This window comes from Dermacentor variabilis, chromosome 2 (genome assembly GCF_050947875.1).
Source record: "Dermacentor variabilis isolate Ectoservices chromosome 2, ASM5094787v1, whole genome shotgun sequence".
In the NCBI taxonomy this organism is placed as follows: domain Eukaryota; kingdom Metazoa; phylum Arthropoda; class Arachnida; order Ixodida; family Ixodidae; genus Dermacentor; species Dermacentor variabilis.
In genome coordinates, this window is record NC_134569.1 from 170,421,479 (window position 1) to 170,473,229 (window position 51,751).

General features: G+C 45.3%; 1 protein-coding gene across 1 annotated transcript; it reads right to left on the bottom strand.

The window, feature by feature from the left end:
* Positions 1-1,326: 1,326 nt before the first annotated feature.
* LOC142572937 (rifampicin phosphotransferase-like) lies at positions 1,327-48,285 on the bottom strand. Its single transcript, XM_075682396.1, has 15 exons — positions 48,119-48,285; positions 47,339-47,423; positions 45,075-45,160; positions 36,807-36,869; positions 33,731-33,823; positions 32,912-32,971; positions 32,249-32,340; positions 27,631-27,694; positions 20,824-20,987; positions 16,000-16,078; positions 13,556-13,601; positions 12,592-12,668; positions 12,156-12,258; positions 6,004-6,078; positions 1,327-1,482 (listed from the first exon to the last, which is right to left on the bottom strand). The coding sequence occupies exons 1-15, from the start codon at positions 48,248-48,250 to the stop codon at positions 1,397-1,399; spliced, it is 1,305 nt and encodes a 434-aa protein (XP_075538511.1). The 5' UTR covers positions 48,251-48,285; the 3' UTR covers positions 1,327-1,396.
* Positions 48,286-51,751: the final 3,466 nt, after the last annotated feature.

The following is a 51,751-nucleotide window of genomic DNA, read 5'->3' on the forward strand; positions in this document are numbered from 1 at the left end:
AGCAGGAGTATTCATTTCGGTATAATTAGCTACAATGCGTCTTGTGAATAGGGTAAAGAAGACCGCTAATTAACTACCAAAGATGAAGGATCAATTTTAAATACTACATCACTGATTCTCATTTAAAACACTGCACAACTTTGAGACTTACTTTAAAACATGCTTTTCGTGAAAAAAATGGCTGCTGTATGACTAGCTTCCCAAAAACGCTTTATAAATGGTTGCAAAAAAATCCCATCCTTAAATAGAAATGAAAATCTGCTGAGAGACTTGTAGTACCATGTACGCATGTAAAAGGGACCCGCTGTGAGAAGAACATCACTGGTTGTAGTACAAAAGCTGAAGCTGATACAAGAGTAGCATGGCAAAAACACTAAATGACGAAACCAAAGACAAAGCTGGCATTATCCACTTCCTTTTAGCATTCGTTCGAAAACTTTTCTCCTTTTCTCGTTTCGCCTAATTTGAAGAACCTTGTTTAGCACAAGAAAAACACTAATCGCTGCTTAATATTTCATTGTTGGGAAATGTTTGACTAGCTTCAAATATTCTAAAGTACCGGATAGCTTATTTTCGACAACGAATACGTATAGCTAGTGAGTGGTATCTGATTCGTAAAAAGTTTGAATATTCACAAACATATACTACTTAGCACGAAAAATACCCTGCGAGAGTGACAAGTACTGAGACAAGTGCGGCACTCACGCCTAAGTGAGCGTTGTCTCCCTCTACTTTCCTTCATCCGGTCAGGTTCAGTTTTCAAATGATCATGCTCCCACAAGCCGAAGAGGCTATGGCCGTGTGGTGCATCGTTGCGCAGATATTCTCCATTTTGTGTTTTGTCGCTATTGTTTGCTAATCAAATCACAGACAACAATCATGCTATACTTGCTGCTTAGTCTTCTCAGTGAGTTCTATTCGATGAATTTGGTTCAAATACTCCGCAATAAGCGCATGTACTCCCTTTGGATTCCCGTCGTGAACCTGCCAGACCTAGCCGCGATTTCATGTAATAGCGGTGGCCGTTGGTCCTGCGACTGCTACCATCTTAGAAACCTATCCTCTCAACAGAGTGTTGCGAACTATTGATAAACCCACTGACGTCCTTGGTGCTAATACTAGACAAGACACAGAATCACACCCATTTCTCAAATTCATGGCTCAATTACCTCCCCTCCTTATGCATACCGACCAAGTATTACCAAAAAGTATCAAATTATGCCACTTATAAGGAAACATTTGCTCAGCTATGGCTCCGAGGCGTCTTCGGCCCCTATTTTAGGCACAAACGCGCACTTGTGTGACTGAGCGATACTGACTTGCAACTACAAAGCAAATATTTCTATTTTATTAGCTGTTATCTTTCTTAGCGGAGGAATAAAATATTCGTCTTGAGTCAAGAGCACTGTCCATCATCTTGAGCCTCCGGAACGGGAATCTTTCTGACCAGGCCAGTGTTTCCATCCAGCTCTATGTAGTCGCCTGCGAAGAGAAAAAAAAAAGGAATTATAGCGATAACCCCCCCCCCCCCAAGGGGTCTATACGATTTCGTAGATGAACTTTGCGGTAATTTTGTCCATGGGGTGCGCGCGGCACACGAGGATATATGAATTCATGAACACCAATAGTAATTTAGTGAAGAACAAAAATGCTCCTTCAAATTTTTTAGATTGTATCTCGTACCGCAGTGAATACAACCATGTTCGGCCTCAACTATTGACTGAATTCGACTCCAATAACGACTGCATGCTTGGATCACATAGTGCGTGTTAATTTTTGGCAGTGCTTTGACAATAACATCCTTTATCGAGCATTTATATTATTGTATGGTTGCTTGTTAGTCTCCCTCTCAGTGAGGCTGCTGGCACACAGCATCGTAGCATATTTATGTTTAGAACTAGTGATGGGTAGGGGGATGTGGCCGTAGATGATCACAGCCTGCTACCCATGAGTCACGCAAACCATGTGGCAGCAAGCAACTCTATTTCTTTGGAGTGACACGGAATGAGCTCATGCACAGAAAACTGGACTGTTGACTCTGCCACTTCAACCTGCTTGGAAATGGTCGTAATAGGCCTTTAAGGTTTCTCTCTCATTCGCCTGAGCTGCTGCAAAGACTCAACTAACTCAATGACATCTGTCCAGTCACAGTGCATGTTTAATTTGGTCTCAGAAGATAAGCGACCATACGCATTCCATCGTCATCATCATCATCGTCATCGTCACCACCACCTAATTCTGTGCCCATTGCAGGACAAAGGCCTCGGCCTGCGATCATCAATTACCCCTGTTCTGGGCCAACCGATTCCAACTAGCACCTGCGAAGCTCTTAATTTCATCACCCCATCTAGTCTTCTGCCGTCCTCGACTGCAGTTAATTTATCTTGGCACCCATTCTGTAACCCCGATGGTCCATCGGTCATCTAGCCTACGCATTGCATGACCTGCCAAAGCTCCATTTCTTCCTGGTAATGTCAATTAGAATATCGGCTATCCCCGTTTGCTTTCTGACCCACACCTCTCTCTTGCTATCTCTCAACGTTAGCCTATCATTCTTCGTTCCATCGCTCATTTCGTGGTCCTTAACCTGATTTCGAGCTTCTCTGTCACCTTCCGAGTTTCTGCCCCATATGTTATCACCAATAGAATGCACTGATCGTACGCCTTTCTTTTTAACGATAATGGTCAGCTTCCACTCAGGATTTGATAATGTCTGCCGTATGTGCTCAAATCCATTTTTATTCTTCAGTAAATTTTTCTCTCGTGATAAGGGTCCCCGGCAAGTAATCCATCTAAGTAAACGTACTCCTTCACAGATTCTAGAGGCTGACTGGCGATTCTCAATTCTCGTTTCCTTTCCCGGCTATTTATCATTATCTTTGTCCTCTGCATATTAATCTTCAACCCCACTCCTACATTTTCTCTGTTAAGGCCCTCAATCATTGGTTGTAAGTCGTCCCCAGTGTTGCTGTACAGGACAATGTCATAGGCAAACTGAAGGTGGCTTAGATATTCGCCGTTAATCCTCACTCCTAAGCCTTCCACCTTATTAGCTTGAATACTTCTTAGAAGCACGCAGTGAATAGCACTGCAGAAATTGGGTCTTTTTCTCTGACCCCCTTCTTTATAGGTATACTTTTAGTTTTTTATTTGTGGAAAATTAAGGTAGGTGTGGAATCTCTGTACATATTTTCCAAGATATATACATAAGCCTCCTGTACTCCTGGATTACGTAAAGCCTCTATGACTGCTGGTATCTCTACTGAATCAAATGCATTTTGGTAATCTAGGAAAGCCGTATAGAGAGGCTGGTTGTAATCTGCGGATTTCTCGATTGCCTGATTGATTACATGGATGCCATTCATTATAGAGCAGCCTTTCCTGAAGCCAGCCTGTTCCCTTGGTTGACTGAAGTCCATTGTTGTCCTTATTTTATTGATGATCATCTAGCTCAATATACTTGAAGTAAGCTAATGGCCTAAAGTTTTCCATTCCTTAATGTCTCTCTTTTTGTGGATTAGTATAATATTGGCATTCCTCCAGTTCGCCGTGACCCTTGAAGTCGATAGACAGTTTGTATAATCGGCGGCCAGTTTTTCAAGCAATACGTCTATTTTACCTTGGATTAAATTGACTGTTATTCCATCTTCTCCTGTCACTTTTCTCCGTTTCATGACTCGCAAGGCCCTTCTAACTTCATCGCTAGTTTAGAGGGAGCTTCTGTAACCTGTTCATTACAACTTCGAATGGAGGTATCGTGGCGTGACAGGTCAGTATAGAATTCGTCCAAGGCTTTTACTATATCTTCTAGATTGCTGACGGTATTACCCTGCTTACCTTTCAGTTCATACGACTTGATTAGTCCAATGCCAAGTTTCCTTCTCAATGTTTTCATGCTGCGTCCGTTATTTACTGCTTCCTCAGTCTTTCTGACGTTACAATTTCGAATATCCCTTATTTTCTCCTTGTTGATTAGTGTTGACAGTTCCGCGAATTATATTTCTGTCTCCTTTCCTGTCTTCTTGTATGTTTCCTGTGTGCGTATTCTTTGTTTTTGGCTGGCTTTTTCTTAATGCAGTGCACCAACTAGCCCAACAACGTTATTTAATATATGATGTCTTGATTTGGACACTTCAATTCAACGTCCTTTCTTTATTAGGTCCTTTGTTACTCGGGAGAGCTTACCTACTGGTTGCCTTGGTGAATTATCTGCCACTTCCCTTGCTGCTTCTGAAGCCACGATAGTTACGGTTTCATTCATTACCTCTATGTCATCATCACCTTTTTGTTCCAAGACTGTATATTGATTTGCAAGTACCAGCTTGAATTGATCTTTTTTACCCTCACTGCGTCTACGTTGGCCTGTTTCTTCTTAAGCAATTTTACTGTTCCTCTCTTCAAAGTGGCGTGAATTCTGGACCTCACTAACCTATAATCACTGCACTTTACCCTACTTCTACATCCTGCACTAAGCTGGGATCGGCAGAAAGTATGAAATCAATTTCATTTCTTGTTTCACCATTAGGGATTTTTCAGGTTCACTTCTTCTTCCTACGCTTCGTGAAGGTGTTCAATATTCGCAGCTTTTGACCTGCTTCAGTGATTGCGTCAGTAATTGACCTGGTTCCCCTTGCTTACCTTTCGGTGTCTGGTAGAAAATTGTGGCGGAGTGCAACAGGAGTCCAAAAATGCCACCGAAAAGGTTCCATGGCGAAACTAAAGTTGGCAGATTGATGTCGTGCACGTACCAAAAAGACTTGAAAACGTTATGTGCCACGCGAAAGGCTTTACTACTCACAAATAAACCAACTCTCCCCGGCAGCTTCGAACAGCCATCGCCAGAGCTATTGGCGGGCAGCCATCATTCAATAATTTCGGAACGCGGCAATTTTTGGCTATTTTGAAAAAAAAGGCTGTTTCTTTTTTTCGGCATGCTAATAGCATTTTTAATGTATACACGTCTCTTTCACTCGGTGAGTTTTCGGGGTTTTGTGACGTCGTTTGACAGACAGGCGCAGTGGGTGTAGCCCGAAAACTCCTCAAGCACCACTTCCTCTTTGGCACCTAACAAGTCGGCGCTGCATTTATAAATAATACATTTAACAAGCAGTTACTTGTCATGTTTTTCTTTACAGGCTGTTGTGTGAACCTTAAAGTGCCGCATAAACACGCATGATGTGTGGCTACAGTTAGCTGCACGCATGCCGTCGAAAAATCCTTCCAAACTGGCCTAACAATTTTACAACGTGAGATGTAAAGGCCACATACAAGCGAATTCCCGTACTTCCTCCAGGTTCACACCCGTGGTCTTATATGGGGCGATCGTCAAACTAGTGTTACAGAGACATACATTAAAGTAAAAATTAGAAAACATGTAGACGTTGTGTATAAGACGGTGACAGTGTTAAACAATGTGACGTGCAGTTCTAGAGCGTGTAATAAATAACTATAGTTACAATAAGGAATGCTAGCAGGTGCTGACACCGGAGGAGCGTTCTGAAAGTTTCATTAGTCTTCACATATAACTCAGCGAACATAAGTGAACTATATGAAAACTTCTCGAGGCTGCTAAAGACTGCACTTCGAAGTGCTTCCTTAGTCAAGAGCTGCAGGTATCTTTTATTGGATATTGTACTAACAGTCAGCTTTCGCTTGTTAGTCAATTGTCAAGGGTGACGAAGTAAATTGGTAGAGATTTCTAGTGCACTTTTTTAAGGAAGCCCTTATAAATTACTCAATGTATACCACATTTATCCGAACGTTTGTAGACAGGTATCGAACAACTGGTGCCAGTTTAGGGACGTTATAAATTTACATCCGCCGAACGTGAACTGGCTTTCATTCCGAAGCTGTAATATTTGGTCTAAGCTTAATAGCAAAAATGTAGTGGGTGAATTTACCCTGACTCTCGCTGCCGAATGTTATTTAAGACATAGAGTTCACTCAAATTCTCGGTACGCTACGAACGTAAATGGTCTTTTTTAGCCAAGTTAGGGTACATACCAGAAGTAAGCATCGTCGTGATGCCTTCAATGCCGACCACGCATGGAAGACCGTATTCACGAGCAACGACGGCACCTGCGAAAAATACGAGAAGCACCCTTCGGTATCTTGTGCTAATAGATAACAAAACTACTTAGTCACACCCGAAGGTCGAATCATTTGCAGAAATGAAAAGGTAACAACCTAGCGCACGAAGTAATGTTGTAAGCGGACCGTTCGCGAGGACCTCACGTTCTCCGAACGCAAGAACATCGAGGTCCACATCGGCGCGACTGGCGAGCGACGCTCTCGCAGATTGACTCGAGTTCTGGGCACGACTTACAATCACCGGACGCTCTCGAGGAACTAATAGCTGGTTTCCAGCGTCTCTTCGATCGTCATTACCGAGCAAACCTCCGCCCCGTCAAGATCCCAGGGAAGCCTTGGTGGACCCCGGCGCTGGCGCGAGAAAGACACGGCGTGAACGCATTGCGACGCCGATACCAGCGCTGCACGGCGGAGGAACTGCGGGCGCAATTCCGCGCGGACTATAGCAGGGCCCTCGCGGGTTTTCGCAGTCGCGTTCGAGAAGCTAAGGCCTAGCACCTGCGCGTGTGGTACTCCAGCTGCACGAGCCGATCAATTTTTTCCGCCGCATACCGAGAGGCGTTCGGCAGAGTGCGACCGCGGCTGTGTTTACCGCCGCTCGAACTGCCCGACGGCACCCGCACGACAACACACTTGGAGTCGGCGGCCCTCCTGCTGGAGACGCAGACCGCGGTCGACGACCCCTCCTCCGATGGGCCCCGCGAAGATCAGGGTGCTGGCTGCGTCGCCGTATCGCACGCGTGCGAGCGACGCGCCTTTCACGGCCACGGAAATGGAGAGCGTCCTGCGTAAAACGACGGACGCGTCAGCCCCCGGGCCAGACAAGATCACGACCTACGTCATCAAGGGGCTCGCGCGGACTCAAGGCGCCTTCCTTTTAAAAGTCTTCAATGCGGCGCTCACGCTGGGCCACTTCCCCCGTTGCTGGCGTACGGGGCGTATAATTTTTATACCGAAGCCGCAAAGAGCGCCCCAGTTGCCCAATTCGTACAGGCCAATATGTGTCACGTCGACGCAGGGCAAGGTGCTCGAACGCCTCTTGAACGGCCGGCTCTATTATCTTTTGAAGAGCGGCGGGCACTTACACGAGCGTCAGTACGGCTTCACTCACGGAAGGAGCGCCGTGATGGCCTTATACGCACTGAACACTCGTCTGCTGGAGCTCAAGGAGGCCAAAACACCGGCCATCCTAATGTCACTCGACTTCCGCGGCGCTTTCGACAGCGTGTGGCGCCCCCTGGTCCTGAAATTCTTTAGGGACCGGGGGCTACCGAGCAACCTGTTCCACCTGCTTCGCTCGTTTCTTGAGGACCGGCCAGTGGTGTTCGCCTCCCACGCGGGCGCGGTCGAGGCCAGCCCGTCGTTGGGCAGTCCTCAGGGTTCGCCGCTATCGCCGCTGTTGTGGAATGTCGTCGTTCATGAGCTCCTTGAGCTTCCTATGCCCGCCGGGGTAACCGGGCAGGCATACGCCGACGACACTATCATCGTCATCTCGGCCAAGTCGCGCGACGAGCTCGGCGCGGCGGGTTCGGAGGCTCTTCGGCGGGTGGTGGCGTGGGCGGAGAGCGCGAAGCTCACTTTAAACATGGACAAGACCTACTGCGTCCTATTTTCTCACGGGCACAGTGGCATGCAACGCGTGCACCCTACGATCCGCCTGGGCAATTCCGGCGGGGGTTTGAAATTCGTGGAGGCCCTCAAGGTCCTGGGCGTGGTCTTTGACAGGCGCCTCCACTTCTTTCAGCACGCCGACAGCCTTAAAGAGAAGGCCGAACATCTGGCCTGCCGGGCGCTGACATTCGTACAGATGCAGGGCCCCTGCGGCCGGCGGTATTAACACACCTTTACCATCAGGTGATGGTGCCGGCCTTAACGTACGCGTCCGCGGTGTGATGGTCTGCCAGGCCCGACTGCAGGCTCAGCGCCCGCGTGACAACGATGTAGCGCACGGTCCTGCTGTCGCTGTCGGGCGCGTATAGGCCGACGCGCAAGGCGTCCCTTCAGGTGTTAATGCGGGTGCCGCCACTGTCGCGCGAGCTCGACAGGGCCGCGGCGGAGTTTAGACTCCCCGCCCTGCGCGAGGCGGTCGAGTTCGGCGACCTCGCGTTGTCCCCGCGCGACCTCTTATGCCCTGCCGACCCTTGGGAAACGCACCCGGCCGAGATGCGCGCGTTCTCGTTTGGGCAATTATCGGTGTCGGTGGCGCGCAGGAGATCGCGTGCCGCGGGTCTTCATGTATACACTGACGGATCGTATACGCCGCATTCATCGGGCGCCGCTTTCGTCGTCTTCGGCCCGGGGGAAAAGATTGGAGCGGTGGGGCGTTTTCGCGTGCACGCCGCCACGAGCGCGTACAGCGCGGAGGTCATCGCCTATGCGGAGGCCCTGACGTACGTCCGCGGCCGCGAGGGGACGGGCGAGGTGTCTATGTACACCAATTGCCTGTCTTTGTTGCAAGCGGTCGCGACGCCTGGCTCTACCGACCCCCGGATTGTCTCAATAAAGATCGCGCTCGGGGAGATTGCCCACTCGACCGAGGTGCGTCTATATCATGTACCCGGGCATTGCGGCGTCTTCGGCAACGAGCTAGCCGACTTCCTCGCGTCGCGGGCCGCCAGGTACGGGTTCGACCGGAAAGCGCCCCTACCTTTCAAGTCGGTTCGCGCTGCGTTCCGGGCGGTTCAACGAGCGCGATGGGCGCGCTCGTGGCGCGAGGAGCACTCCGACACGGCGCTGTTTCTATGGGTGCCGCGCCTCGAGGAGGCGCCGTCCTTTTTTCCCCCTCCGCTGGCGTTGGGCACCATGCTCACGGGGCACGGTCGCTTCCCGTTCTATTTTCAACGATTTGGTCTCGCTAGAGACTCTCTGTGCCCCTGCGGTGCAGAGTGCGAGTCGTTCGAACATGACTTGGGCGACTGCAGTCTCACGAGCCCATTAGCCGCCTCTCTGGAACCGCCGGACGCGCTGGCGAGACGAGACCTGCCCGCGCTTTTGCGCCCCAATAGGAATAGGGCAATATTAACACAAATTATACGGCTTATCAGCGACAACTTGCCAGATTACGTTCGGTAACGTTTTCGCGCCGAGACGTTCACTGATAGTGTTCGGGATAACTGCCTACCGTTTGCGCGCCGGCCGTGCTCATACCCGGCTCATACCCGCCATGTCAACCCCAGGGTTGGGGGTTCGTTCCCCACTTACGGCAAAGTCCCTTCCGAAGTTTTTTTTTTATACACAAGTACACACACACATGTCGGATTGTGGGGGCCGTTGTCGTCCTGTCGAGCGGAGACGGCGGGGCTCAGTGCCCCTGGCGACATGGCCTCGCGCAACCGACTGGCTGCATGAACAACAATTTTCGAGAAGACCGTGACGCTGTGCCGCTTCCGTCCTTTACCCTTGACGAATCATACACCCTTCAAGGACGGGCGTGACCCGCAGTCGAAGATAATAACCTTACCCATGGAGCACCCGCTGGATGGCCACCGTCAAAGCAGGAAGACAAAAAAGTGCCCAGAGCTTATTGGTGCTCTGGGCCTCTCGCTGTTATTTTTCGTGAGAGTCATTTCATCAACAATGAGTAAGAATATGTTCCTACGACCACCCGAACAAGGTCAGTCGTCTACTTTGTCGCTCATTTTTGGATGACGTGCCTTTGGAAGCTCAGACCAGCTTGATTCCTGGGAGAGCTCAACGCCAGAAGCCATGGACTCTGACAGCGAGTACACCGTAGTCATGGGCCGCCGTATGAAGAAGATGCGCCTTATGTCGACTGAGGCGACTTCATCGCATCAGAGTGAGCAAGAATCCTTCATGGTTTCTTACGTGCCGCTCTTGACGTCACACAGCATGAACTTCCTCAGCAGGCAGTTTCAAACCGAATATTTTGAAAGTGTGGCCCCTGGGCAAATTACCGAGATCAGGATCAACGCTCGCAAGAACATCCTGACAATAGATGTGAAAAATTCAGCAATACTTGAGAAGTTAAAGACCATTCCACAGTTAAGCGCAATCCCCGTCCGCTCCTTTATTACTTACGGGAAGGAGACAACAACTGGAGTGATTTCCGACGTGGAGCTTGAAATCAAGCATGCGGACCTCAAGAGTCTTTTGCGGTCATCGGTGCGCATTCTTGAGATTCACCGCTTGGGGCACTCCCGATGTATTAAGTTAACGTTTGCTTCTTTGACATTACCAGCGTCTGTCAAAGTGGGCTACGTTATACACCGAGTACGACCATTCGTTCCGAGGCATATTCAGTGCCGGAAATGTCACAAGATAGGACACGTGAGTGCTGTTTGTAGAAGCAAAGCCACCTGCTCGCGTTGCGAAGGAGAGCATGATACCTCCGACTGTGAGACGTCCTCATTTAAGTGCCCGAACTGTACTGGCTCTCACGAAGCGACTTCGAAGAAATGCCCGAAGATGAAACAGGAAGTCCGTATTCTTCGAAAAATGGCAAGAGACCAATCTTCACGTAAAGAGGCTGCTCAATCTGTTCGCCAAAGTGACCGACGCTCTACACAGAAGCATCACAAAACCATTTCAGAACTACCTAGCGTGGCACAGGTACCACGACCACCTCTACCAGTGCGTGCATCGAGGACGGTAACGGCGTCTACTGATAATTCAAGGTCCACGAGAGCACGCGGCAAACATTCACCTCCACCGGCTGATACAGACAGGGAATGGCCTTTGCTGCCCTCCAGGCCCACGGCTATGCCAGCGGGCACTAGCGGTCCTCTGCGCCATGAAGCCAAGAATTATAGGGCCAATGAAACCGGTGACACTAAGGGCAAGCAAGGAGATGAACACAATGAGAGGGAGAGTGTACAAAATATGCTGAAGCACCTAGTAGAATCAATGCGCGTGATTCTCGGTGGTCTCGAGACTCCGGCCGCTAAAAGTGCCCTACAAGTGCTCGCCGTGCTAGAGCCGCTTATCGCAGCTCTTTATGTGCTATAAAGATTTTGCTAGGCGCTTGTGCTGTTCACGCAGGGGAGGCCCACATCAGCTTCGTCCTAACGCCTCTATTTTTAGGTTCGCTCAAATTGGTGACTACAGACTCGAGGCGAAACCTGATTGCGGCTTCATGGATGACATTTGTGAATGTTTATCATCAGAGTGTTGAACTTGCTTTCACCTTTGCGCATCCTTCTCGCTATGTCATCATCATCCCTCATCACATCTTTATGTCCCCGTTCCCCCTCCCCCTGTGCAGAGTAGCACGCTAGAGCACCTCAGCTCAGGCCGACCTCTCTGCCTTCTTTCAAATAAATTATCTCTCTCTCTCTAATGTTGGCATTTTAATTGGCAGTGTAAATTTCAGTCAACATTGGCTAAGTAAGCATTCGTAATATCACGGGACTGAACACATGTGTAAGCAAACTTCAGTTGATGATCACGAGTCCTCGCTTTCGTAACGCTCACGTGAGAAGCGCTGGCAGCTTCTGGGAGCTTTCGGAAACCATGCGCTTGTCCCAACGTGACCTTTCCATGCGGTCGCTGCCATTTACGACTGCACTGTGCCGTGCCTCCAAAATGCATGACCTCACGTGACCACCGACTATGAGCGCACGAAAAAACATTGCGCTCGTCAAGGCACCAGCTTTTCTCGTCTGGCTTTCACAAAGGCAGGTGGTGACGTCACCTACAGCTCTCGCTACAGTTCCCACGCATACGCTGTCACACCCGTGACACAATGGCGACAACAAGACCGCGCTTCACGTATCCTTTTATTCATCACCGCAATAAAATGGGGGCCATGAACAGCAACGCCATCTGATTATTTAGGAGACTGCATTCTAGGCGGAGGAATCAAATACACTTAAGTATAGATTGGCGTGACGCTTCCCTCATGAATACTTGTGAGCATTGTTGCATGATAATACTATGCAACATAACCACCCAGTTGCACTTTGGTTCAGTTGTCTTTCTTAGAAACATGAATAAGTCGTAAAAGCTGGAAAGGTTCTCGTCACCATCTAAAGACAGTGGAGCGGCTGTGTGCTTCAGCGCCGATATGAATTTCCAGCATCTAGGGTTCTTGAAGGTTCGGCACGCACCGTGAGACAGTGGGCCTCCAATCTCTGTCACGACTCCGGCCAACAGGGGGAAGTACGGCGTCCAGCCGGTGTCGGTGGCGGTCGTTACCAGTATCTCGCCTTTCTGTGCGGAGAAATAGGTAAGGTCACATAAGAATCACAATCCCTGTCCTTCCAATACGTTTTGAAGCCTAGGAAGCAAACTAAGAAGAGATATTAGTTTTTTATGTTTATATCACTGACCATTCACATTAATTGTTTAGCAAATGAAGTGAATCTGATGGCACAAAAGAGGCGTGAACTCGCACGTCTAGCGCTGGACAGAAAGACGAGGTGCAAGTTTAAAGAGTGCTTTAAAGTGACCGGTACTCGGTTTCATATTGTCCTTACACCGAATACGCCACTTATCATTTTCGTCGCGGTAATCTTAACCGTATACTTGATATTGTCGTGTTACCTGTATGAGATGGGCTTCACCGAACGTCGGCGCCACGCGAACTTTGCCTTCAACAACGCCCTGAGACATTGGGCTCCCTGAAGGAGAAAAATAATGTACTCAAGTGAAGGAGCAATGGCTTTTCTGCTCGTGCTGAAACACCGCATAGTCACTATGAAAGTCAAAGCATTTTTCCCCGTAGTTCGAACGTCCAAAGACAGTCCATTATGCATTCTGAGGTGCTGCATAGCGGAAGCTTAATGTCATGTCGTAACCACTGTGTATGACCGCTGATTGGTGAAAAGCTTCCTTCAAAAAGTTTTCCCGATAACATGCTAAATGAAGGGAAAAATCGTTTTTATTTTCCGTAACAATTAGAAGAGTCTTTAATGTCATTCTTGTGCGAACGCTTAAAAATATTCCTGTTTAAATATAACGAAGCGACTTCTTCAGATGTGCACAATATAAAGGTCCTTAGCGAAAAATAACGTACGTGGGCTTTGTAATGACATCAGGCTCGGAGAATAAGACTTTCAACTTCCGGGCCCTTAAACAATTGCAGCCACAATATCAATTAGTAGTGTGTTCAAAGGGACTGGTTGATGCTGTTTTTATTCTAAAGCCATTAGTGTTGCCGAACCGATGTCATGAACAACAGCTGTAGAGAGGCGAAATTCATTCAGGATATTCATGCGCCTCGTTTAGACCGCGAACACTATGCATGCTGTATTCTCTTTGTATTGTTCTCTACCGTAGCTTAATGTTCCAGTACAAAACACATAAGCTCAGGCTTTTTAATTAAACGGGCGCACTCATATTTGTTATTGCTGTGAATATGTCATTGGTTCGTTTTATATCAGCTGCCCAAATCCGACGGTATACGAGCAGAACGGACGAGACACACAAAACACCGCACAGCTGGCTCAGTTATTAATTTTCCTAGTGGGTTTTCATGTGGTGCTAGATTGATGTACATATAACTTACCTTTTATTTCAAAGTCCCCTTCAACATGTCTTTTAATGCGCTCAATCTGAAAAATGAGTAAAACAAATTCTGAGGGAAAACAATTTTATTGAGCTAGAGCATTTTGATTATTGATTGTATTGTGTACGCATTTACGATGTTTAAAAAAGTATCTGGCGCAAATTGTAATTCACTGCCGTTTCAAATATAGCACACGCAGCATCAAGCGCATGAAAAGCACCGGCCACCATTGGGGGTTGTCGCAAGTGACCGATCAACAGTATCTTTGTCGCATACATACAGGTATCAATTATATATTAACACGGCTGTGCAGCATGGCGATTATTTCGGAAGCTTGTTGCCATAGAGGGAGGCAATATTCAATGGTATTTCAGAAGGCATGTTGCCGAATGGAAACTAACGCGTGCGCATGCGCTCTTGCTCGTGCAGCGTGAAATGACACGTGCGCCTGCCGTTTCACAGAGCTCTGTTGGCACGAGAATGGTGCGCCCTGTGATCGGGGTCTTTAAGAATACGTCTGGAAAAGAGCTATAGCAATTACACCCCATGGTATCCTGTTCCTATCCTTTGAAAACGAAGAAGATGTGCGTACCATGCGAAATGATAAATGCTCCTTAGTCTGCGCACTCCGTTCAAAGCTAGGAGTGAACAAAATGCGAATATACATGTAAGGTCGACTTGGCAAAATTTCACCGATAATGGCAATTAGGCGAGAGAAGTATTTAGAAACAAGCTGGACCACCCAATTTTGTAGAGCTCTTGGGGACGATTTGGTGAATTTGAAGATATTCATGTAAATGCTCATTTTTCCTGTGCGCTGGCTTGTTTTGTCAAAGTATACGCTGCTTAAGAGGCAACAGATACAAAAAAAAGAGCGATCGTGGCCGCATGGTTAGAACATCGGGCTTGGGTGATGGGAGGCGGTCAACGTTCTGTGCGACCATCGTATGGTAACAGTGTTTTTTGTTCTTTAATACAGAAGCCACTATTGCGACTATAAGCGCTTATAAACATTATATGCGTGCAATGACGGTTTCCTAAAAAAACTATGTTTTCCAACTACTTTACATTTGAAGAAAATATGACATCAATTTACAGGTTGTGAGTGGGCAACTTTTAGAGTGTGCGCATTAAGCAGCGACTGAATGAAACTTACTAAACGCTCCCATTCTGTCAGTCTAGAAGTGATGTTTAACGCGCTTTCAAAGTTTAAAAACGTTACGTTTTGGGCAAGTTGTTTGTACATGGTTCTGATTAAACGCTTGCGCGCAAAAAGACAGGACGTCAAACGAAGAAGGGACACACAACATGCTTTCCCCGCTGACCTGGAAGAACAAAAGTTCGAAGCAGTTCTATATTCGCAGAAAATAGGCACTATGTTATGGGTGAAGTTTACCTTAAATTGTGCAGGATAATTGCAGGCTTGCTCGTGAGAGCGTTCCAGAGATTTGTAGGTGTGATTTATGATGCGGTCAGCAAGCTCGCACTTTGTCCTAAAGAATCGATGTGCCAGAAAAGTAAAAATTTAAGGTAATGAGCGGTATTCTGAGGATATCAAGAGGACAAGGATGCAACGCCGCAAGTTAATGAACAACTTCTTTTTTAAGTTAGCCATGCACAATAAAACGTTAAACGGCTGTTATGTAGGCAATGATTTCCAGTGCCCAGAAAGAAGCGTGCGTCGCCCCAAGTCATATTCATTGAAAAGAGGGCGAATTTTGGGGCAAAGTGTTAGGAAAGCTGAACTTTTCTCGCCTGATTGTGAGCTTTGTAAATTATTACGTAACCCGCCTCGTCGTTTTGTTTTCACGCGCTATACGAGCGTGGGTAAAATGTGGCCTTTCCTAAAATTCCTAACTTAAGCAAGTACTCAAAAGCATCCTATGCGGGAAACGTTTTAAAATATGTGGTTGACTTACAGGCAGTTGAAATTCCTGATAAAACTGCTCTAAAGAAAGACCTTCGCTGGAAATTAGCTTGTGATTCTGCAATGGCACACAAGTCTGCTCTCTTCTTTTATTTTAGTGAAGATAACTAAATCAATGCGAGACAGGAAAGCGCAACGCAATGTACCTGTAGTCAGCCGACCAATCTGCTTTAAGGCTTCCTGTGAACAGTAATTAACTTAAATCAGTCGTTTGCTTTTTGTCCTTTCTGCGTAAAGGCTGTGGTCGGAGACCATACGCCGTTGGCTTAATCATTTTTCTCTCTCCTTCCTGCTGTCTTTATACATATTTTCACGCTGCTATTATTATGACACGACAGGAAATAACGGTATTTCATTGTATCACTCCACAGCGTTGATCAATTGTTCGAAATCGAATCTCAGGTGCCCATCGCTTTTATCCTAAACTTTGTGCACGTCGTACGTTAACAAAACAGAGTGCATCAAAAACAGGCCTTACTGTCAGTCTTTCGCGACAACATTCGAATATTGATCTTACCGGCTTCGGGATGCCGACAAATATGGACGGGTACAGGTCCTTGTCGGCCACCGCGTGAATTTTCTGGCGGCGCTGAGCCCTAGAAAAGTGGAAGCTAAGGTCAAATGAGAAAATCACAAAGGACACTTAAACGCCCTAAGTGATAGTTGCAGGCAACGACTGACAGATGTAAAACGACCAGACCATCTATGAAGATCTGGCTATGACCCCTGGAACACAGTGTTGTACACCCTGTTTCACTTGTATTGACTCTGCGTACTGTAAGTCAAGACGCCGTTCCCATTGAGCGACCTCTGTTAGTCCGACGATTACATTTTACAGTGTGCTCAAAATTAGGATTGATGGTTTTCTTAAATTTAGGCGCTGGGAGGCACGCGAAGACCTAGGTGCAAATAAGTTTTGTGGCCAGAGGGACCCAAAGTGAGATGATAGTTATCGCTCTCAGGAGCCCAAATAACTAAAGTTGAATAATTAACTTTTTGTTGACTGCAGTAAGTTGGTAAGTTTGTATAGAACTGTTAGAGACAGCCGTGTTTCTACACAGTAAAAGTTGGGAGAATTCATCTAGAGTATATGTGCTCCGAAGTATCCGACTGCAAATTATTATTGTCGTTCGCATGATTACGCACGGAAGACAGGCCGAATCGGCGCAAAGCTCCTCCCTGATGGTACGCGGCTGTTGCGTGCGGCGTTTAGTGTGACTACGGGGCGGAGGCAATGCGCAAGATGATAATTTAAAGTTAGAGGCAGTCGTGAGAAACACAACTGGCCCTTAACTTTTTAATACTAACTTACCCACTTACTGCACTCAACAAAAGTTAAATATTCCGTTTTGGTTAGTTAATTGGGCTGCTGACAGCGATAATTATCATTTCACTTTGTGTCCTCCTGGCCGCATAACTTATTTACACCGGTGGTCTTCGCGGTCCTCCCAGTGCCTATTTTAAGAAAATCATTAGGCTTAATTTTGAACACCCGGTATAGCTGATTGGGATTATGCCGCGTAGCGAAAACTCGCATATGTCACGAAAATTCATCGTAAACCCTGCTAAGTTTTAAGCAGCCGAATATCTTTTGTTAGAGATTCTGGCAACAGTTGTGAATTATGTAAATAACGGAAGTTTGTTTCCTTCGGATCTGTTAGCGAGGATATAATAAGCCTTGCTGATCTTTCGCGAATACTTCCCCCATTTTAAAACTACCGAGGAAATGCGAGCTAGCACAGTGGTGCGCTGCACGTCAAAGCCTACTCCTCATATGCCTCAACACACAATCGGGAATCGGTATCTGCGTATCCGGCACTACTCCCTCCTCGGTCATAGGCTTGTTTCGGAGAGTCAAAAGATGCCGCTTATGGAGAGTCCACTGTTTATTAATAGTGGAATGTGACGAAATAGTTGCAAAATGAGGTGTAGCTAATAAATTTACATGAACGCGATTGGGCATTCTGCATAAAAAAGCTTCAGCAATTACCGAAAAAATTTTTTTCCGCATACAGCACAATTTAGTTTCACGGTTCGGCAACATAATTGTTCTAAAGGTTGACCACAACTATATACCGAACCAGGTGTCACACGCAAACGCACGTATCCGATTCATTTTGAAAGAAGGAAATCCCAAATAGCGAGAGCCATCTTTCTATGCAACTCTCTCAATTGTAATCATAATTCTAATCATTTGCCACTATCCCAGCTTCACGTTTGCGTTATTATTCGCTACTGATACCCTATAATGATATTAAAATAATTGGTCACAGACAAATGACGATAACTGCCTATGTCAGGCAATAACTTCTGATGTAACGTACGAAACACGGTGTCGAATTTGTTGCCATCCATAATTCTGAGGGCTGGAGAGGCCGTATCTAGGCGCCCGTAATTGCGTCACTTGGCGTCAGCCACTGCCTACCCAACGAATGGTTCTGGGATTAGTTCAGGAATTGTGCTCTGGGAATTTCCAGTCGCTCCAAAATTTTTACGTGATTCAGGGTGCTCGTCGGCCCCATTGCTAACACCTTAATCCTTAAGGCTTTAAATAATTTGGTTCTGCAGTACATTGAGCTCGAACTACAGATGGAATGAGAGATGGCGTAGTTGAGCAATGCTTACATTCTGACCATTGCTGCGCCCCAAGATACGGGACGTAAGAGTTTGATGGCAATTCATGTTAGTCTAATAAATGCAGATTTTGTGTCGTTTTTCGCAACTGTAATCATGTGTATTTGGCACAAAATGTCGCCAATAAAGAAATCTTCATTTGCCCATGATTCGCTCTTGCACCTGGAGAGTGACGGTGTTAGCCAAGAAAACCAAGTGTACCGAAGACTAAACACAAGTATCGAGACTACGCGGCGCGGATGTCACAACCCTTGAGCCTTGGCATGATACCACGCAATTGATTATGATTTTTTTACGTCTCCTTTGGTACGGTGTGGTGACAAATAGTCATCTAGCCTGCTTGATTTAACCAGGTCCATCTACATGCAACATGCAACTGCTACAAGCAACTGGTACATGGCGGGACACCTGGTGGAGTAGAACGCAGCTGCAATGCAAAGTTTGCACGTATCGACGCTACGCGGCGTCCATGTCACGTCGCATGACAAGTGCCGCGATTCAATGCTGATGATGATGATTTACTAGCGTCGCCTTTGAAACGGGGCTGTGACAAACAGTCACGTAGCCTGCTTGATTTAATAAAGTATCGTATACATGTTTTTCAGTCCTGCATTTTTGTATACAAATCCTTAAACTTCTCTTTCTTCCTCAAGACACTCCATCCATTTCTTGGCCAACCTGCATGGTGGGTAAGAGCCACATGTATGATTGGAAACACGAACTATCTTGCGCCACTACCTACGCAACTGCTACATGGCGTGCCACCTTGTGTAATAATATGCACTTGCAATGCAAACTGCGCATATATCTGACATTTCATGACCAACGGCGAACCTCTCGCGTTGCGTGACAAGTGGCACAATGCGAGGGTAACGGTGATGATGATTTCTATGATTTACCGACATCCCTTTTGAAAGGGGGCGCTTACAAACACTCACCCAGCCTGCTTGATTTAGTCTGGTATGTCGTACATGTTTACCGTTGTCGCACTTTTTATATATTTTCTTAATCTTTTTTTTTTCTTCATCGAGACAATCCAACCATGTTTCGGCCGATCCCCCAGAGCAGGTAGAAGCCTGGCGATAGCTGCGACTTACACCGTCGGCAGCGGCGGGCGATATCGCCAACCGAAACGGCTGTTGGAATGAGCCCTTAACAGCTTACGCTGTAAAAGAGAAGGCTCTCGGACACAGAAAGAAAGAGAAGCGGCCGACGTCGGCGCGGCTATTTGATACGCAAGACGCGTTTCGCCATCTCTAGCAGCGCGCCCTAACTAGGCAGGCGCACACACGCATCAGTGGCAATATTGACCCAACCTCTACCCTTACAAATACCCACACTGCGGCGAGTAACCATCGATTTGTCACTCCACCTCAGCATGTCAAAATACGCCCGCCATACCCCCATCCGAAATATTGCCCGAGAACAGTGGTGTGCCCTGCTGTCCAGCTCGGGCCGCCCGTATGACCAAGAACAGCTAGTGTCACGGTCCCAGCGAAAAGCCAAGTCCCTACAGATGCCGGACCATCGGGTCCCCTCTGGCGGGGATCGAAAGCAAGAGGATACTGCCGCTTGCATTCACTGATTTTCCTTAATAAACGTTTCTACCTCCCCTCGAATACTCTCCATGAACTCTTCTCCTTTATTGCTGATCCCCCACAAAGATCTGCACAGACGAGGGCCACGAGTGGCCCTCGTCTGTGCCGGAGCTTTCCTTAACAGTTTCCGCCCTCGATCCCTCACATTATTCGTCTCAACTCGTTCTCATTTCGGATGTGAGTCGAGGTGTTTCCGGCGAGTGCACTGTTGCTGACTTAAAGGAACCCCTTTTCCACCTGCTTGTTCACGCTGCGCGAAAAACAACACATTAAGGACCCCACCCATTAGCCCGGTAAGAAGGCTCAGCATGTTTGACTGACTGTAAGATGTATAAGGTGCCAAATATCTTATCAATCATTCGCTTATTCTCGACGATCCAATCATTCAATCAATGAACCGTTGGTCCGAAAAACTGCGAGAAAAAATTTGCCGAGAGTGTTCTAAAGGAAACAAATGGAATGGGTGATTGGGTTAAGAAAACGTGGGTGAAGGAATGGGTCGTGGTAATAGTCAAGAAGGGGCAGGACGAGGAAGTGGACGACTGATTCCACGCCTGAAGACGCGTACGTTAGCATATGTTTAACGAAGCAGCTTATCAGTTTCTCGCTGACTAAAATGTGTTCATGCAGGAGACAATGTATTAATACGTATAGTGGGCCAATATTGTGTAAAGGAACCATAGTGAATGTCGCTAGAGTGTTTCTCATTATAATAATTAACAATAATCAAAATAATATAATTATTATTATTACTACTACTACTACTATTAGTACCGACAGTAGGTATACCATACCGCGTTTAGGCGGGGTGAGCCTCTCCTGAACGTTTACCACTGACATCAAACGTCATCAATACAACCAACATTGGTTGGCTATGAAATGGCCGTACCCGTTTCTTTCTACTACCCAGACGAGCGCTGCTGACGGCTATACCTCATGCAATAGGTCTAGAGGAAATATTGTATAGGAAATACCGGCGAAATATCTACTTTTCAAGAAGGTGTGGCATTGGCCAAACAAAACTACACAGAGAAATTGGACCTGCCAACCGAACACTGATCAATTTCGCAACCCAAAAAATCAACAGCCTTGTAAGCTTTCTTTCTCACTTGAGAACCAGCTCCGGGGATCTTGTGCGCAGAAGAATGCCGATCTCTTCATAGGTGAGGAAGAAGAGTAGTTCGGGTGAAGGTAGTCTTCCTTCGTGCACCATGCGCAGCGACAGCTGGTGGCAAAGCAGGCGTAGTTGGTGGACGACGCGCACCGCAGCAGACTGTGCGGAAGACAAGAACGACGCATTACCCGAAAGTCAGAGCGAAAGAGTTGCGTGCCCTGCCACGGCGCATTCTGTCCCCACTGGAAGCGTTCGCTGCGGCTTCTGTCACTTGGCCAGGTTTTGGGTGATATTAGTGTTTACTAATCTATTTTGTTGAGCTCTCACTGATTCTAACGCCAGCTTCATCCTAGGCTGATGTCCATAAACTCCCCCGGCAGCGGTTTTTCCCCATGGACGGCCTCTATTCCAACGGATGAATTACCTCTAGATTAGTTCATACACAGTGGTGTGAGCAGCATCCCGGTGGCTCTGGTTCATTCAAATGGAGGCTTTATACGTCTGACCAACCCCCAGGCGATCCAGAAATGTCTGCATGCTGCTACCTCTTCATACCAGATCATCACGGAAGTGAGGCAGTTCGGCCGCGGACGTATCATGTGTCGATCGCCAGACAAGTCCTGTGTCGCAGATTTGCTTAAGTGCTCATCATTCGCGTCATTACCGGTGAGTGCCTACATCCCTGCTCACTTCGCCTGCACTAAGAGAATAGTCAGAGGTGTCGATGCTGATCTTTCTCCCGCTGAAACACTAGAGAGATTGTCTGGGACTGGAGTAATTGCTGTTTACCGATGCAATCGAGTGGTAGACGATAAGTGGGTCCCAACAGAATCGGTGATTGCAACTTTTGCTGGAACTTCCTGCACATCAGAACAAAAGGTGCGGCCCCTTGTGTTCAGAGTTGAACCCCTGGCGTCGCGTCCGGTTCGATGCCGTAATTGCTGGCGATACGGCCATCCTATGGCAGGGTGTAAATCAAGACAACGTTGTTGCGCATGTGGGGAAGACCACGCTCAAAGTGATTGTAGTGCCCAAGAACAGCGATGCTGTATCTGTGATGAAAATCATCCAGCCAATTATTTAACCTGTTCTGTTAGGGCTCAAGAATTACAGGTGATTGAAATAATTGATCGACGATGCTGCTCTAGGATGGAGGCCATAAACATTGTAGAAGAAAGGGCATCTGGCTATGGGGGGGAGGGGGCGGAGATAATAGAGAGACTAAATCTTACCACCGACCTATCACTTACTGCAACTATAGAGGCCACTGTGGAAAAGGCAGTTACAAAAGCTATGGAAAGGTTGGCAATGAGCCTTGGTGAATGTATCTCACGAGCCGTTTCTAGTCATTTATTTCATTTGATGCAAACTACCTGCCCAGCTGCTGTGCCAACGCCAACAGTTGATCCTGAGCACCAAACTAACCATAAAGGATCAGATGCCAATCCTTGCAATAACGATATTGAACTTTCTACTCCCTCTTCCGCGGGCCCTACAACTTGTAATCTGGTTAATACAGATTTGGAGATGACAGAGGCAGAACAAAATGCTCGAGCACATAAAAGAACCAAGTCTCCTATTAGTTAAGACTCCTCCCCCGGTCCTCACTCAAAAGCTAAGAAATGTCAGTCCAGTGTTGTGCTAAAGGAAAACATTCTACAGAAGGCAATTTCGACTGCGGCACTTTCCAAAAAATAAGATCGCTAAAAGTGCTTCAGTGGAACTGCCGCTCTTTATATCCTGCTTAGTATATTTAACTTGTCTAACTTCTCAACTTAATCTTGATTTATTTATCTTACAAGAAACGTGGCTAAATCCTGAGAAGTCTTTTCAAATGAAATTCTACAGATCATTTCGATTAGACCGTCCCACAAGAGGTGGTGGATTAATTACATTTATCTCATCTAAAATTTGCCATAAGGCTAAAATTTCATTTCAACTTTCTACTTCAGAGTGTGAAATCCTGGCGATAGAGCTGGTTCTCCCGTGATGTTGTCCCTTTACCGTAGTTAATGCATATTTTCCATCTGGCATACAGGACACTAGGAAACTGGATAGTGTTATTAACTCTTGTGAACGTGAAATTGTAATCGCAGGTGATTTCTATTGGAGTTTAAGAGTTTAAGAACAGATTTGTGCGGCACCCAATTGTGGAACTGGTCGTTGGACAATCGACTAACGTGTGTAAGCTCCGGATCTATTACATTTGTGAGAGGCCGATCTTACTCTTCACCAGATCTTACATTCTGTGGCCCGAGTCTCTCCGTAACTTCTTGGTCGACTATTGATTGTTCGACAAGTAGTGATCACCTTCCAATAGTATTTGACGTTGCACGTCCTGTAACATTTATGAGTGACCAGGTTTCAACTTTCATAAATTGCAACATTTTTAAAAAATGCTTACGAAATGTTCTTTCATCTCTGTCTGATGCGCCTACAGAACAAAAACCACGATTACCTGTTCTCCTCTGGAATGTTCTCAAAAAAGGCTCAATTTGAGATTAGACAGAATAAAAGAAATTCTTACAGTCCTTGGTGGAATGAAGAATGCACTCGAGACTACAGAAAGAGAAAAGCTGCTTGGAAAAAACAATTGCATAACCAGAATCCCAAAAATTGGAGTGACTATAAATTTTGTCGAGCTGTCTTTAAACATACAGTTTCTAAAGCCAAAGATGAATTCGACTGCAAGCATTTTGATTTCTTGTCTAACAATAAAAATAAGCGTGCATTGTTCCGTTTTCTCCGCGGTAAAAGAGTTCTTCCGCGTCAAATTAATATTGACTCTATAATCTTAAGCAAAGATGAAATGAAACAATCACTAGAAGAAATCGCGAAGGGATTAGACATTAGATTTTCTTCTGTCTTGCCAAGTTGTTCTCGCTTACGAAAGGCATCAGATGATTTTACAGAAGTCTCGATGTTAGAATTGGCTGAAATCGTGGAGCGACTTCCAGATTCAGCTTCCGGCGCGGATGGGGTAACATCTACTACGATCAGAATTTTATTTAAAGAAGCTTCTGATGACCTTTTAGCTATTGTAAATTACTCAATTCGGTTCTAATGGATTCCGTCTGCGTGGAAAATTGCTAAAATCATCCCTATTAAAATCATGGGGAAGGGTCTACAATAGATAACATTAGGCCCATTAAGCTAACTCCAAATTTGGTTAAATTAATTGAAGGAATTCTATATGACCGTATGATTAAATTTATACAGAACAAAGACTTGCTTATCCCTTGCCCAATTGGATTCCGACCATCAGGTTCAATTTGGTATGCTCACGTGGACTTAGAAAGTAGAATAAAATTAGCACGGCGACAGAGGCAAATACGTGCTCTTGTGACATTAGACATTTCCAAAGCCTACGACAGTGTAAAACACTTAAATTTATTAGATATATTGCTAAATCTAGAGATTCGAAATTCTTTTTCAAACTGGATTGGTGAAGTTTTAAATGGAAGAACATTTTACTGCTGTCTGAGAGGCGTTTCCTCGAGTATATATAATCAATCGCGAGGTGTTCCTGAAGGTGCTGTCACTTCACCATTACTATTTAATATCCTGATGTGTTCCATTCCTCTTCATCAAGATATACAAACATACGTATAAGCGGATGACATTGCTTTCGTCGCATCAGACAGTGATATTCACTCTCTATATTATCGTCTACAGAACTGCCTCAACGCCATAGAAACCTGGATAAACAAAATTCGCCTTTCACTTAACGTTAGAAAATGCTCGATATTGGTTTTCCCTCTTAACAATCCGGTTAACATATCGATATCCTATCGCCTCGAGACTATACCTCAAGTGGAGTCGGTGAAATATTTAGGTGTAGTATATGACGGTTCCCTCAGCTGCCACATGGATATTGACCATATAGTTAAAAAAGGAGCGCGAGCAGATGGTATGCTACGGAAGCTATGCAACAGTCGGTCCGGAATGCGGAGAGATCCACTTTTAATGATACACAAAATATAGGTGCGGCCCATTTAAGAATTTGGATGTGTTTTTTTTTTCTGGTTCTCCAGCTTATCAATTACGTCCCCTTGTTTTAATTGAGCGGGAAGCCCTACGACTGTATTGCGCATTACCGAAATGTGTTGCCAATAACATACTACACCAAGAAGTCAGGTTGCCCTCAATATTGTGTAGATTTCGTTTACTGACGGTGCAAACAGTCTTAAAATTGTATGAATCCCCTATTACCAGATTGGAATACACATTCATTTCCCAGCCTCCACTTTTCTTTGGAGTACACTCGCATCGTTTTCATACCCCACAGGTGGTCTTCGTACAAACATTGATCAATCCCTTAAATGTACGTCTTTGGAAGGTACCGACTATTTGTGATGTGCGAGAGAACCTACAAATTATATATGATCACATCTACCCAAATAATGCAAAACTTATCTCTTATAGTATATTAAACGGCTTATTACAGGACCATTTATTGAGTTTATATATAAGTACGGTCATTGCGACAGACGCCTCACAGTGTGAAGGAAAATCTGGAATTGGCATTTTCTCTCCCGCTCTAGACTGGTCATTTGCAATCAGGATTCCGGACATCTATTTCGTATTTTTGGCTGAATTTCTAGCTGTAGTTCTAGCCTTACGCAAACTGAATTCGCAAATATCGACGGTAGTAATAATAACAGATTCTTTATCCTTATGTTCCTCGCTCACAGCAAATAGTGTCACTAACCTTTTACGTACATTTCATTTTCTAGTGCCTGCCCACATAAATTTAATTAGATTGCTTTGGGTGCCTGCACATAAAGGATTAGTCATGAACGGAATGGCTGACAGTCTCGCGAGAGCGGTCCTCAGTGGCCCTGTATTACCATTACTTCCTACAGTAGCCTACTACTACTAGATTCAGGAGACATACAATTATTCAAGACTTTTCGAACCCAGCTGTAGCAAATTTTTCAGAATATCGACACTTCCTATTCCCTTGGCCCAAAAATTCCTTTCACGCCAGAAAAACTGAAGTAATCTTTACCCGATTACGTTGTCGAATACTAAAATTAAGCTTCTATCGTCACAGGGCTGGTCTGGTGCCCTCCTCTCTGTGCCCAGTCCGTGGAGAAGATGAAACAATAGATCATTTTTTGCATATTCTACCGCCGTTTTACTTGTTTAAGAAAACATATTCTAGAATCAAGATTCACGCAGCTTGGTTTAGGTTTTTCAATTATAGCTATCCTTTCACTAGGAGCCTCCTCTCTTGGGAAGTGCCACAGGGATATTTGCTCAACCGTGGAGGAAGTTATAATTGCTACAAAGAGATTGTCTTGAATTCTTAAACATTTTATTTTTGTTCATTTCCTCCAGTTAGCTTTTTAGTATTTTAGCAATTTTAGTATTTAGTAAAGATTGCCTAATTTCACCCAAATCTTGGCCAATCCCCGACAGTGGGTGTGCGCCATCGCATAATGCCGTACCATACCAAGACAGAGCCCAAAACATTGCGCCGCAGTTTGCGTGCATAGCGCAATGACCTGTGTGTCATCATGTAATTCCATATACATTATGTCAACATGCGATGATCTTTCATTCATTTCTTTTTGCCGCTTTCTTTTGTTCTGTTTTATGTAAAGTACTCCTTTTCAGATTTGTGAGTGTTCTTTCTATTCTTCTCCCCTCTACAATGGTGTAAAGCCTTGACGGTAAAATGAATAAATCAACAAAAAATAAATAAATAAATAAATAAACCACGAAACAACGAAAGCAACCAAAACCACTTCTGCCGAGGCAGTGTTGAGTCCGCGGTTCCGTGCATGGACACGGCGTGCAACCTCGTCAAAATAAAGCTAGGCGTCTGACCGTGGTACCTAGATGTTTTACCACAATATCTTTAGACAACGCCTCTCTCTGCGGGCCGCTTTATACCCACTGGACTCAAGATCGTTCACCGAGTCAACGATACTCAGACCGTGGTCACACCCATCCCTCGCACGAAAATTGACTCGTGCACAAGTACAATATTTGAACTGCACTGGCTTAAGAGACCGTTTATAGTTTTCCTGTGTATAGAGTCCCCCCCCAGACGCACTCAGTGTTTACTCTCCCCCTTTTCCCTCTCTCTATTCCCCGTTCACCCACTCCCAGTGTAGGGTAGCAAACCAGGTGCTCGTCTGGTTGACCTCCCTGCCTTTCCTGTCCTTGCTATCTGTCTCTCTTTACAGCGCACGCTCGAAGAACCCGTCTGTATCAAAATTAGAATGCTGTCTTATGCTGTCTTATGAATGCCTTATGCTGTCTGCGTGTGCGAGTTCACAGCATTCTTGTTAATTCAGTCATTAAGCCAATGTTTCCAAGTTTATACGGCCAATAAAATTACTATCCTTACTTCGCATAGCTGTGTACTAATTTGCTATCGCAATCAATGCTTCGTCTTTCGGACAAAACTGCCATGATTTCACTAGAAAGCAGGTTCTGTTTTCCTCAGCCCATAAAAACACGTTTCACATCACATGACAGGTGCTTTGTCTTTACCTTAGAGTCTAGATTTTTGTCGTACCAGATAGTTTTAGCTTATTATTACTAGTTTACCTTAAATATAGTGAAAGTTGTTGTCGACAGCGTGGGACACAGGGTCCGACGAGGATAACACAAGTGATCCAGCTATTGGATAAGTGTGAAGCCATTCTTGCATACCGCCAACCACACTAATCACCTTATGGCACTTAGGAGCCGTTGCCCGTTGCACTAGTTTATTATTTGGTGAACAAGATCAGTTTATAGGCATCAAACAAAAATACTTCTGCTTCTATCATGTTATCAAACTCACCTTTGCCACCTCTCGCGCCTCCACGGCAGCTCGCGCCTTGGGCGCCACGAACTTCAACAAGACCCTGCAATAGGGAGTATGTAGTTGGATATTTTGCTGACTTTTGCGGGAATAAACAGCGCAATGAAGGGGGCGTAAAGAATGGAAGACAATGACCTGTCCATAGTGATCTTTTTTTTTCATGTAAAAAACGCGACCATCGTGATTAGCAACAACAGAGATGAAGTCGCGGCGGCCTCCGTAGTGACCCCAGAGATGGACTAAGCAGAAGAGACACCAATCGCTCAGGCAACGACTACGGCTAAACAACACATCACCGTTATAAAATACTCGCAACGCGCTGCCAGGAATTATAGAGCAGGCCGACTATCAATATAGGACTCGCACACATTAGCCAAAATCAAAGTTCCCTCTGGAATATACATACACTGGGCTCCCTAGCCGCTAATCTAGCGGCGTGCGCCGCTTCCTGAGAACACAGCTACAGGGCTACGCCGCTAGACGACCGCGCTGTAGCAGGTGAATACGAGGGCATTCCAAAGCATACACGGAAATTTTAGCGTATTATGTAGAAGGAAAATCTACCATGCCCAAAGCCCTAATCCGTCCAAGGAATACTCAGTAACAATTAGGCAACTGCAGGCCAACACCTTTCCGCACGCCACATTAGTTCTCGCTATATGTCCAATGAACTACGACCACAAGTGTAAAAACTGTCAAGTGCCCAAAACCCTCTGTCAAATGGTATCGGAATGCAAGCGCAACGCATATTCACACCCCATTTCCTAACCAACCTCGGAGCAGTGCGAGATCCCGTTCACCCGCTCTAGCCCTTAAGAGTTGTACCGAATGGTGGACAGAGCCAGACTGGCGGCGAGGAACCATGGCATCTTGAACTGAGGAAGCCACCCACCTGGGGACAAGCTATGTAATCTGCCGCCTGCTCAATCGCAATAAAATATATTCATCAAGTGAAGAACAAACCAGGTCAAGTGCAAATTACACTGCAGTTCTGCAGAATTTTCTTACACTAAGTACACTTGTACCAAAGCTTTAGCGGCGATGTATTTACATGAGCAACTTTCACATCATTTAACCTTGCTATATGGGGTCGTTGGGGAGTCATACAGTCAATAAACGTCGCGAGTTGAAGACAAGGACAAGTGAACCAGCAATTGACAGTATCAAGTGCGTCAGTAATGTTTTCAGTAACGCTTTCCTTTTATGGTGGCGCATACCCACCTCGGTGGATTGTCCAGGATTTGGATGATATTTGGAAATTGCAGTTACTGCGAAAATTGGTGAAATTATCATGAAGAAATGACTAAATAATAACGTGTGATGAATTTAAGAAAATATTCCCGAAACAACTATAAGTTCATCTACGACTGAGCAAGCATCCCTGTGGAAGTCAGTAAGGTGATTAGTTTTCTTCTGTGAAACATCAGGTGAATTCCTTTCTCTGCATAGAGCCCTAGACCCCGCCTGCTCCGAAAAGGACGAAGGTAGAGAGAACAGTGCGCCCATTATCGTCCTCGTCGACCGAGCATCTGTCGCGGTTCTCTCTGTAAGATCGGGTCTGCTGTCCATAATCTCATTCAGTGTACCTCCCACTTCATGCTTATAGAAAAATCAAGTAATTGAAAGTTGTGCATTGAACCCACTAGATGGAAAGACAATACCACATTATCTTTGTTGGTGAGCCAACAGCCCCAAAAGAGGAGTGCAGCCGACCGACCTGGTCAAATCCATGCGATTGCAAAATTGCGAAGAGCACCAGCACTGCGGTGAAAGGGGGCTCACATGTGACGCAAATACGCGAAATCCAATCACTTTTCTCGTCAGCAAATGCTGCGAAAACATATTCTTTACTGTTGCCTTCACAGCTAGAATTTTCGCAAAATTCTACGAGGGCATCTGTCACGTAGCAGTGGTGCATACGCTAAGCCTTTTCATTGCTGCACTACTCTGCACACCATTGCGAAAGAGGAGCCGAGATTGGGGCTGAAGAAGGCGACGCTTCAGTGAATGGCCTGCTGTGGAATTCTCTGTGAATTATGTGCATATTGTAAATAGATAGTCCATTTGTTTCTTCTGTCCGCAACCTTTTCAGAGCAGCTGCGGAGTATCGGTCACCGTACCTCAAGCTGACATCTGCACGCATTCGGTCTCGCTTCGAACTGTCTGCTCCTACGAAAGTCCGTGCTGATGCCAGGGGTCACAATCGGTGCCACTTTATGCCAACGCCAGCGAGGCTGCGACCACATGATTGCATACGCCGGCAGTCTCCTTTTTTTAGCTGAGCGGAATTATTTCATCACCCATCTTTAGTGTCTTGCAATTGCCTGGGCAGTGACGCAATTTCGCCGTCATTTATACGGTCGGCCATTTACAGTCATCACAGACCACTATGTGCTGTCCAAGTACCCCACCGGTCGCCTAGGTCGCTGGCGTTACGCCTACGGGAATGCCCGTACACAGTTGCCTGCAAGTCCGGCCGTCTACACCAAGATGCTGACTGCTTGTTCCGTCACCCCATCGACCGTCCTGATGTTCGTGCGACCAATGCGTCTGCTTATGTATTAGCCCAGTAGACTATTGCTGGTGTCACTACCGAGATCCAGACATGCATGATATCACGGGCAAGTTGGCATCTGCGTGAAGCAATCCCTCGCTTCGCAAGTTCCTACTTCAGGAAAATACTTTACATGGGCGGAGGATGCACCCTGGCGGAACTGAAATCCTGGCTGCCATTCCTCGGAATTTTTGTACCACCGTTTTGTCCCAGCTGCGCGATGTATCAATTTCTGGTCCCCTCGAGGAATGTCGTTCGTACAACTGTGTTCGGCTACAATTTTTTCGGCCTGCTCTATACTGATCCGTTCGCTTCTGTGCCGTTTCTTGCAAGTTCTGTCAGCGCCGGAAAAAACATCTCTGTTCAATGCTGATTGACTTCAACCTCGTGACATTCTGGCAGAACTCTTCTATCGTGTTGATACAGACTTCCTCGGATCCTCCCTCCCGTCTGACTTTAGCAACAAATGGGTTGCCGTCGTAAGCGATGACACAACTCGGTTACCGATCACCAAAGCCCTTCCAACTTTCTGCGCAACATACCTTGCCGGCTGCCTTCTGCAAGACATTTTTCTTCACCACGGCACTTCTCTTCGACTCCTTACCCTCCGCGATATCTACTTCCTTTCTCAGGTTGTGACGGAATTGCACCGCTCATGTTCTACCAAACACAAGCATTGTGCTGCATACCATCCGCAGACGAACCGTTTTATTGACTGGCTTAATCGAACAGTAATGACATGCTCTCCATGTATGTTTCCAATGATCATCCTGACTGGGACACTGCTCTCTCTTTTGTCACATCGGCGTACAATTCACCTCGCCACGACACTGCAGGTTCATCGTCATTTTATTTGCTGTGCAGTCGCGATGCCGTATCGCGTATCGCCTTTCGATACAATGCTGCCTAATCTAATAATTTCATGTCTGAGTATGCCTGCGACGTCAACGCGCGAGCCAAAAAAGCACGCCAAATTGCTCACCGTCGTATTTGTGCTTCTCAGAACAAACAGACGAGCATTTATGACAGTCGTCACCGTGACGCCGACTACTTTCCAAGGGACCCTGTCCTCCTATGGTCTCACACCCGCAGCTTTGGTCTCGTAAAAGCTTATGTCTTGCTACTCCGCTCCTTACCAGGTCCTCCGCCAGGTGACTGACGACACCTACGAGATCTCTCCGGTCGCATCTACTACTCGCTCCACCCAGACTTACCTTGAGGTTGTTCATTTCGGCCACCTAAACGCTAGCAGTCGCGCTCGGCCTGAAAAACACAGGAACGACACTTTCACGCCCGAGGGGGGGGGGGATGTTGTGAATTAGTTACATTGCTCTACACAACGTTGAGGGAGAGGAGCACGAGCTTGAGGCTGAAGAATACGACGCTTCAGTGACTGGACCTGCTGTGTACGTGTCTCGGTGAATAGTGTACATACCGATTGCCCGCCTTGTTTCTTGCCGCCACAGGAATATGCATTTGCCTAGCCATCACAGGAACAAAGAGCGCCTGAAACTGGGAGGTCAGGCCAAAGATTCTGGCTGAAATTTTTAAAGAATTGTTGGCTTTAACGTCACGACATCTCACGCCGACTTATGAGTGAAACCGCTATTTAGGGCTCTGGATCAATATTCACCACCTGTGCTGTGCTATGCGCCTACAGCACGGTAAGCGATCGTTTCTGCATTTAGTCCTCACCTGAATTCGACCGGCTCCATCGAGTATCGAACTCGCGACCTCGTTCTGTGCAGCGCGACACCATAGCCAACGAGCCACCGCGTCTGGTAAGCTTTGTACGCTGAATACGGCGGTAGACATTCTCAATCTTTTGCAGCGAGGACGCAGACGCAATAAAGTTGCTTCCTTAGTGGCATCTGCTCAGTTTCTTTTGCTATTTTTGTTTTGTAGATGCATATTCTGAAAATAACTGCATTATGCACACCATATTATAAACATCATTCAATTAACTTCTCTTTGTGTTGGTGTTTGCTCATTCGCATTCACTACACGGCGTTAGCAGCATACAAGCGCGAATGTGACTCTTACCTCTGAAAGGTGGACAGCTTATATGGGACCTTTGAGACGTCCCACGAAGTAGATGAAGCCTTCTGCTCTACCTGAGGAGATGCTGCAGCCACCTAGACAGTGTAGTAATGATAGCCGTCGTTAAAATGTTCTGAATGAAAAGAGGTTGACAGCCAGGATAGTCATCAGATAAAGTTGCAAGCACTAGTTAGAGATGACGGGACAGAGAAAGAAAAACACAAATCCTTGCAGCTCGAGAAACATGGGAGTTGCGAAAGAGATCAAATGCAGAAACGCGCGTGCAAGTCGCCAGTAACACATCATTTTGCCGGTTACAAAAGTGAAGCTCTAGTTACTTCGGCTCAACAAACATTACATGCCGTTCAGGGCCTATAAAGGTAGAGGTATAAATGTCCTCAAATACACGACCCCGCAATGTCACTTAGCATTCATCAACTGATGCATTTAATTACTGTGGCTGCTGTTTCATTAAACCTTGAAATGTGCGTTCTGGGCAAATGTATGTGCATTACTCCATGTCTGATGCTAATCGCTAGTGTAGCCTAACGTTCGTGTTGATTTTGTGAAGGTATATTTCTGTTTCGGAAGGTTCTGTTTCTTAATGCTGAATTCCATCAATGTTGCTTTTTTTAATCATTCGCAGGCACGTTATGCCTTTCTTACCTTTAAAGATTTGACAAGTGACGAAGGATCCAGTGACCATGGCTTGGTGTAGACATCAAGCTGAGAAAAGAAATAAAAGCACGTAAATGGTAGCCACATTAGGCAATCCTTCTATCTTAGCCTAATTGAGCATTTAGCTTTGCCTTGCAGTTCTCCAATGCAATGCAGACCCAATGGTGTCCACGCCAATGAACTTGCCGTCGTCATTATCGTTATAATGTAGTCACGCTACCTGCTCATCACCTTGACTCTTACATATATGGCCACGAAAGAAAACTTGACCTGTTACAACACAGACATTTGAACACCACGCAGCAGCATTACATTAGCTGTTTAAATGCAACCTATAAACCTGCTGATACAAAAAAAAAATCAGTTAAGCCTAATCATTCTATACATCAAATTTATAAGGACCCGAATAATGTCAATTTTTATAAGATGTTGCAAGGAAAAGATGGTTGTCCTCTTGCCTCCGACAACATGTCCTCATTTATTTATTTATTTATTTATTTATTTTGCATTTCCGGGCCAACTTCAGAGTGAAAAGGTTGCGCACGTTTATGTAGCTAGAGCTGTCTGCACCAGAACAACCACAGTCAATTATCAATAATTCCCTGATTTATTTTTTCAAAGAACGTCGTTATTTTTAAATTTCACTGTAGCACTTCTATGGAAATGCCATATGCGATTAGGTGGGTGGCCTAATAGGCGTACAATAAAGCAGTATGAAAATACGGGCGGAAAGCTCGGCTTATATTACGTATCCGCTCAGAGGGTTCGTATAAAAATAACGAGTTCAACAGACCAAAGCTGACGTACCTCTTTAACCGCCCTGTGGCCATGCTTCGTCATGAATTCCCGGTACTTCCTTCCGCATTCGTTTTCCACCATTGAGAGCCACTGACATGCCTCCTGTTCCGTGTAGAAAAAATTAGCTTCATTACTAATAAATTTTTAAATTCAACTTGTACCATAATACAATTGGGAGCGCAGGCAAATTTTATACTTTAGGAGGATCTAGAAGTTATACGTTATTTTATAGCGTAACCACCCTCTTGCGACTATCCCAGTAATGTCCGTCCGTAACGCGGAAAGTGTCACAGCTTTTATCTGCAAATTAAATGCATAATTGGCAAAGTTAAGGTTTTCAGTCGTTACAATAGTTACAATAATGTTCAACTATATTATTGATAGCGCTATAATTGGTAAAGAAGAAATGCTAATTAAAAGAAAAGTATAAAAGAGATAATCGTTCTCGCCATGCACCCTTGAAAGCTTTTTTTCTCACATTATTGGTCCGCCTGCAAAGAGAGAGAGAAAATAATGCAGAGAAAGGCAGGGAGGTTAACCAGAGGTAGTTCCGCAGGTTAACCTGCAAAGGTTAACCTGCGGTTTCTTTGCAGGTTAGCCTGCAAAGAAACCTGATTGGGGATTGCGTGGAATAGAAAGGACAGAATAGCTAATTAGTAGATGGGTTAATAGTGTAAGGATCTATGATTGGTAGCGCTAGAAAAGAAAGCAAAATTGGCGACGTTGCCGTTGCCGTGTCAAGATCTTAGAAAAAGAAAATGAAAAAATTATAAAAGAACAATCTGTGCTGTGGCAAAAAAAAAGAAGCGGTTGCGACGGCGTATGGCCCAGTTGATACGATATATAGGAAAAATAAATACAGAATTGGTCAAGTTAGCACGTGTATACTGTATTATACTGTAGTAGTAGATTATTGGTAACGACTCGTACACATGCATATGTTGCAAAATAAGTAAGCAAAAGTGAAGTCGCAGCCCAGCCAAAGGGTGTTTACGCATTAGTAGAGAATTCTGAGGACTGCTGTAGCATTGTTTTCAAGAATAAATGTCGCTACAAGAGTGAAAGTGTGTGCCACTCCTACCAATTTGCGTATTTGCTGTGTTCCAACTTCCAGAGCCAATTTCCAGCGACAACTAGAGTGCGACGATTGAATTGCGAATAGAGACTGTGCCGCCATTAATAAATAATAGAAGCAATTTTTATATCCTGGTTTCAAATGTCATCAAATTTATAACCACAGGACAAGCTTTTTTTCATAAAGCGATAATATAAGCCTAAAGCAATGAGTAAGCATAACCGTTTGGATTTTCCTTGGCAAAACCTTGCCTTCTTTAGTCAGTGACGCCTAGAAAGGCTTTTTTTTCAGCTCTCATGGAATTTCCAAAGCCTCCTGCACCCGTGAGCAACGCCCTTCGTAGAACATAGACTTTGAAGTGCACTTGCGTTTAAAAATAATGCGCAACTGGTGCACAATTTTAGTATTCGAGCATGATCCATGAAATGCTAGTACGATGTTTCCTGATCGAGGTTCCTGCGTATGATGAGAGTAATCTTAGCGATATAGAAGTGATTAAGTCTGCGGCATATAACATTACCATTCGCCTTAGGAGTGAACCGTCTGAGGTGCGATCCCACTCACCAGACAGATCTCTGTTTCATTTTAAATCTTTTTTTACAAGTAACATGTGTCACAGCGTATAGTTGTGGGCGGGAATTGGGAGAGACAGACACAGCAATCACATCAATCGGATGTGCGTTGTGCATACAGCTAAAACGTGCGCTTATTCTGATTCCTCTGATGTCCTTGTAAATGCCAAGCAGCACACAACTGAGACATTTATTTTATGTAATTACCTTACATAAAGTGCCTCCGAGCACACATATTGAGTCACGACATGCTAATAGCTACGTTTTGAACGCATATGCCGTCGATGGATCCTCCACTTGAAACGTTGCCCAATTCAAAGTGACATTCAGGAGACACCATAGTGGACAGATTTGTTCAAATAGGGCCATTCGTGATTTTTCAGACATAGAAACCAGATGACACTTGCTTGTGAACCTTAGGCCCGAATCATAACGCAACCGGATTCACCCCTCCCCCCCTCCTCCCCTAGACCATCCACTCAAAGGCGAGTGGCAGTCCATTTGGCATACGGAAATGGTCAGTAATATAACATCGCAGATCTTGTTCAAAAACTTCGCGCAAGCGCTATTCTATGTTACTTCCAAGGATTGTATGCTTCTTTCCGAGAAAACAGGAGTACACTCAAGTATGTGTTCTACTTCCATGTCGCGAATGCATCTCACTGCAAAAACACACACATCAGAAAGAACACCCGAACAACTACGCGCAAATATTTCCTATATTATGCGTCGTTATTGTAAGAGAGTATGAATTTTGAAAATTTATGTTCAGCGTACTAATTCAACAACCACTCGACGCAGTGGATCAGGGGCTAAGGAGTTTCAGTGTTGTATACGAGGTCGTGCTATTGATTGCCGGCGCTGGCAGTTGCATTTTGCTAGGGTAAGAATGCGGTCATTCTCGTGTACTTCTAGATATAGCTGTGCCTTAAAGAACCCCAAATAGTCGAAATTAATCAGGACCCCATCTTCACAGCGCGTGTCATAGCCGATATGTCGCTTAGTCAAGTTATTAGACCGCATAATTTAATTGGCTTCTGATTTTAGGTGAAAAATTTCGCGGTTGCACGTGCCGAAACCACGACATGATTATGAGGCATGCCATAGTAGGGGGACTTCAGATTTATTTTGGCCACCTGAGAGGTTTTTTAACGTGCACCCAATGCACGATATACGGGCCTTCTTTAATTTTGCTCCCATCGAAATACGGCTACCGCCACCGCCTAAATTTCCCCCGCGATCTAGTGCTTAGCAGCGCAGCGCCCTAGCTACTAAGCAAGCTCGTTCGGCCATCTTTAATTAAAGAAACTTTGCTTTCAGAGGTAGCTTAGAAAGAATAGTGCTATTCCGCAGCCTCTTTAAAACATGCTGCATCAAAGAGCTCATTTCTTTTTCCACCTTCATTAAAACACAATGTATTTTCCTGAAATGCACCCACCTCTGATGTCATCTTGAGGAATTTCTCTTTTTCTGGAGACTCCCTGATAACTTGACCCAGTTCCTGTGGTAAAAGCGAACATACTGTCATTAAAAACTGTTTGAGAATAAGCATATCTCTTACTTTTCATTTGCTGTGCAATGTGAATAAATGAGCTAAACTGACTGGGCTGTCTGGGTTTTGCCAGAATTTCTGTGAGATGCCATATTTCTGATGGTCTTGTGAAGTAAAAAGATGCGCGAATCTCAAGAACAAAAGTAAATAAGTAGACTCTGGCCACGAATACGTCGAAAAAATGCGGCCAACATTAATAAAAAAATCTCCGCTCACGCACTCCGTAGATATGGTTAACCAGCGAAGCTGAAGAATTGGGCCCCGGTGTTTCATCATCATCATCATCATCATCAGCCTGGTTACGCCCACTGCAGGGCAAAGGCCTCTCCCATATTTCTCCAACAACCCTGGTCATGTACTAATTGTGGCCATGCCGTCCCTGCAAACTTCTTAATCTCATCCGCCCACCTAACTTTCTGCCATCCCCTGCTACGCTTCCCTTCCCTTGGGGTCCAGTCCGTAACCCTTAATGACCATCGGTTATCTTTCCTCCTCATTACATGTCCTGCCCATGCCCATTTCTTTTTCTTGATTTCAACTAAGATGTCATTAACTCGCGTTTGTTCCCTCACCCAATCTGCTCTTTTCTTATCCCTTAACGTTACACCTGTCATTCTTCTTTCCATAGCTCGTTGTGTCGTCCTCAATTTGAGTAGAACCCTTTTAGTAAGCATCCAATTTTCTGCCCCATAGGTGAGTACTGGTAAGACACAGCTATTATATACTTTTCTCTTGAGGGATAATGGCAACCTGCTGTTCATGATTTGGGAATGCCTGCCAAACGCACCCCAGCCCATTCTTATTCTTCTGATTATTTCCGTCTCAAGATCCGGATCCGCCGTCACTACCTGCCCTAAGTAGATGTATTCCCTTACGACTTCCAGTGCCTCGCTGCCTATTGTAAATTGCTGTTCTCTCCCGAGACTGTGAAGCATTACTTTAGTTTTCTGCAGATTAATTTTTAGACCCACTCTTCTGCTTTGCCTCTCCACGTCAGTGAGCATGCATTGCAATTGGTCCCCTGAGTTACTAAGCAAGGCAATATCATCAGCGAATCGCAAGTTACTAAGGTATTCTCCATTAACGTTTATCCCCAATTCTTCCCAATCCAGGTCTCTGAATACCTCCTGTAAACACGCTGTGAATAGCATTGGAGATATCGTATCTCCCTGCCTGACGCCTTTCTTTATTGGGATTTTGTTGCTTGCTTTATGGAGGACTACGGTGGCTGTGAAGCCGCTATAGATATCTTCCAGTATTTTTACATATGGCTCATCTACACCCTGATTCCGTAATGCCTCCATGACTGCTGAGGTTTCGACTGAATCAAACGCTTTCTCGTAATCAATGAAAGCTATATATAAGGGTTGGTTATATTCTGCACATTTCTCTATCACTTGATTGATAGTGGCATCATCATCATCAGCCTGGTTGCGCCCACTGCAGGGCAAAGGCCTCTCCCATATTTCTCCAACAGCCCCGGTCATGTACTAATTGTGGCCATGCCGTCCCTGCAAACTTCTTAATCTCATCCGCCCACCTAACTTTCTGCCGCCCCCTGCTACGCTTCCCTTCCCTTGGAATCCAGTCCGTAACCCTTAATGACCAACGGTTATCTTCCCTCCTCATTACATGTCCTGGCCATGCCCATTTCTTTTTCTTGATTTCAACTAAGATGTCATTAACTCGCGTTTGTTCCCTCACCCAATCTGCTCTTTTCTTATCCCTTAACGTTACACCTATCATTCTTCTTTCCATAGCTCGTTGCGTCGTCCTCAATTTGAGTAGAACCCTTTTCGTAAGCCTCCAGGATTCTGCCCCGTAGGTGAGTACCGGTAAGACACAGCTGTTATATACTTTTCTCTTGAGAGATAATGGCAACCTGCTGTTCATGATCTGAGAATGCCTGCCAAGCGCAGTCCAGCCCATTCTTATTCTTCTGATTATTTCCGTCTCATGATCCGGATCCGCCGTCATTACCTGCCCCAAGTAGATGTATTCCCTTACCACTTCCAGTGCCTCGCTACCTATCTTAAACTTCTGTTCTCTTCCGAGACTGTTAAACATTACTTTAGTTTTCTGCAGATTAATTTTTAGACCCACTCTTCTGCTTTGCCTCTCCAGGTCAGTGAGCATGCATTGCAGTTGGTCCCCTGAGTTACTAAGCAAGGCAATATCATCAGCGAATCGCAAGTTAATAAGGTATTCTCCATTAACTTTTATCCCCATTTCTTCCCAATCCAGGTCTCTGAATACCTCCTGTAAACACGCTGTGAATAGCATTGGAGAGATTGTATCTCCCTGCCTGACGCCTTTCTTTATTGGGATTTTGTTGCTTTCTTTATGGAGGACTATGGTGGCTGTGGAGCCGCTATGGATATCTTTAAGTATTTTTACATAGGGCTAGTCTACACCCTGATTGCGTAATGCCTCCATGACTGCTGAGGTTTCGACAGAATCAAATGCTTTCTCGTAATCAATGAAAGCTATATATAAGGGTTGGTTATATTCCGCACATTTCTCTATCACCTGATTGATAGTGTGAATATGATCTATTGTTAAGTAGCCTTTACGGAATCCTGCCTGGTCCTTTGCTTGGCAGAAGTCTAAGGTGTTCCTGATTCTATTTGCGATTACCTTGGTAAATAGTTTGTAGGCAACGGACAGTAAGCTGATCGGTCTATAATTTTTCAAGTCCTTGGCATCCCCTTTCTTATGGATTAGGATTATGTTAGCGTTTTTCCAAGATTCCGGTACGCTGGACGTCATGAGGCATTGCGTATACAGGGTGGCCAGTTTCTCTAGAACAATCTGCCCACCATCCTTCAACAAATCTGCTGTTACCTGATCCTCCCCAGCTGCCTTCCCCCTTTGCATATCTCCCAAGGCTTTCTTTACCTCTTCCGGCGTTACCTGTGGGATTTCGAATTCCTCTAGACTATTTTCTCTTCCATTATCGTCGTGGGTACCACTGGTACTGTATAAATCTCTATAGAACTCCTCAGCCACTTGAACTATCTCATCCATATTAGTAATGATATTGCCGGCTTTGTCTCTTAACGCATAGATCTGATTCTTGCCAATTCCTAGTTTCTTCATCACTGTTTTTAGGCTTCCTCCGTTCCTGAGAGCATGTTCAATTCTATCCATATTATACTTCCTTATGTCTGCTATCTTACGCTTGTTGATTAACTTCGAAAGTTCTGCCAGTTCTATTCTAGCTGTAGGGTTAGAGGCTTTCATACATTGGCGTTTCTTGATCAGATCTTTCGTCTGCTGCGATAGTTTACTGGTGTCCTGCCTAACGGAGTTACCACCGACTTCCATTGCACACTCCTTAATGATTCCCACAAGATTGTCATTCATTGCTTCAACACTAAGGTCCTCTTCCTGAGTTAAGGCCGAATACCTGTTCTGTAGCTTGATCTGGAATTCCTCTATTTTCCCTCTTACCGCTAACTCATTGATCGGCTTCTTATGTACCAGTTTCTTCCGTTCCCTTCTCAGGTCTAGGCTAATTCGAGTTCTTACCATCCTGTGGTCACTGCAGCGCACCTTGCCGAGCACGTCCACATCTTGTATGATGCCAGGGTTAGCGCAGAGTATGAAATCTATTTCATTTTTAGTCTCGCCGTTCGGGCTCCTCCACGTCCACTTTCGGCTATCCCGCTTGTGGAAGAAGGTATCCATTATCCTCATATTATTCTGTTCCGCAAACTCTACTAATAACTCTGCCCTGATATTCCTAGTGCCTATGCCATATTCCCCCACTGCCTTGTCTCCAGCCTGCTTCTTGCCTACCTTGGCATTAAAGTCCCCCATTAGTATAGTGTATTTAGTTTTCACTCTACTCATCGCCGATTCCACGTCTTCATAGAATCTTTCGACTTCCTGGTCATCATGACTGGATGTAAGGGCGTAGACCTGTACAATCTTCATTTTGTACCTCTTATTAAGTTGCACAACAAGACCTGCCACCCTCTCGTTAATGCTATAGAATTCTTGTATGTTACCAGCTATGTTCTTATTAATCAGGAATCCGACGCCTAGTTCTCTTCTCTCCGCTAAGCCCCGGTAGCACAGGACGTGCCCGCTTTTTAGCACTGTATATGCCTCTTTTGGCCTCCTAACTTCACTGAGCCCTATTATATCCCATTTACTGCCCTCCAATTCTTCCAATAGCACTGCTAGACTCGCCTCACTAGATAACGTTCTAGCGTTAAACGTTGCCAGGTTCATATTCCAATGGCGGCCTGTCCGGAGCCAGTGATTCTTAGCACCCTCTGCTGCGTCGCAGGCCTGACCGCCGCCGTGGTCAGTTGCTTCACAACTGCTGGGGACTGAGGGCCGGGGTTTGATTGTGTTGTTCATATAGGAGGTTGTGGCCAAGTACTGCACCAGGGTGGCCAATCCTGCTCTGGTGAGGGAGTGCGTTACCGGTTCTGGTCACCGGGATTAGGCCACACTCCAGGCCTGTTTATGCAATTTTATCAACACGTGGACTTTTTCTTTTTTTTTAAATCCGGTGGAAAATTGCCGGCACCGGGATTGGAACCACGGACCTCTTGCACGCGAGGCGGGTGTTCTACCTCTACGCCACCGCTGCAACCCTGATTGATAGTGTGAATATGGTCTATTGTTGAGTAGCCTTTACGGAATCCTGCCTGGTCCTTTGGTTGACAGAAGTCTAAGGTGTTCCTGATTCTATTTGCAATTACCTTAGTACATACTATGTAGGCAACGGACAGTAAGCTGATCGGTCTATAATTTTTCTAGTCTTTGGCGTCCCCTTTCTTATGCATTAGGATTATGTTAGCGTTCTTCCAAGATTCCGGTACGCTCGAGGTCATGAGGCATTGCGTATACAGGGTGGCCAGTTTCTCTAGAACTATCTGTCTACCATCCTTCAACAAATCTGCTGTTACCTGATCCTCCCCAGCTGCCTTCCCCCTTTGCATATCTCCTAAGGCTTTCTTTACTTCTTCCGGCGTTACCTTCGGGATTTCGAATTCCTCTGGACTATTTTCTCTTCCATTATCGTCGTGGATGCCACTGGTACAGTATAAATCTCTACAGAAATCCTCAGGCACTTGAACTATCTAATCCATATTAGTAATGATATTGCCGGCTTTGTCTCTTAACGCATACATCTGATTCTTGCCAATTCCTAGTTTCTTCTTCACTGTTTTTAGGCTTCCTCCGTTCCTGAGAGCATGTTCAATTCTATCCATATTATACTTCCTTATGTCAGCTGTCTTACGCTTGTTGATTAACTTCGAAAGTTCTGCAAGTTCTATTCTAGCTGTAGGGTTAGATGCTTTCATACATTGGCCCCGGTGTTTATCACTGAGTTAATCATAACGGATCATAAAACGACGGCTTGGTAGGCAGCCAGATCCTGGGTACGCAGTTGCTGCTTGCGCTCGGCGGCACGAGCCTGTTCTTGCACCCGGGCGGCAGCATCGGCACGGCGTAGACAAGCTCGTTCTCGGTTCTGCTCGCGGCGTTGCCGATCGAAATCTGCCTGCTCCTGAGGAGTACGTATGACGCGCGTGGCCTACTCATGGCAGAGCCGGCGAGAAAGTGCTGCGCGCGCTCTGCTGCGACGTAGAGCAATGACGTCACTACCGGCGTAGCTAATCTAACACCACCTAGAGCACAAGGCCTTTCCACTCCGATCTATGACGTCGTGCTACCCCGCCCGACTGCCAAGAATCTAAGGGGATGTTCCCAAGTAGGCAACAGTAATTCTGATGTCAGCGCTTTCATCAAGCCATCCTTGTCGATGGAAATTTCTGGCCAGGTAGCGTGACGTCATGGATAGGAGTAAACAGCCCTTGTGCTCTACACTCTTAAACAGCTGTACACCCTTTGTAGTGTATATTTGCTGCACAACAATAATCGTCAACTGTCTTGCATGCGTTCCTTTTCTCGAAAACACTGCGTTCGCTAAGTTCCTGTGGAGAATGCTATGTCATGCTGATAACGCGCATGCCGTTTGTGACTTGGAAGTACCGGGCTAGCAGCGTTAAAGAAAGGAAATGCGGACAAGACAGATGACTATTATTGCTGTGTGGCAAATATACACTCCAAAGGGTGCAATTGGTTGAAAAGTGTAGGTGGTGTTGGCTAATCGCGCACCTCTCTTTCTTTTTTCTTTTTTTTTCGCGCATGCGCATGGGGTTGCGCCGGAGCAGTTTTCAGCGTACGGGCGACCGACTGACGCACGGATGGGTGGACGTATGGACGCACGAATCGGCTAGTGATGCAATTCTTCCCTGTAAAAAGTTATACGTTAGAGCAGTTCGCCACAACACATGTCCGCCAATCAATATTTTGGATGTATTCCAAAGTTATAGTAATTGCGACGAAGCTAACGGTGAACTCAATTCGGTGAATTTGTGCCCCTGAAGGAAAGCAACACTGAGCCTGCCACAACAACAGGAGCAAACGAGGTTGTCGACTATAAAACCATGCACTGTTCGAATTCGTCCGCCTACTATACTATGTGTGTCACCGTACGACATTCGAGATTATTTCTTGGTGCGCGCATACTTTCGAAACTGTATACAACACCTATCGCGGCGAACATGCAATTTCGTAGAATCACAGCAAAAAATGTTTGGGAACTCGAGCCGCATTTCGCACCGAGCGACTTGCTGATGTTTCATAAAGATACGGGCAAAACCAACATTGGCCAAAATAGAAGAGAGTGATGTAAAAAAGAACAGTGAAGCGGTAGGCTATTGCGAGAGCGCCTACCAACTTATAGCTTTGAGAATTCGGTTTTAAATTATTAAGTATTTCCGTTCCGTTCAAATTGTTAACCACACAGAACTCAACCTATCATTTATCCAACGTACGGTTAGTTTTACAGCGAAAGCTTTACATTTTTTTTTTTGGTTGTGCAAGGTTGAACCTCCAGCCCCGTCCACTGGTTAGAGGGAAAGATTACGACAATTCCTCCCTGGTAATGTTTCGTGCATGTTAGTGGCGCAAGGCCTACTACTCATTCTCATTTGGACAGGACTTAAATTGCATGTCAATATCCTCGGGTAATACAGTCTATTGCTGTTAAATCGACGTCTGTTAACTTAAATTCCGGCTTAATTTCTACGAACTGGGAAGTTGCGGCGAGGAACCATACATTTGTATGGAACGGAAACTCGTTTAGCTTGTACCAGAAGTCGTGCCATTTAAGCCAATTCTAGTCCGACTGGCCGCTCTAATGGTCGAACGAAGCCGTTACTAAAATCTTGAAAGCAAAAAGCTGAACAGACAGTGTTACTGCTTCCGTAAGCTTGATCTGTTTTATTTAAAGTTATTTTTATCTTTCACCGAAGCACGCTCTTTCTGCCCGTGAAGCCATTTGTTGCCGCTTGTTCTGTGCAGGGTCGCTAACGCTGCATTTATTCTTACTACCTGAGTTGTGCTACAAGAACAAAAAAAAAGAAGAAGACACTCTACTTCAATAAATCAAAAATATTTGCATTCGTTCATTTTGTCACCGTTTGTTATTTCGACTTTTCAGGTAATTAGACCATGTCCTAGAATGCCCTAATTGTCCAAGAAGCTGGAGTTGATTGTATTAACTGATAGTTGCTGAAATGAAAGCAAAATATTTTCACCAAGCCAGTGTATAGGACGAAACTACAAAGAAAGTGCCCTCATAGGGGTTTCTCATAAAGAAAACATTGCATTTAAAGATAACGTTACTTTGGTCCGCGGGGATTCAACACGGGACGAACGCGTTTTTATGTGCTCGCTCCACTATCTATGCTAATCAGGGAGTTCGGAGTTCGCAAAGAGAGGCAGAATCATAAGATAGCTGGAAGCGCAGGAACACTGACTAGTGTAAATACCCTCTGCCGAAGCTACGCGGCGGAGAATGGTGATTTGTGAATGGGAAATATTGCAGCTTAGTGCTATCGTCGGTGGCTGACAACATTTCCTTCCGTGAATCCTACCCTGTATTGTGGGATTCCGCCAGCCGATTTGACATTGCTCATCTGCAAGGCTACAATTTTCCATTGCAGAGTCAAAACTGTTCGAAAAATTTACCTGAGTTTTACGTTTCCGTTTAGTTATTTGAGGAAAAGAACCGCGGAAGAACATCGGCAATACGGACGCGTTCTGCTACACGATTAGGCTCACCTTTATCATTCGCGGCACGTCAGCACTCTCCGCTTCTGCGCCTCTCAAAATCTTAGCCAACTCACTGAAAACTTCGGCGTCGAGCGCTGCAGAAAGAAAAGAAGAAACGCGCGTGTGATAGTCATTTTTTATCAAAAAAGAAAGAGAATATCAGACCGAATCCTACCGTGCGTTGTTATCAGCCACAAGAAAAAACTCCAGTATATATATGTTTGTTTTCTTGTTAATTAAATTAGCCAATATCTGTGTCATATTCTTAATAGTTATCTTTGCGGCAGCAATATAAATGCTTTGTTATCGGATCCTAATACACATATGAACTACTCGTCGGAGTGGCTTAGCGGCTATGGCTAAGTACGGAGTCGTGGGAACAAATCCCCGCCGTGGTGGCCGCATCTCGATTTGGGCGCAATGCAACGATGCCGGCACGCAGTGCGTTAGCCCCGCGTTGAAGAACTCCAGGCGGTCCAAATTAATGCGGAGTTCTCCCCTGCGACATGCCTCATAATCGGATCGCGTTTGTGGTGTGTAAAATCTCCAATTTCTTTTATTTCAAAATATGAGCTACAGTGGCTTGCGTTACGCTACCTTCTGCATAACAATTCGTTCAGCGATACAAGGGCAATCGCGAAATTCAACGAAACAAGCAGAAATATTTTTTTGACCTCACGCTAGCTCGCCACATCAGTGTTTCTCTTAAACAGGTTGCGAGCACTAAGCGTAAGTCACCCTAATTGAACGAGATGTCGCTATCGTCACGTCTCTAGAATGATCTGAATATGGAAATGTCTGGTTAAATTTTCGGTAACGCATTAATTCCCTTTGCTGAGTTTAGCAAGAGCTTCTATTCCATCATACTTTCGTGTGCCTGAGTAATGGTGTGGTTCGTTGTCGTATGACTCCATTTAGCTATCCTATCCATATTGAGTTGCATTTTAGCCATGCCAGCAGGAAAACAGTGACGGGATTGACTAAGAAGCCTCCCACTCTCTAGCTCTCTCTCTCTCTATTTCTCTCTGTCTCTCTCTTTCCGCTGTTTTCCGGCACTAGATGTATGACTGCTTTTCTATATTTCTTCCTTACTATGCAATATTTATTCATCCATTCATTTATTTGTGTGTTCCATGCGGCTTTGATTTCGCGGTACGCGATTCTGACCCCTACTCAAAGTTTTATTGCTTTCTTGCGAAATTGCGGGCATTCGTCAGATTGTACATGCTGCGCCCCTCTTTCTACACTTCGTTCATTACACTCTTACACTAGGACTTCGTTCCTTGTGCTCTTACGCTGGGCACAAAGAAAAGCGAGACTGTATGAGCGAAAACAATTCTTGCGTTTGCCCTTCTGATAAGTTCGTGCCTGTACCTGGTACGGTAGTTGAAGTAGAATGGTAGCGCAATTCACTGTCACCCTTATTCATCTAGTATTGACAACGTCTATGTCAGCACACGTTACATATGTATTTATTTATTTTACTTAGAACATACTGCAGTCCGCAGACCGAACATTGGTGGCATAGTACAAAGAAAACTAACAAATATATTCAAACAATATGCAAAAATAGAAGTAGTAAAGAAATTGTTCAGTAGTAAAGCAAACTGCTATAGTAACTAGATACAGCTAAATGTCATGCAGCACAGCAAAGCACTAAAGTTGGGTACAATTTGACAAGACAGGTGAGGCCCCGCCTGTGTGACCCAAGTACGGCAGCCGATTGCCTCCGCGACTAAGAAATAGTCCCGCTGACGCGACTCCACCCAGTTCGAAGCGTGGGTTGCCGTGTTCGTTATCGGCGAGGTTACCGGCCGTCCGGTTCGTGACGTCAGTCTATAGTGCGCGCCCATTGGTGGAAGCTCGTGTGCATCCGCCTTTGAGGGGCAAATGCCCCTGCCTTCTAAAGTTGTACCCGACTATAGTCCCATGCATTCATGTGAAATTACATATTGACAGCCATCATAGTTTGAATCCTGTGGTCACGAAGAAAAAGATGAATGATTTTCAAATTCTGGCCGGAGTCTGGGCAATATCTCTGTAAATTATGAGTCATTGACCGAGACAGCTTTCTTTTTTCTGAAGTCTTCACAGTCACAGCAGCGCTAAAGAACATCGAGGCTGCTGTGAGCAGTCACATACAAAGTCAGCAGCCTTCGTAGAAGAATATCATTTGTTTAACAGGTGAGCTAACCTCGATAATTCATTCTTAAAGTAAAAAAAAATATTTAGCAGGTAACAATATTCAGTGAGAAATTACAAAGTGCACGTACCTCCTCTGGCAGCACTGAGAATATGAATAATGATGGCGTTGTAGAAGGAAGAAGATAAGGACACCTTCAGCAGAAGAGTAGCAGGCTGCAAGAACGTCTGCTAGTTAACATCAATAAGGACATGTGGGCGACATTAAGGCACTGTAAGATAAAAAAAGCTGAAGACATTTACCGTAACCTTGTAGTGCTGCAAACTCTGAAGTTGGTGAAACAGAAATTACTTTGTTCGGCAACAGGTCTCACTGCGCGTCGGTCTCTCTCAAAAACGGTTTTCGCGCTATCTAGCCCTTACCATATGTTGAGGAAACTGACCCAAGTCACGTGTCAAATGGAGTCTAACTATTGCTACCACCGATCCTCAATCTTAAACTGATGTGGTTAACGTCCCCTTCCTCGAGGAATATCACTGCACACACTAGGGAGCACCATGATGGCGTTTTCTCCGCCAGAGATCATGTCACAGGGCGATGCCGAACATAAAACTAAGGAGAGCGTCGAAGACGACGAAGCAGAGTGATTCGAGTAGACTTCGCCCTCTTTTTTGGCGCTAAACTATTGTAAATAACCAATAAACATGTTTTACATCTTTCGTCTCCCCGTAACAATATTCCGCCCCGTGAACGCTAACTGGTTAATCAGATGCCTCGTCAGACGCTAAATCCTAGATTGCACCTTCGTTTTTGTTTCGATAAATGTGGCTACGACCACTCACGTGCCCACATTAAAGATTAAACAATATACCCGTGCCATTCGAGATCACACATGACATGTGCATCTTACCTCACGTAAGTGGTGCAAGCTGCGGCCCATGTAGTCATGTATCTGCGCTGCGGTTGATTTTTGATCCATGAACAGACGGAGCTCGGCAGTTTTTCTTGAAGTGCTTTTTACACCATAGCTGACAGTAAGCATCGACTGCCAGAAAAACAGAAACGACAGGTACAGCAGAAAATAATGTAGGAGGGCTAAGTCAGTATAATCCCTACGAGTCTTTAAATATGTTCCTTACTTATACCTTGGCGTACAAGGCTACGAAGGCTGATGGCTTCTTACAGGGATCACATTTGCGACCAGAAAGAAATTTGAAACACGCCTAATCTTTGCCTTTAAAAGTGGAACGCAATAGCATTCAAAGATCCCTGACTGCTTTTCGCGATTCCTGGCAACTGAAGCGTATGTTTACGGGGAAACGCTGGCCGCGAACGCTATGCACGGAGGCGGGCTTTGTGATAGAAACGCGGCCTCTTTCGTGGGCCACGATGCGACGAAGGCGAGCGTCAACTGGAGGTATTGCAAGGAAACGGACGCGCCGTTTGGTGACCCACAAGACACCCTGGCGCCGGCACGCGCAAATGGCGGACGCTGCGGCCGGTCTGTGAATGGTAGAAACGCTGGAAAAGGGGTTCCTTTGAGTTTTCGCGTGACAGAATTACTTTTTCTCACATAGTCAAATTACAATCCGAGAGCTATCATGTCTGTAGTTATTGAAATGCATCATGTAACCGCGCAAACGACAACGGACGAGGAAAGAAACACACAGGACAGGCGCAGACTCGAATTCACACATGGAAAGGAAGGAAGAACAGGGCCCATTGAACTAGAAAGTAACATATTTAACAGGGAGAGGCGCCTGTCAGCGCCTGTCAGCGCCTGTCCTGTGTGTTTCTTTCCTCGTTCGTTGTCGTTTGCGCGGTTACATGATGCATTCCAATATCGACCACCAACTAGCTCGCCTCTCCCTGTTAAACATGCCTGTAGGTTGTGTGCAAGTCGTAGATTTTCCCTCATATTTTAGCTTCAGAAATTCAATTACTTCAGTAAATTCCTTGCGTCACGTGGAGGGCCTGGTTATGGGTGGCGCGAACATATTTTCGCCAGATGTTCTGCGACACGGGCTCCTTAACTCTATCGCATTAAAATAATGCGACACATATGAAACAATGACAGAGGCGCGCGTCATGTAATTTGATGTAACGTTGTGTCACAAAAAATGACATATGGAAGGCGTCGCATATCGAAGCTCATATGCTACTTGATAGCAAGACATACACAATTCTGAAACCAGCGGCCTCAGTTAATCACTTCTGGTCGCGACCAAGACGGAGGCTAACACATCACATGCTTTAAGCTTAAATGTGCACTAAGAAATACGTGACATACCATTACGTCCGAAAGTGCGAGTCCTAATACATGAATTCGTCTTGCTATAAGAAGCGTCACCCATCACAAAAACTGCGCTATATATACACTAGGCGCGCCAAGTGAGACCTTTGTCACCATACTCCTAGCTTCTGCAGCGTTGCCTGCTAAGTACGAAGTGGGTTATGCTGCTCGTATCCTAGAAACCTATTTAACGTAGGAGCGATTTCCGACCAGCTTAGGAGTGCCTCCCTTTATTCTAAGAGGTTGCTGTCATAACCATACGGTCGCTATTACCAAGGCCAATTTCGCGCCGCGCTTACTAAATTTAAATTCTGCTAACATGTGCCAAGAAGCATAACCATCTGCCGCCAGTTATTTATTTATTCAAGCGTAAGATTTTACCAAATGCAAACCAAATGTCAGGCGAAATATAAAGGAAGCCGACCAAAAATGTTTCGTTAAGGAGTCTGAGACGTTCCGGCTCCCTTGAGTAAGCCTTCTTTACAAACTCTAACTGATTCAACCTTATCATCATCGTCATCGTCATCACCGCTGCCCGCCTATTTTGTGTCCACTGCTGGAGGAAGGCCTATACCTGCGATCTCCAATTACTCCTGTCCTGCTCCAATCGATTCGAACAAGCACCTGCGAATTATTTAAAATTTCGTCACCTCACCATCTTCTGACGTCCTCGACTGCGCTTCCCATCTAATGGCACCCATTCTGTAACACTAATAGTACACTGTTTATCAAACGTACGCATTACATGACTTGCCCAGCTCCATTTCTTTCTCTTAATGTCAATTTGAATATCGGCTATTCCTGTCTGCTCTCTGATCCATGCCGCTCTCTTCCTGTCTCTTAACATTGCGTCTAAGATTCTTACTGCCGTCGCTCATTTCGCGGTTCTTAAGTTGTTCTCGAGCTTCTTCGTCAGTCTCTAAATTGTGGCTCCACATGTTAGCACCGGTAGAATACACTCATCGTACACCTTTCTTTTTAAGCCAATGGTAATCTTCCCGTCAGCATCTGGCCAACATCTGTCGTATACGCTCTAACCGATTTTTATTCGTGTTTTAAATTTCATTTCATGATCAGAATATCCCGTGTGAGTAAACCTAAGTAAGCCGAAGTTTGCCGATCCTGAACTCTTGTTAGCTTGTCCGGCTATTGATAATTGTCTTTGTTTGCATATTGATGCTCAACCCCGCTTTTACACTCGGTTAAGGTCCTCAATCCCTTGTTTTAACTTGTCCCCTGTGTTCGTGCACACGACAATGTCAATTGCAAGCAAGTTTGCTGAGATATTTACCGTTGATCCTTACTCCTAAGCTTTCCCAGTTTGATAGCTTCAATACTTCTTCCAAGCATGCAGTGAATAGCATTCAGTAGATTATGTTTCTTTGTCTGACCCCTTTCTGCTTTTCTTGCGCAGAATAAAGGTACCTGTGCAATCTCTGTAGATATTTTCCAGGATATTTACGTAAGCCTCTTGTACTCCTAGATTACTTAATGCCCCTATGACTGCTGGTATCTGTACTGAATCAAATGCCTTTTCGTAATCTATGAATATCATAGAGCGGCTGATCGTACCCTGCAGACTTCGCGATTACCTGATTGATGACATGGATGTGATTTATTGTAGAGTATCCCCTTCCTGAAGCCAGCCTGTTCTCTTGGTTGACTAAAGTCAAGTGTTGCCTTTATTCTATTGGAAATTATCTTGGTGAATATTTTATTCAATACTGGACGTAAGCTAATGGGCCTATAATTTTGCAATTCTTTCCCGTCTCCCTTTTCGCAGATTAGTATAATGTTGGCATTCTCCCAGTTCTCTGGGACCCTTGAACTAGTGAGACATTTCGTATAAAGGGCTGCAAGCTTTTCAAGCATGATATCTCCTCCATATTCGAATAAATCGACTGTTATTCCCTCTTCTCTTGTCACATTTCCTCGCTTCATGTTTCATAAGGCCCTTCTAATTTCATCGATAGTTGGTGAAGGAACCTCTGTAACTTGTTCAATACTACTTCGAATGGAAGCATCATGACTGCTCTGGGTATTGGGCAGTTAAGTATAGAATTCTTGTACTGCTTTTACTGTATCTTCGAAATTGCTGATGATATTACCTTGCTTAGCTTTCAGTGCATACATTTTGTCTTTTCCTATGCCAAATTTTTTTCTCGCTAATTTCATGCTGCATTGATTTTTTACGGCTTCCTCAGTCTTTCACGCGTTAATATCCCTTATTTTCCCTTTGCTGATTAGTTT

What these genes read in the sequence shown, in the direction of transcription:
- LOC142572937 (XM_075682396.1), bottom strand. Translation starts at nt 48,250, where the DNA reads ATGCTTACTGTCAGCTATGGTGTAAAAAGCACTTCAAGAAAAACTGCC. An exon ending in CACTTGTCAAATCTTTAAAG is followed by an intron (nt 32,341 to 32,911) that starts GTAAGAAAGGCA and finishes TACACTGTCTAG; the next exon opens with GTGGCTGCAGCATCTCCTCA. An exon ending in TCCCCGGAGCTGGTTCTCAA is followed by an intron (nt 16,079 to 20,823) that starts GTGAGAAAGAAA and finishes CCACTTTTCTAG; the next exon opens with GGCTCAGCGCCGCCAGAAAA.